This window comes from Panthera tigris, chromosome B1, assembly GCF_018350195.1.
Source record: "Panthera tigris isolate Pti1 chromosome B1, P.tigris_Pti1_mat1.1, whole genome shotgun sequence".
In the NCBI taxonomy this organism is placed as follows: Eukaryota; Metazoa; Chordata; class Mammalia; order Carnivora; family Felidae; genus Panthera; species Panthera tigris.
The window spans coordinates 141,628,131-141,700,219 of record NC_056663.1 but is presented as its reverse complement, the minus strand read 5'-3'; the positions used below and the strand labels follow the sequence as shown (position 1 = coordinate 141,700,219).

The following is a 72,089-nucleotide window of genomic DNA, read 5'->3' as shown; positions in this document are numbered from 1 at the left end:
TGGGAAAATCGGATAGCTGTGTGCAGTAGAATAAAACTGGAAATTTTTCTTACACCATATACAAAAATACATTCAAAATGGATTAAAGACTCAAATGTAAGACCAGAAACCATAAACCCCCTGGAATAAAACATAGGAAGTATGGACATTGGTCTGAGCAATACTTTTTGAATCTCTATTCAGGCAAGGGCAACCAAAGCAAAAATTGACAAATCAGACAACATCAAACTAGAAGGCGCTTGCACAACAAAGGAAAACACCAACAAAATGGAAATGGAGCCTACTGAATGGGAGAAGATATTGGCAAACAATATAATTTATAAAGGGTTCATATCCAAAATATATAAAAATCTCATACAACTCGGTATCAAAACACCAAACAATCCAATTAAAAAATGGGCAGAAGATCTGAAAGCCTTTACTCTAAAGGAGATATTCAAATGTCCAACAGACACATGAAAAGATGTTCATCATCGCTAATCATCAAGACCCTGAAAAGTTTATGCCATGGCAGAATGGAACAGATAAGAACATGTCTTCTCCTTATAGATGGGAAGATCAGAGAGAGAGAGGAGCTGAAGTGTCTGCCACATCCTTCCCCAAAACTCATCAATCACAGGGTGGAATCCCCACCCCTCCAGCCAGGTGGAGGAGCTTCCACTTTTGGGGTAAGTGTTCCCTCTACTTTCCAAACTGTACATCTCATAACTTACCTTAGTCATCTCAACCAACTAAACTGCTTTTCAAGGCTTCTTACACTTTTTTTTGTCCTCTGAATTATTTTTCTGGGAACAAAAACAGTGACTTGTCTAAACTATTTCAGTTTTATAAAATAAATTGATTTTCAGCCCTGATCAACGATAGGCATAGTGGATGGTCTCCTGTACCACCCAGATATTTCTTCAGGAGTGAAATGTTGTTTCTCCACTGCTGAGTGCTTATCTGTAAGTCTTCACATCTTGCCTAAGAGGCACACCTTGCTTGAGAGCACAGCCCCTTCCCAAGACAGTCCACATTCAATGGTTGAGGGCTGATTATCCTCATTGAAGCCTCTGCTTTCTTGACCCAACTCAGAACAATGGTAAGGGATCCTCTCAGCTTCAGAGATTCCTGTGGGATCTGGCAAGGTCTGTTTAAAGTTTATGATATAGTCCAACTTCCCCTTATGCCGCATCCTGCTTTCTATCCATCTTTTCCATATGTGTTCAGTTTAAGAGCAGGGGTACCTTGCTGGCTCAGTCAGTAGAACATGTGACTCCTTTGACAGCATTGGCCTTCTTGGATCATTCCTGGCACTAAGATGGGACTCTGAAACTGGATTATCACCAATCAGCTGGTAATGAGGACCCTGTAGTGAATCAATAATACCCCCTAAAATTCATGCCTACCCAAAACCTCAAGATGTGATCCTATTTGGAAATAGTGTTTTTGTATATGTAATTACTTCAGCATCAAAATGAGATTATACTCGAGTAGGGTGAGCCCTAAATTCAATAACTAGTGTCTTTATAAGAAGAGGAGACAGATGTACAGAGGAAAAGGCCATGTGAAGGTGGAGGCAGAGATTGGAGTGATGCTGCCACAATCCAAGGAACTTCAGGAGCTACCAGAAGTTGGAAGAAGCAAGGAAGGATTCTTTTATAGAACCTTCAGAAGGAGTACAGACCTGCTGACACACTTGATTTTCAACTTTTGGCTTCCATAATTGTGAAAGAATAAATTTCTGTAATTTTAGGCCCCTCAGTCTATGGTAATTTGTTGTGACACCCTAGGAAACCAGTACAGACCCCATCAATGATGGTAGGCAGTGTACTGATAACTCCTGGCACAAGGCTAAATTATTAACGGACTAAAATTGTTAAAATGTTCACTGGTGGTGAACTAGAAGGAAATGAACCAGCAGGTACACTATACCAAGCATTTCTGAAACATGAGAAATACAACATAACTACAGTGGAATGAGGTTACTCTTGCTAAGGACAATCGGCACCTTGGAAAAATAAAAGTTAAGAGTGTTTAATCAGTAATTAAAAGCAAAGTGTGAAAGCCAAAGACCTTCTTGATAGCATTTAAAGAGGCTTTTATCTCCTACAGCCAGAGGGCAGAGGACCAGACCCTGGATTCAATCATAAGAATAGCAGAGCTATTGTGACACCTAGGTGTCTCAGTCGGTTAATCTGACTTTGGCTCAGGTCATGATACTACAGTTAATGGGTTTGAGCCCCATGTCAGGCTCTGTGCTGACAGCTCAGAGCCTGGAGCCTGCTTTGGATTCTGTGTTTTCCTCTCTTTCTGCCCCTTCCCTGCTTGTGCTCTGTTTCTCTCTGTCTCCCATAAACAAGTAAACGTAAAAAAAAAATAATAAAAGGAGTAGCAAAGCTGCAAAGAAGGTTTAATTCTCAATGAGGTTTAATTCTCAATAAGGCAAATGTTGCATGTCAACATCTGTTTGGGACAGAATGGGGTCACTTTCAAATCCCCAGATCCCCCAGAACCCAGGCACCAACAGAACTGATCCAGTCTTCCCTATTAAAGATTAGTTGTCTCTTTGTTCATGACAATGTAGACCCCCCACCCCTGCCACCATATGTACACTCAGTCAATAACTAGATTTTAGTCACAACATAACCCAGCTAAGGATGTACTAGGCTGATTAGGGAGGAAAGGGACTCTACCCCAAGGGAGCTGAGGAGGTTTTGGGGTGGGAAAGAGGACATGTGGAGTTCATGCAAGCCTCAATGGGAGAATCACAATGCAGACTGCCAGGGTTCTAAAGCAAGGTCATTTGCAGCAGAGAATTATACACTGTTTGCAAAACGGCTTCTGACCTGCTGTTTGGGCCTTGCTGCAGATGAAACATCTGAACATGGTATGCCAAGTGACTTCGAAGCCTTCATAAATTGGGTTAAATCAGAACCCACAAATCTTTAGATTGGGTGGTCTCAGTAATAATTCTTCATTAGATGTAATGTTACAACCAGAGTCAAGCATGAGCAAGGCTGGAGGACAAAACAGTAAAGCATATAGCCCAGACCTCCAGGTCATTTACCACTGTTGCACTTGTGTCTTTCCTCAGGACGCAGTGGGGTACCTCCTAACTGGATAATGAAATGGAACTTCTGAAGGGTTCCAGCTGACCTAAACTGCTCCATAGGAAGGCATGGAGGAGACATTGTCTAGCAAAGAGTGAGTAATGTGCTAATGAGAGAAGCATTATCATAATGAAGCAGTTCAGTGGTGTCTGTCTTCTCTGTGCCAGAGCTGACAGTAGACACTGACACTGCAGAACTGGAGCCACTCAAAGCAAAGGGAATGATCAGATTCTGAAACTGTAGAGGCAAGTGACAGTGGATAACCATTAGAAGCCAAGTGGGCACAACCATTATAATCAGCAGTGAGATCAGAATGGCAGCCAGAGGGTGGCAATCTTGTTGAAAGAGATCTGAACCATGAGGTGACAAGCGTCCATTATATCAATGACATCATGGTGATCGGACTAGATGAGCAAAAAGTGGCTAATATTTTGGAGGCCTGTGTAAGGCACATGCATATGGATGAGGGTAAGAGGTAAATTCTGAAAAGTCAAAGGTTTACTGCATCAATAAAAATTTTAGGGTTTTAGTGCTATTGGATATTCCAGCATGTCCACTTCCCTTAGCTTCTATATTCCTTCCTCTACCTAAAAGCAACTTGGGCTTTTCTCACTTCATTGGGAAAGCCAACCACCTTTTCTAGGCTTCTAATTACTATCTCAGCAGAGTGTGCGCTCCATCCCCTGGGGTCCTTGCCAGTGTCTTGAGAGCGTACCCTGAAATCAATGAATTCTTGGTTTCCCAGGCTTATATTATAGCCCCACTCTTGATTAGGCACCCTTGAAATCCAAACCTAAGTGTATTCTCCTGACCCCGGATGGTATGTGCTAGCTACTTCTTGCAACGGATGAATAGTTTTCTCCTCTCTTATCAGGCCTAACACACCCCCAGTTGGGTTATGCTGAGATTTAACTCTAATTACCACCCTACAAGGCAGGAAAGGAAATGGGTTTAGCTCCAGGGGAGAAGATGTTGTCTTGCGGAGGAGAGACTCCTGCAGCATCTTCCAGCCCAGGGAAAGTTCTAGCTCTCCCTAGGGAAGTTGGGCTACCTCTGCAAACTCAGAGGGTTTTATAGAGCCAAGATCTTCAGGGGTATCCATCCATATATCCAGTTGCGATGTTTTCAAGTTCCAGGTTTTACCCACCAGGGTCTTGATCTTTGCTTAACAAAAATACCTTGGCTAAGCATTCCAGTGTCTCTAGAGCTCTGTGATAGTAATAACTTAGGTTTGAGATTGTTGTTTAGTTATGCTTGCCCTTCCACTGCAGAAGCTCAGGCCTCTTTGTAAGTGACCACAGAGGCCCTGTGAATCACATTTACCCAGAAACTGCTTGTTAACAACCCAGTCTCTCCTTTATCTGCTGCAGGGCATCAGTGCAACTCTGAAATCATCAACTCTGCTGTCTTTGTAGGTTTTCTCCCTCTGTATTTTCAAAGCCTGCATCATTGCACTTGTAGCATTCCCTTTCGGCAGGGCATTTTTCAAGCTTCCTTTGGTGAAATCTTTATCAATTAAGCCAGTATCTTGTGACAGGTTCTATTCATGCTCAGTCTACCAAGTATGGGATCCTCTTTACCTATTAGGCAATGGATGAGCACATTCCAAATCCCCCCATTATCATATTTTTCCTCAGATGACTCATGGTATCACATGAGAAGCAGATGCCAAGATAGACAGGATTAAAAATGTAGAAAATACCTATGACATGGAGAGGAAGCCAGGTGATGCATGTCTACTGTAGTGCATGTCTAACCTCTGATGGAAAAAAGTAAGGTTGTAGGAAACTTCTTAGACTAAGTGCAATTCTGATAAAAGTTTGGCAAAATCACTAGAGTCCTTGAGCTACTTCACTTCCTTGCTTGTCCTGCTAGAATGCCCAGTGTGAGGAAGACCAAGGGTTATGTGTCCCAGATAGTAAGAACAAGATGACAGCTCCACTATGGATTTGGCTTTGGAGGAATTCCAGTTCCATACCTATGTATATTTTGAGAGCACATTAGCTTGGTTGCCAATTCATTAGATGGTGGGGGATTGCTTTTAATCATCATCTGGCATACCTTTAAATCTAGTGGCTTGTTTAGGATTTAATCAGGCAATAAAAAATTTTTGATAAAAATTACATCCCAAGTTGTTGTTTTATGTTACAAACTTGAGATATTAGAGTGATTTGAGATAAACTAAAGTTGAGCAGTATTCTTTTGAATGAGCTCTATGAATCAGATGTATTTTATAATTATTGTTTATTTGATTATTAAGCCCTAAGGGTACGTTTAAGATTTTAATTTTCTGGGAAATGTATGCCAAAGCTTGACATTGGGAAGATTGCTATAAAACACAAAGGATATCTAAATGATGGTGCTAACACAACTGACCAGTTCATAAATAATATTTGTATGATTTTATAGGCTGCCCGCCAATAATTATGTTAGTTACCCTTGCTAAGGAAATATCTCATTCCAAGATACTAAAGTTAGGCTTTACTGCAGAAAATTCATAAATATCATCATAAATGTATAGGATTTTAATAAAAACTCTTAATCAAATTGTATAGACACGTGGAATGATGATACCCTCTGGTGAGGGGCAGGTCATGGTGGTCAAGACTATGCAGGAGACTGATAATGTTCATTCTTGTGTTAGAATTTATTTACTATGTCAATGTAACAAATTTAATAATTATTAATTAAATCGAAGTTACAAATCATAGTATATAGTCATCATTCTGAAATCACACAGCATTTGGATACTATGATATATTGACTGTAAGAAGTATTAACATAGATTTACATATGAACATGCTTATATACTATGGGTTCCATTCTGTTAGGACCCTGACCCTTTATAGGATGACAACCTGACCTTAGCCAACATGGAATGACCTAGATTTGGAGAAATATACCAAAGTACCACTAATATCACAAGACCACACTATAGTAATCTACACCACGAATCCTGGAAACTGGGAAAAGACACCTCCACATTAATTCTAGAGTAAGAAATAATAGGCATTTTGGGACTAGGGAGAGTGAGGAGGCTCAGCATAGTTTTGTTCATGGGGTTAATTCCATGTGGAGACAGGAGTGAAAGGGAGCACCCAATCTCCTCTTTGTTCAACCATGTCACTGTAGAACCACCCCTTTCTGAGAAGTTGGGATTCAGGATGGCAGCTTCTAGGGCAAGCCTCCAAACTCAAGGGGGCAGGTCTACATTCCAGTCCTGCTATTTAGTGGCAAGGCTGACATTTTGGAAGTGTAGTTATAAGTCTTGTCTTCCTGAATTTGAGAGGGGGACATCAATGAGGGTCACTACTAGAAAGAGCTGTGTGAGCTCATCAGGATGAGTAACAGAGAGAAGCAGCTTATAATGGCCAGGAAAGAAAGTTGTAGTAGGAAAATCTGAGACAGTCATTCCAGGGTACATGTAAAATTGTACCTTTGCAAATATCTAGAAATCAATGTCCCCTTCCTACCTGATTTGAACAAAACAACCCTGTGAGGTTTAATTTGGCCTTTAAAGGAAGTGTAACAATAGCTACAAGTTAGGGACCTCAGTGGATTACCCTGTAGAAGCTCTAAGTTTAGCAAAGTCAGAAGCTGGAAGATAAAGCTTCATCCAAAAAACTCAATGCTGGCCACTTACTTCAGAAGCTTCCTACCTGGGTGGCTCAGTCTGTTAAGCGCCCGGCTTGGCTTTGGCTCAGGTTATGATCTCATGGTTTGTGAGTTTGAGCCCTGCATCAGGCTTCACACTGACAGTACGGAGCCTGCTTGGGATTCTTTCTCTTTCTCTCTGCCCCTCTTTCATGCATTCTCTCTCAAAATAAATAATAAACTTAAAAAATTTAGAAACACATCGAAGCCACATGGACTGAGATTTCATTCTGGGTAGCCTGGGACGGCCTCTTCTGGGTCTGAGATCTCCACCCCCATCTAGGAAACAATTCCATCAGCTCTAGATGAGCTATGTCCTCCCAGTGGAGCCTGAATCTCTGACCTTTGAATATGGTTCTAAGTACCTGATAGGCAAAGTACCAGAAAAGACAGTTACTATACTCTTATCAACTAAGAAAAAATTAGGCTGTTGCTCAAGGGATATAAAGCCTTTCCTAGCAGCCAACTTTGTCAGAAAATTTTCATGAGGGGCTTTCTAGAGCAAAAGCTGAAGGATGTAGTGGCCAATGTCTTCCATGTTCCTAGAACAAAATGAATAGTGGATTTCATTAACCTGTTTGTTTGTTTTTTAATAGCATCCCTGATGAAAGCTGAAAGCATAACACCAAAACATAGCACAGCAAATGTGATTGTGTGTGAGTCCAAGAAAATATTGTCCAAATGATTGAGGGTCCTATTCAATCTGAGTGTGAAATGTGGAATAACAAGAATTGTATGTGTTGTATGACCTCAAATCAGTTCTTCTCAAACATGAATTAGTCTTTGGAAAGAGGCAGCAGATGATTTGAAATTAATCTCTATTAAGGGTTTAGAAAATTGTTTTGCTTGTCCAAACTTAACACAATACTTTAAAAAAATTAAATGACTATGTGGACTAAAGTTAATATACAACATTACAGTAATGAAGCAGCTTAACCAAGGCTTTTGATCCAGATGAATTTCCATCTCTCTTTTGTTTGGGGGTAACCTTGAAAGTTCACAAAGGCAAAACTAGATGTTTTTAATGTCCCAAGTCTACTGAATACCCAGTTATAAGCTGAAGCCTAGTTCCTACACACTTAGATGTTAGGCTACAGGCTCTTTTTACCCATTTTTAAAAACCTACCTCTGGCAGTTTCTTTCAACCCCTAAAGGCCTGGTTGGTTTCAGGGCCTATACTTGCACTCTGGTATCTGATATCTGGCCAGAGGAGCAGATTGTTCTCTTTTGTGATCCTGAAGGAATTCCTAAAGCAAAGCTGGTTATTTCATAGGTCCTGGCAAATTTTGCAGGTAAGAGCTAGCTCCACCCAAGAGGATCTTGTGTGCCATTAGGATCTGGGGATGAGGAATGGAAGGGGATACTATCCACAAGGTCAGCTGGTTTAGAACTTAGACTGGAATGGGTAACTCCTTAGCTTTGATAGAAATGTTGAATACATCATTTGGGAAAATAGGCTCTTTATGCCTGCTGGAGTTCATCTACCAAACAGATTAGTAACTCAACAGGACATTTTTATATTTATAGGGAGCTCAGGGTGGCTCAGTCAGTTAAGTGTCCGACTTCAGCTTAGGTCATAATCTCATGGCATATGAGTTTGAGCCCTTCATTGGGCTCTGTGCTGATAGCTCAGAGCCTGTAGCCTACTTCAAATTCTGTCTCTGTCTCTCTCTCTCTCTCTCTCTCTCTCTCTCTCTCTGACCCTCCCCTACTCATGCTCTGTCTCCATCTCTCAAAAATGAACATTTTAAAAAATTAAAAAAACCCAGAAATCTGTAGGGATAGGAGGATCATACCTCAAGATCACAAAAGCCATATATGAAAGACCCACCACTAATATCATCTTCAATGGGGAAAAACTAAGAGCTTTCCCCCTAAGGTCAGGAACAAGACACGGATCTCCGCTCTCACCACTGTTATTGAACATAGTATTGGAAGTCTTAGCCTCAGCAATCAGGCAACACAAAGAGATAAAATGCATCCAAATCAGCCAGGAGGAGGTCAAACTTCACTCTTGGCAGATGACATGATACTCTATATGGAAAACACAAAAGTTTCCACCAAAAAACTGCTAGAACTGATTCATTAATTCAGCAAAATAGGATGTAAAATCAATGCACAAAAATTGGTTGCATTCCTATACACCAATAATGAAGCGACAGAAAGAGAAATCAAGGAATCGATCCCATTTATAGTTGCACCAAAACCCATAAAATACCTAGGAATAAATCTAACCAAGTAGGTGAAAAACCTATATGCTGAAACTATAGAAAGAAATTGAAGAAGACACACACAAAAAAAGGGAAAGATATTCAATGCTCCTTGATAGGAAGAAAAATATGGTTAAAATGTCAGTACTACCCAAAACAACCTACATATTCAATGCAATCCCTACCAAAATAACACCAGCATTCTTCACAGAGCTAGAACAAACAATCCTAAAATTTGTATGGACCCAGAAAAGACTCCAAATAGCCAAAGCAATCTTGAAAAAGAAACCAAAACAGGCATCACAGTTCGGGACTTCAAGCTGTATTACAAAGCTGTAATCGTCAAGACAGTATGGTACTGGCACAAAAACAGACACTCAGATCAATGGAACAAAGTAGAGAACCCAGAAATGGACTCGTAAATGTATAGCCAACTAATCTTTGACAAAGCAGGAAAGAATATCCAATGGAATAAAGACAGTCTCTTCAGCAAGTGGTGCTGGGAAAACTGGACAGTGACATGCAGAAAAGTGAACCTGGACTACTTTCTTACACCATACACAAAAAGAAACTCAAAATGGATGAAAGAGTTCAATGTAAGACAGGAAGCCATCAAAATCCTCCAGGAGAAAGCAGGCAAAAACCTCTTTGATCTTGGCCGCAGCAACTTCTTACTCAACATGGCTCTGGAGGCAAGGGAAACAAAAGCAAAAATGAACTATTGGGGCCTCATCAAAATAAAAGCTTCTTCCCAGTGAAGGAAACAATAGGCAAAATTAAAAGGCAACTGATGGAATGGGAGAAGATATTTGCAAACGACATATCAGATAAAGGGTTAGTATCAAAAATCTATAAAGAACTTTTTGAACTCAACACCCAAAAAACAAATAATCCAGTGAAAAAATGGGCAAAAGACATGAATAGACACTTCTCCAAAGAAGACATCCAGATGGCCAACCGACACATGAAAAAATGCTCAATATCACTCATCAAGGAAATACAAATCAAAACCACAATGAGATACCACCTTGCACCTGTCAGAATGGCTAACATTAACAACTCAGGCAACAACAGATGCTGGCAAGGATACAGAGAAAGAGAATGTCTTTTGCATTGCCAGTGGGAATGCAAACTGGTGCAGCCACTCTGGAAAAGAGTATGGAGTTTCCTCAAAAAATTAAAAATAGAACTACCCTATGACCCAGCAATTGCACTACTAGGTATTTACGCAAGGGATACAGGTGTGCTGTTTTGAAAGGACACATGTACCCCTATGTTTATAGCAGCACTATCAACAATAGCCAAATTGTGGAAAAAGCCTAAATGTCCATCAACTGATGAATGGATAAAGAAATTGTGGTTTATATACACAATGGAGTACTACGTGGCAATGAGAAAGAATGAAATATGGCCCTTTGTAGCAACGTGGTTGGAACTGGAGAGTGTTATACTAAGTAAAATAAACCATACAGAGAAAGACAGATACCATATATTTTCACTCTTATGTGGATCCTGAGAAACTTAACAGAAACCCACGGGGGAGGGGAAGGAAAAAATGAAAAAAAAAAAAAGAGGTTAGAGTGGGAGAGAGAGCCAAAACATAAGAGACTGTTAAAAACTGAGAACAAACTGAGGGTTGATGGGGGGTGGGAGGGAGGGGAGGGTAGGTGATGGGCATTAAAGAGGGCATCTTTTGGGATGAGCACTGGGTGTTGTATGGAAACTAATTTGACAATAAATTTCATATAAAAAAAACAATAGCCAAAGTATGTAAAGAGCCCAAATGTCCATCGATGGAGGAATGGATAAAGAAGATGTGGTATATATATACAATGGAGTATTACTCGGCAATCAAAGAGAATGAAATCTTTCCATTTGCAACTACATGGATGGAACTAGAGGGTATTATGCTAAGTGAAATTAGTCAGAGAAAGACAAAAATCATATGGCTTCACTCATATGGGGACTTTAAGATACAAAACAGATGAACATAAGGCAAGGGAAGCAAAAATAATATAAAAACAGGTAAGAGACCCTTAAATATGGAGAACAAATAGAGGGTTACTAGAGAGGTTATGGGAGGGGGATTGGCTAAATGGGTAAGGGGCATTACAGAATCTACTCCTGAAACCATTGTTGCACTATATGCTAACTTGGATGTAAATTTTAAAAATTAAATTAAAATTAAAAAAAAAGATATTCCATTTGTTAGGACTATGACATTATCGAGGCTGAGTGGTCTCTGGAGGTTTTATTTTTTTCATCTTGAACTGACTCCAACTGACTTGTAAGAACTAATTTTGTGAACCTCTTCTAAACTCTGAATTCAGTGACATTTTGGAAACTGGAATCAGCCATGATGGGAATATTTCACCATAAAAATGGACAATTATCCTAAAAAAAACAATAGCCAAAGTCTGGAAAGAGCCCAAATGTCCATCGATGGTTGAATGGATAAAGAAGATGTGATATATACATACAATGGAGTATTACTCAGCAATCAAAAAGAATGTAATTTTGCCATTTGCAACTACCTGGATGGAACTAGAGGCTATTATTCTAAGTGAAATTAGTCAGAGAAAGACAAATATCATATGACTTCACTCATATGAGGATTTTAAGATACAAAACAGATGAACATAAGGGAAGGGAAGCAAAGATAATATAAAAACAGGGAGGGGACGAAACATAAGAGACTCTTAAATATGGAGGACAAACAGGGTTGCTGGAAGGGTTGTGAGAAGGGAGATGGGCTAAATGGGTAAGGGGCATTAAGGAATCTCCTGAAATCATTTTTGCACCATATGCTAACTAACTCGGATGTAAATTAAAAAATAAACTATTAATAAAAAATTAGAAATAAGCATTAAAATATGCAGGAAATAAAGAAACCTAAGGGAGTATATGTTGAAATTTCTCATACACAAGGAAAAAACTTTTTGCAACTTTGTGTGAGGACTAATGGTAGCTAGACTTATTATGATAATCACTTCACAATGTATACAATATCAAATCATTATGTTGTACACCTGAAACTAATATATGTCAATTATATTTCAATAAAAGAATCTTTAAGAATGAAAGAAAAAATCTAACTCCAAAAGCTACTGTATAGAAACCCTGCTTAACTTGGTTACTAGGTAACTGCTTAGAAGTCCATGTGAAGACAAGTATGCACCCCAAATTAAGACATAACTTTTTAAGATCTCTTTTAGATGACTCACTTGACCAGCTAGGTTGAAGACAAAATAATGAAGTCCAGGATCTAGAGTTGATTTCATTCTGTGGAGAAGATGCATTTATGCTCTGAGGGAGGTGTAGTCTTTAGATGAGTTCACAGGGAAGTGCTAGCAATTAATTCTCTAAGTTCTATGCCGTATAAGATGTGGGGAAGGACAGGGGGGCAGTCAGGAGTACCTCTCCAATACTGACTAGCAGTGTAGATGGGTATCATACACAATTAAGCCCAAGGGTGAACTGCTGGGGCAGATCAGCTGGGACCAAGTTCAGTGCTTTGACCAGGAGATGGCAGTGTCTAATCACACAGCAGAGCTCACTGAACCCTGAGGCATCTTGGCTAGATGGAGCTATTACTGAATAGCTTCTGAGAGGCCTTTCTGGGAAGAAATTATCAGCAGTGACTGACTCAAGCAGTATTAGAAGGACATCTGGGTTCCACAACTGTGGGTAAAGATAGTTCTTGGGAGGAGAATGGCTAAGCTAACTGACCTAGTCAGAGGCTGATTAGCAGAAAGAGAACCCCAAGAAGGGGAGGAGATGCTGAAAGTCTAAAGCAGAGCAAAGACAAAACTAGTGAAGAGCAAGAGTTGGACCAACAGGTGTAGATCTCAGAAAAGAGCCAATCCCAGAGGGGCCAGAGGAAAAAGACTAGTTCTATCAGCAGAAGAATTGTGGAGACTGCATTTCAAAGCACTATTGTTCTAGTGCTCATGGCTCTCTTGGCCCATTCTCCTTCACTATACAAATAATACTTCCAACATGTACTGAGCTAGCAAAGCAGGCAGCAGGTGAGCAAGACAGATGGTACCTGCTCTCTTTGATCTCTGTTTTCTGGTTAAGGCACCTGACATCTTCCACCTATCTTGGGAGCAGTGTTCCTCACAGTGGTTCACGATCCCACTTATGTTGGTCCCTCCTCTTTGGAGGCTGCTCTCTTGCCAAAAGAATGATGGTTCTTGGTCTATATGCACAGCTTTGGAGTCTACTAGAATGAAAGTGATGGTGATAGGGATAAGGCTTTTAGGAGATGAGATACTATGTGCCACAGAAAGAAAATAAACTGTCAGTATTACCATAGCAACTTTGGCTCTAAAATATAAAGCCAGTGAACTTCAGTGATGCCTAGGAGCTAAAATATCTAAGAAAATAACTTAATAGAATTGTGGTTTATACTTATAAAACAGTGGTCTTAAATACTTATTAAATATACTTTTACTTATTAAAAACTAATACTTTATGGCCTTGTGTTTCAATTATTTTGTCCTATGGTCATATTAATATACTGCTGATGCTAATACTTATTTGATGTAGTTGTTCATACTTATTAAAAAGTTTTTATATAATTTCATAAGGCAATCAGTGTCTTACTTGGGCCTATTCTATTATTGATGACTTCATAGGGAGCATATGAGTAAATTAATTGCCTAAGATAATCTGGTCCTGAATCCCAGGGCTCCTACTTTAGTCCAGTGAACTTTGTTCGTGATAAAATCTGGTTTATGTAAGCAGAAATTGCACCTATATACTCTTTTAGGTCCCATAGTTTCACATATTAAGGTGTACAAGTTTTGAACATTAGTAAATCCTCTGGAGCACTCATGATAAGATACCTGATGGTGATCAGGGAACCAAGGTAAAGAGACCTGCTCTGTCACTTCCATATACAACCTTGATCAGGAGGTGGGGACAGAGAAATTGGTGCTCCCTGTCCCCCATCATCTTGGTTCTGAAACAAGAATCCTTCCAGACATCCAACTGCAGAATATGAATCATATTTTTTAAAGTTTATTTATTCTGAGAAAGACAGTGACAGCATGAGGGGAGGGCTAGAGAGAGGAGACAGAGAATCCCAAGAAGGCTCTGCACTGATGGTGCAGAACCTGACACAGGGCTCAAACCCACAAAACCATGAGATCATGACCTGAGCAGAAACCAAGAGTCTAACACTCAACCAACTGAGCTACCCAGGTGCCCCTGAATATGAATCATTTTAAAAGTCTGTCCAAAATATTGTGATGCCCTTTGTGGGCACTGTTTTCTCCTAAGAAGCAAGGCCAATGTTAGCTTTCTTAGATATTTGTGTTTTAGAGCCAGATGGATAACAGAGAAACAGAAAAACCCCTGGTGGAGAAGCCAGCACCAGGCAGGGAGCCAGACTATGGGACAAAATAATCAGCCCCCAAGGCCATAAGACACTTCAGTTGTCACGGAATAAATGATGAGAGGGGTCTTTGGTGGTAACCCCAGAAAGCCCTATGGTGGGGCCAAATCTGGGTAAAACATGCTATCAAGAGTCTTAAATTTAGTGGCAACCCTTGTGTGCATGCACCATTGTGCTTTGTTTAAATAGGATGGCTATAATCCAAAGGAATGACTTATTTTGTCTTTGGGTCAAATGGGCCATAGCATTCTCCAAACACTTATGGTGTATCCTTTCAGCCACCTATGGTTTCATTCATATCTGTAGGGAATATTTATATCTCGTTCCTATTAGCGTGTTCTCCAGGTTCTCATTGGACCTCTACTGATGAGCTTGGCATTTGCTAATCCAAGGCTTTTTGTTTGTGCAGCCTGGAAGAGCTGAGGTGTTAGTCCTGGAGGCAAGTCTAAGAGGTATACAGATCCTTCCACAAAAGTGGAAAGCTGAAGTGTAGACTTAAATACTGCATCTCACCTTAGCTTTTTCACCTACCTCTTATCCTCCCCTATCTCAAGTTTCCCCTTTCCCTCTCCCTGTTTCCTGGGTATGGGAAGTTTATTTAGGAGATTATTCTATGAACTTATCTCAGGCTCTGCTTTTAGGAAAACCCAAACTAAGATACAGGCCCTAGGTTTGGAAGATTTGGGTCACTCAGAATAAAAAAAACCTATAATTCAAACAACTGAGTGAGGGAAAAATACATCATAAGCTATAAAACCACAGTAAGGTACCATTCAACGGTGAAAGAAGAGACCAGAAGTGAAGATAATTCTTGACAGAACATACAGTTCATGTTTTAAGTTTCCTCCATTAGAGAAGAAATAGAAAAATTCAGCTCTAACATGATTTCCACACTTTATGCTATTTGAGCCTTGCTGGGATCCCTCAGTTGGTAGTCTTTTTCTGATCTTTCTTTTTAATCTTGTAGGAGCCAATGAATCTTGTTGCCTATTCTGTCTTTGGTGCTCTCTAGAAGTAGTCTTTCTCATTCTTTAAAAAGGCAACTTTTGCCTCAATTGTAAGGGACATTTAAGATTATCTGTTGATTCTGATTAAGAGACTGAGAGGGAGACTACTTAAGGAACTGGCACCCTGCGCAGAAGGTTCCAGTTCAAGATGGTGACATAGGAAGCTCCTGAACTCACCTCTTCCTATGGACACACTGAATCTATAGCCGCACAGAGAAGAATTCCCCTTAAAAGAAATCCAGATGAGGAAAAAAAAAAAAAAAACAAATGGGTAGGACAGGCTGAGACATACTTTCACCATATACCCTATCCTGGCATGGTGCCATAAAATGGGACAGTAACTCCCAACTCCCAGCTTCTCCCTGAGGAGTGAAGAATTTGGGCCCATCACCTAGTGCCCGAACTTTTAAAATTTCCACCTGAGGGATGGGCCCCCCAAACACCTAGTTCTGAAGGCCAATGGGACTTGTATCCACAAGACCCACCAAACTATAAAAAACAAAGAAATGGTTCTTAACAGGCTCCTGAGGACTCTTCATGGCTATCCCTCCAGCATTCAGCACAGAGGCAGAAGTCAAATGCCCATCTCACAATCCTTTCACTGAAAAGAGTCCTATTTGCATACCTTAAAAGCTGAAGCCTGAGAATCAGGCTCTTAATTTAGCATGCAACTAGAAGAGACTACTATTCCTCCAAGAGACCAGGGAGGCTCTCTCAGGAGCCAACTCCACATTCTCCCTATCTTGCTACAGGTCACTTGTATCTCCCTGAAAGGAGCTTGTGCGCATGTCTGGAAACTGGCTTTTGTGGCTGCTGCACAAAGAATGCACCCCTTGATCCACATAGCTCTGGTAGCCAGCAGGACTTATATCTGCAGGTCTCATAGGACTGGAGTCAATAAAGAATCAGTTTTTTGCTTTTTGTTTTGTTTTGTTTTGTTTTTTGAGAGAGAGAGAGAAAGAGGAGGGAGGGACAGAAGGAGAGAGAGAATCTTAAGCAGGCTCCACGCCCAGCATGGAACCTGATGTGGGGCTCAATCTTATGACCATGACATCATGACCTGAGCTGAAATCAAGAGTCAGACACTTAATTGAATGAGCCACCCAGGAGCCTCAAGAATAAGTTACCTCTGAGAAACTTAACAGAAGACCATGGGGGAGGGGAAGGAAAAAAAAAAAGGTTAGAGAGGGAGGGAGCCAAAACATAAGAGACTGTTAAAAACTGAGAACAAACTGAGGGTTGATGGCAGGTAGGAGGGAGGGAGGGTGGGTGATGGGTATTGAGGAGGGCACTTGTTGGGATGAGCACTGGGTGTTGTATGGAAACCAATTTGACAACAAATTTCATATTAGAAAAAAAAAACAAAGTGCTGAAAGGAAAAAAAGCTGCCCACACTTTACCTGAAGAAACTGTCTTTCAGAATTGAAGGAGAGACAGTTTTATAGACAAACAAAAGCTGAAAAAGTTTATCACCACTAAACCAGACTTATGAGAAATATTAAAGGACTTCTTTGAATTGAAATGAAAGGGCACTATTCGTAACAGGAAAACATATGGAAGTATAAATCTCACTGGTAAAGGTAAATATACAGTTAAATTCAGAATACTCTAGTCTTGTAATGGTGGGAGTAAATCATCTATAGATCTAGCATAAAGATTAAAACACAATAGTAAAAATAACTATAACCACAATAATTTGTTAGTAGATACTCAAGGAAAAAATATGTAAATTATGTCATCAAAAACATAAAATGTGACAGGAAGGAAAGTAAAAATAGAGAGTATGTATTTTACTTTAGTATGCATTTGAACTTAAGTTGTTGTCAGCTTAAAATTGACTGTTATAGATGTAAGATCCTTTATATAAACCTTTGGTAACCATAAGCAAAAACCTATAGTAAATACACAAATGATAAAGAGAAAGGAATCTAAGCATACCACAACGGAGAATCATCAAATTACATAGGAAGACAAAAAGAAGAAACAAAAGCATTATAAATAACAAGAAACAATTAATAGAATGACAATAATAAGTCCATATCTATCTGTAAGTATTTTATTTTATTTTTTTAAATATGAAATTTATTGTCAAATTGGTTTCCATACAACACCCAGTGCTCATCCCAACAAGTGCCCTCCTCAATACCCATCACCCTCCCTCCCCTCCCACCCGCCATCAACCCTCAGTTTGTTCTCAGTTTTTAAGAGTCTCTTATGTTTTGGCTCCCTCCCTCTCTAACCTTTTTTTTTTCCTCCCCCCCCCCCCATGGTCTTCAGTTAAATTTCTCAGGATCCACATAGGAGTGAAAACATATGGTATCTGTCTTTCTCTGTATGATCTATTTCACTTAGCATAACACTATCCAGCTCCATCCACGTTGCTACAAAACGCCATATTTCATTCTTTCTTACTGCCACATAGTATCCATGAGTATTTTAAATGTAAATGGAATGAACTCTCCAATCAAAAGACACAAAGTAGCTGAAGGGACAAGAAAGATACAACTATGCTGCCTACAAAACACTCCCTTCAAATTTAAGAACACACAAAGACTGAAAGTTAAGTAACAGAAAAAGGTATTCCATGCTAATGGAAACCCAAAGAAAGCAGGGGTAGCTATATTTATTATGTCAGACAAAATAGATGTTATAAAAAAAGAAGGTCATTATATAATGATAAAGGAGTCAATCTAACAAGAGGATATAAAATTTATAATATTTATGCATACAATATGGGAATACTTACATATATAAAGAGACATTAATGAGCCTAGAGGGAAAAATAGACAGCAATAGTATAATAGCAGGAGACTTCAATGTCCCACTCACAACAATGCATAAGTTACCCAGACGAAAAATCAAGAAGGAAACATTGGATTTAAACATGTTACCTAGATGTCCTTAACAGACTTTTATGGAATATTATATCCAAAGTAGAATATACATTCTTCTGAAGCACACATGGAATATTCTTCAGGATAGATCATATGTTACTCCACAAAACAAGTCTTAATAAATGTAAGAAGACTGAAATCATATCAAGCATATTTTCTGACCATAGTGAGATGAACTAGAAATCAATTACAAAAAGAAAACTGAACAATTCATAAAAATGTGGAAATTAAACTACATGCTACTTAACAACCAATGGTCAAAGAAGAGATAAAAAAATATCTTCAGACAAATGAAAATGGAAATACAACATTTCAAAACTTAAGGTATGCAGTAAAAGCTATTGTAACAGGAACGTTCATAGTGATAAATGACTTGGTTAAGAAACAAGAGAGATCTCTAATGACCAACCTAACTTTACACCTCAATGACCAGAAAAAGTACAAACTAAGCCTGAAGTTAATAAAAGGAAGGCAATAACAAAGATGAGAGAAAAAATAAATAAAATAGAGGTTGAAAAGACAATAGAAAAGATCAATGAAACTAAAGCCATTTGTTTTGAAAAGCTAAGCAGATAGACAAATTTTTACCAAGAAAAAAAAAAAAGAGTACTCAAATAAAATTATAAATGAAAGAGGAGATGTTACAACCAATACCACAGAAATACAAAAGATCATAAGAGAATACTACAAACAATTACATGCCAACAAATTGGACAACTTAGAAAAATGGATGCATTCCTTGAAACATAAACCTACCAAGACCAAATCATTAATAAAAAAATCTGAACAAACCAATAACTAGTAAAGAGATCAAATCCATAATAAAAAGTATTCCAACAATAGAAAAGCCCAGGAACAGATGGCTTCACTATAAATTCTATAAAATATTCAAAGAAAACTTAATATCAATTCTTCTCAAGCTATTCTAAAACATAGATCAAACTATTCTAAACTATTCCAAAACATAGACCAAACATTTCCAAGCTCATTTTATAAGGTCAGCTCTACCCTGATATCAAAACCAGACAAGGGCACTGCTCAAAAAGAAAATCATAAGCCAACATAGATAATAGAAATGCAATAAATGCATAAATGTAGACTCAAATATTTTCACAAAATGTTGGCAAGCCAACTGCAATAGCACATTAAAAGGATCATGCTCCATAATCAAGTGGGATTTATTTCAGGGATGCAAGGATGGTTAAACATCCTCAAATCAATCAATGTGACACACCACATTACAAAGTAAAGGTTAAAAATTATATGGTCATTTCAATAGATGCAGAAAAAGAATTTTTAAAATTCAACCTCCATTCATGTTAAAAATTCTCAAAAAACTGGGGCACCTGAGTGGCTCAGTCAGTTAAGTGTCTGACTTCGGCTCAGGTCATGATCTCAGGGTCCATGAGTTCGAGCCCCACATTGGGCTTTGTGCTGTCAGTTCAGAGCCTGGAGCTTGCTTTGGATTCTGTCTCCTTCTGTCTCTGCCCCTCCCCCGCTCACACTCTGTCTCTCAAAAAATGAATAAACATTAAAAAAAAATTAAAAAAAATTCTCAAAAAACTGGGTACAAAGGGAATGTGCCTCAAGATAAAACAGATCATCTATGATAAGCCCACAGTTAACATCATACTCAGTAGTAAAAATTTGAGTTTCCTCTAAGATCAAGAAAAATGCAAGGATGCCCACTCTTGCCACTTTTATTCAACATAGCATTGGAAATCCTAGTGATAACAATTAGGCAAGAAAAAGATAATAAAAATATAAAATAAAAGACATCCAAAATTGGAAAGAAAGAGGTAAAACTGTCTCTATTTGCAGAAGACATATTTTGTATATAAAACCCTAAAGAGTCCACCAAGAAAACTGTTGAAATTAATAAAATTTTAGAATAAAAAATTAATATATAAAAATAAGTTGCATTTCTATACACTGACAACAAACTATCAGAGAGAGAAATTAAGAAAACAGTCCCATTTACAATTTCATCAAAAAGAATAAAATACTTAGAATAAATTTCATCAAGGAGGTGAAAGATCGGTTTACTGAATACTTATAAGACAGTGATGAAAGAAACTAAAGATGACACAAATAAATGAAAATATATTCCCTACTTGTAGATTGGAAGAATACTGTTAAAATGCCCATACTATCCAAAGCCATTTATAGATTCATTACAACTTTTATCAAAATTCCATTGGCATTTTTCACAGAAATAGAAAAAACAATCCTAAAATTTGTATACAACCATAAAAGATCTTGAATAGCCAAAGCAGTCTTGAGAAGAAGGACAGAACTAGTAGAATCACACTTCCTAACTTAAAATTATATCACAAAATTATAATAATTCAAACAGTGTGGTGTTAGGATAAAAGTAGATATGTAGATCAAAGGAACAAAATAGAGAGCCCTAAAATCCATTTAAAATGGTCAATTAATTTATGACAAAGAAATCAAGAATATAATAGTGCTGGCAAAACTGGACAACCACATGAAAAAGAATGACATTAGACCTCTATCTTACATCATACAGGAAAATCAACTCAAACAGATCAAAGACTTGAACATAAGACCTAAAACTATAAAACTCATAGAAGAAAACATAGGAGGTAAGCCCCTTAACATTGATCTAGGCAATGATTCTTCTTACATATGACACCAAAAGTACAGGCAACAAAAGAAAAAATAAACAAGTAGGACATGAAATGGAAAACGCTCCTGCAGAGCAAAGGGAACCATTGACAAAATGGAATTACAATCTGCAGAATGGGAGAGAATATTTGCAAGTCATATAGCTATTAAGGGATAATATCCAAAATATATAAAGAGCCATAAGATTGAATGGCAAAAACAATATGATTTAAAAATGGACAGAGGAACTGGATAGACATTGTCCAAAGAAGACTTCAAAATAACCAATGGGTATGTGAAAAAGTGGTCAATGTTACTATCAGGGAAATGCAGGTATCACCTTACATCTATTAGAATGCCTATCATCAAAAAGACAAGAGAAATAAGTGTTGGCAAATATGTAAAAAAAAGGGAACCCTTGTGCAGTTTAGGTGAGAATGTAAATTGGTAGAGTCAGGAAAACTGAATGGAGACTGCTAAAAATTATAAATAGAATTACAATATGATTCATCAATTCCACTTCTAGGTATATATGTAAAGAAAATGATATCACTGTATCAAAGTGACATCTTCACTCTCATATTCATTGCAGCATTATTCACAATAACCAAGACATGGAAACAATCTAAGTGTCCATGAAAGGATGAATGGATAAAGGTGATGTGGAACACACACACACACACACACACACACACACACACCCCGAGGAATATTATTAAGCCATACAAGAGGGAAATTCTGCCTTTTGTAAAAACATGGATGGACCTGAAGGCATTATTCTAGGTGAAATAAGTCAGATAAAGACAAATACTATATGATCTCATTTATACATGGAATCCCAAAACACATATAGAAACAGAGAACAGATTGGTGGTTACCAGAGTTGGGGGGTGGGCACGGATAGGGTAAAAAAATGGGTGAAAGTTGGTCCAAAGTACAAACTTTCAGTTATAAGACAAATTTGCCCTAGGGATGCAACATATAATATGGTGACTACAATTAACAGTACTGTACTGCATATTTGAAACTTGCCAAGAAAGTAGATCTTAAAAGTTCTCATCACAAGAAAAAACTTGTAACTATGAGATGGTGGGTGTTAAACTTATTGTGGTAGTCATTTTGCACTACATATATATACACCAAATTATTGTTGTACACCTTAAACAAATATAAGGCTATAAGTCAACTATATCTCTCAATAGAACTGGAAAAAAAAAGAAAAAAAAAGAAACTGGCACCCTGGGCTGCCATGGAGATACTCCATTCAGATCTCCTTTTGAGAAAGAATTTACTATGGACCTCTGAGGAGAGCAGTTGCTGACACCCTCTCTCTGCAGTGCCTTTGGGATCCAATCCAGTATCATAGTAGCTCCCAGCCAATGAGTTAACACAGTGACGGTACTAGGGCCTGTCTGGCCATTGCTGACCAACCAGAAACCTCTCTGGTGGGTAATCTTTGCTCCAGAGCCTCCTTGAGTTATTCAAGATATTGTCAGTTATGTAACTGGGGCCAAAACCTTTTCCTGCCCAATCCTGCATCTTTCCCTTTTATTTTTTATAGGTGCTTCTCTCCCCTTAAGTCTCTTACACTCCTAATTTGATGTCAGCATCTGTTTCCTGGAGGACTCAAACTAATACAATTGGTTGCAAGAGTGGTCTGAGACAGCAAGATAGGGTTGGGGGAATGGGCCATTCATTTACAGGTGGCAAAGAAGACCCCGTCCAGGATGTTATATGAGGCATGAATAACCTGTGGATTTGTGTGTGTGTGTGTGTGTGTGGGGAGAGTGGAGGGACCAACAAAGCCCAAGGTCCAAGTATTACCTGCCACCTGATTTTGTTGCTGTTGTCTTAATTTGTATGGAAAAGTGTTTATTTTACCTTCAGTTTTTAAGAATATTAAAAAATATTAGACTTTTTAAAGAAGTCATTGATTTACAGAAAAAATAAGCAGAAAAACTCTTGTCCACCTCCCTCCACGGTTCCCTATTATTAACACCTTGCATTAGTGTAGTACATTTGTTACAGTTGATGAGTACAATATTTTTAACTAAAGGCAGTAGTTTACATTATGGATCACCTTTTGTGTTGTACACAAATGGCTTTTATACACAATGGCTTCTGTACACAAATGGCTTTTGACAAATGTACAATGACATGTATCTATATTATAGTGTCATACAAAATCAATTCACTGCCGTAAAAATTCAAGCTCCACCTACTCATTCCTGAGTCCCTTGAAACCACTGACACTTTTACTGTCTCCATAGTTTTGCATTTCCAGAGTCATATAGTTGGAATCATACAAGCACCTGCTTTTTTTTAAAGTTTTATTGGATCACAGCCATATGCATTCATTTATATATTGTGTATTTTTGGAGTATAGGAGTTGAGTAGTTGCTACAACTACCTAATAATAGACAAAATATTGTCTATTTCTCCTAATTTGCACTACAACAAAGGGGTTGAGTAGTTGCTACAAAGACTGTTTGGTCCACAAAACCAAAAAATATTTATTATCTGGCCATTTACAGGAAATTTGTTGAGCCCTGGTCTATGGAACAAGGTGGCAGCCCAATCACCAAAATTTTCTCCAATTGAGAGAAGATTCCAGTGAAGGAGAACTCCTCGGCCAAAGCAATCATTCAATCTCTTCAGAAGTATGAGTGAATGTGGAAGAACATGTAGACAAGGACAATAGAATTGGCTAGCTGGTACTAAATTGCATTGATCCATTACAGAGAGATAATGAAAAGCTGAGGCAGTTAACAAACCTTTGAAGAGTAAGTGTGACTTCCAGAAAGCTTCTTTAAGAAGCTTCCAAAAAGCTCTTGTTCCCTGAAGAGCAAAAGAAATAGAAGACCAAACTCCAGATTAATAGTTGCTGTGATGCAAAATTGATTGAATGCACAATCGAGACAAGTCTCTTATACCAAGGTCAGGGCCTGGTTGGACAAACCTGGGATTCTTAGTATGGTATTGAATTATGTTACTTCCCATACTCCTCTGAATTGTTAGACTGCAGACAGGGCAAGCACACCCTTCTTTTCCTATGAAGAGATGGTCACCTCTTGTCCCACCTCCAACACCTCACTATAGCCCCTTCCCTACAAGACAACAGGGGTTCCACATAACATCTGACCCTGATTTTCTCTGGCATCTAGTCTGCTAGCTGGGGGTAAGCATAACCAGTCATGGAGATTACTGGGCCTGATAAGAGAAAGGAACCTTACCTCCAAGGACCTGTAAAGATTAGCCATCATGAGTTGGCAGGGGCCAGAATAGCACCTCTGGATTTGGATTTTGAGTGTACTTGATCAAGGGGACCAGACCATTAGACTAGATAATGGACAGATTATTGACTTGAGTCATTACCTTTGGATATTAGATTTAACATCCTGGCAAAGGCTTCAGGGGTTGGGGCAAATTTACTGCTAGGGAGACTCCCAGAAATCCAGAAATTGCAAGGGCCCATGTTGAGCCAAGTTGAAATAATTTCATTTCAATGATAAAAGAGGAAGGAAGTAAAAGTCTAAGGATATAGACACGCTGGATTAAATGTATTTTATGAATTATGTTCCATAGGGCAGCCCAAAACGCACCCATTCACCAAATCCATTAGGAATGCACTGGCAAGAGGGCACCAGCATTAGTAAGAAGTAGTCATCATAAGAAGTAGACAGTAGGAGGTGCAGTTAAGGGTGTTAGCTTTTTTCTAACGATGGGATGATAGGGTTCCTGAAGCAAAAGAGTCCAGGTGGTAGACTTCAACTACTAAAAGCCAGCATGTTATGATTATTATAATGCCAGGCCAGGCTAGAATGGCAGCCAGCAGGGAATGACCTCCAGAGGTTATAAAGCTGTGTAATAGAACACACATCTGAAGAAGCAAACTACATGAGAAAATCAGTCCTTAACTGATTAATGATTAGTACTGATTAATACTTATGATGAGAAGAATGAACAAATGGCTGAGAAGCCTAGGAGTAGTTATTTTAATAAAAAGTCATCATTTCTTACTCTGTCACCAGACTGAGCCAAAATTACCCTGCCAGTTGTTATTTGTCAGCCTTTATCATCTTGCCCAGGAATGGCATGATGGACACACAGACAGAGGGTCCACAGTGGCAGAGATGGAGGCTAGGTTTGGGCCCAACAACGTGGATTCGCATTCAACAAGGCCAATCTAGCTATTGCTGCTTCTGAATGTCCAACATGCGCATAACAGAGACCAACACTGAGCCCTTGACTGTGTGCCCTTTTCAAGGAGACCAACCAGCTATGTGGAGATTAATTACATTGAGACACTTCCATCCCAGAAAGACTAGTGAATCAAACTCACAGGATTAGAAACTTCTGGTATGGATTTACCTTCTTTATAAGATGCCCTCAGAACCTTATTCAGTATCACTATCTAGAGGATTACAAAGCTTCTAATCCACACAACACAGCATCTGACCAAAGCCTCTCATTGTGGTCAAGGAGTTATGAGAGTAAGCCATGACCATAGGATTTCCTGGTGATATCACATACTGCACTACCCAGAATCATCTGGTCTCAGATGGTTTTGGAAAGGCTTGCTGAAGGCAAAGCTGAAGCTTGCATTCAGACAGGGTACAAACTTACAGAATGCATTGTGTGTACTATTGAGAAATTTCTAGATGGCAGAGTGACTCCAGTAGGGAGCATCTTTGGACCAGGAACCAGGTTGAGAAGCTGGAATGGCTTTGCTCACCATCATTCCCAATATCTCACTAGGGGAACATTGTATTTCTCATTCCCACAAAGATGGGCTCTATAGTATTAGAAGTCCTGGTCTTCAAAGAAGAAACATTCTTGCCTGGTGACACAAAGGATCCCAATGAACTATAAACTATTAACTATGGTTGCCACCAGGGGATGAAATTTCTCCTTGGAATTACTCTCCAGTTACCCATGGCAGTAGCTGGCTTGATAATATGCACATTAGTGGCTACTTTGTTTCCCCACTCTTCTATCAGGGTTCCTTCTAACTCTCAAATCAACTATTTGCATTCATACCTCTTGGTCTGATTTTGAGGGAACCCAAACTAAGGCACAGGTCTAGGGAACATAAGAGATACTAATTCTTGCTCCTAATATTCTGTTTGACTAAAATCATTTTAAACCTAAACAAATCTAATAAATCTATACTATATGAACCCTGAAACAAGAATCCCCTAGTCACTGTTATTTACAAATGGTTCTTCTTTAGAATATTAATGTGCAATAGTCAAAATAAGATGTCATTCAAGTGGTGCTTGATGATCTTACCTGCCCATAGATCATTCCACTGATGGTACAGAGGAACATAGGAGATTCAAACTCAAGGCAATTGAAGTTTACAGAGGCCATTAACAAGATGGGATCCATAGCCAAGAATCTTTCTGCCCATAAGATGGGCTAAAGTAGTAGCTAGCTTGGAGCAAGGTTTATTCTTTACCACTTTTTGTGCATTGCATGGCCAAGGTGGGGAGAGACAAGCTCCTCTGCAACCCTCTGAAGCAGGGACTGAGTGGTGATAAAATTTTAATGAAGCCAGATAAATTAAGGGAAATGCTGTGAAAATATTGAGGCTCTGGGACACCATTCAGACAGGAATAAGGTTGACAGTGTTAGAATGGAAGACAGCAAGGAAGCAGTCATACTCACAGGATGCTGCTGTAACCAAGTTTGTTACGGGAGTGGGTTAGTTATTCATTTTATGGACCACTACTCTTCAGTTTCCCATTTCAGTAAATGAGCTTATACTCTGCCGCACCAGCATCTCTTAAATCTATCTTTGTATTACAGAAGGGATAAGTCTCCCCTGAGGAAGTTGAAAAACAGCAAAAGCAGGATTTGAACCATGTCTTCAGGGATGATTACCTTTGCCCGGAATGATATTCTGTCATTCTCCTATAGGACAGAGGTCATGGAGATCACTGTCCAAGACCATTCTTGCCCAGAGCTGCAGGCCTGTGTCTGGGGGACATTTGGAGGAATAGGGAAGCTAGGGCTCAATTCTCCTCTGCTGTGTAATGGTGCCTCCCTTTACTAAATCCAAAAAATGAATTCTGAGCTCTCCGGTACCTTGCACAAAGGAGGAATTGAGAGAACTCCATGGTAGACCAAGTTGCTCTCTTTCCAGGCAGGATATGGGTGTATATAAGGAGAACCTCAAGCCACCTAGTTACTTTCTGGTGCCCTGCATCTAACTGGTTCAGGATACTTAAACTTTCAGGAATAGGAGATGCAGGATCATATTAATGCAGCTGGTAAATAATGTTGTTGGAGGATTTTATGGTTTGCATATCACTCTCAAAACTGCCCACCGTAATTTATTCTTGTGGATGGAGGCAAATTAACATTCTCTGCATCCAATGTGCTTTAAACTATGCAGAATAAGTTTTGCCTGTGGCTAGATCTAAGCAACTTCCTTTATCTTTAAATACATGCTTAAATCTCTTGAAAGACAGTATTGTATAGAGGCGGGTAAAAGCAAGAGCTCTGCATTTAGATTGCACGAATTCAAATCCTAGCATCAACCTTTCCTATTGTGTGACCTTATGCAAATGACTTAAATTCTCAGTAATTTATTTGCCTGTAAGTAGAAATAATAATAACTTTCTATTTCTGTGTGACATTGTAAAGATTCAATGAGCTAATGCCTGTGCTTGGCCCTCTCTATATAAAAGGCACTATTCTAAGATTATAAAAATGACTCATAATTTTACTGTCTTACTGTCAAAGAAAAGCCCATTTAAAGAAAAACTACCCCTCCACTGAGAAGAAGCCACATATGTCCAGGGCTTAGGGCCCAGCTGGAGTCTAGGCCAACGATCCCAGATCTCAGGTTAGGGCAGGATCACCTGCTTACAAGTCATGGGGAGTGAGAATCCACAGAGACTGTACCTACATGGTGCAGGCCTTCAACTCCTTTGTCCCATGAAACAACACAAATGCCTTTGGCTTTGACCCTGAAATTTTCTTCCCTGATGAATGAAGAAGGAGGCAGTTGAAACTCCCTGCCTGGAGCAGGCCCTGGTGTTAGCATGGAAGTTCCAACCAGAACTCTGTAGGCTGTGTGAGGGAAAAGAGAGGAGCAGAAGGAACTAGTTGTTTCCATTAGCAGAAGCTTTATGGACACAAAAATCTGTGAGTATAATACTCTGTGAGTATAATAGCACCAAGTGGGAAGTCATAGGATGTCTGGGAAGTTGTCCATTGAAATGATTTTGGGTATGGTGGGAAGCCAATCTTCCAGGCCACATCCTGAGTGTTGACAAACTCTCTTCTCTCATGGACCTTCCCTATTAGTGCTTGACCACCCCCTCATATATGATGAACACCTTTTTCATGTTCTACTTTAGGGGTCCCAAACTCAGACATCCCTGGGGGCCTAGGAGTTAACATAAATGAGTGATGTCTCAGTGAGTAAGACTGAGGAGTTTGGGGGGCAGGATGACATGGTGAAAACATATCCTGTGTAAGGAAGCAACTGCTATTCCCTTTTATTGCATTGTTGCCAGGTGGGACTTCTCAAAAGAAGTCAGAGTTTCTGTAAAAACTTCAGATAAAAAAATAATAATCCTGCATGGGACAAACCAGCACATCTGTAGACCAGACCTGTCCCACTGACCATTATTGTGGACCTCTGTTCTGTTGTCTATAAAGTACATTCACATTCTTCTCCAATTTTCCCCAAAAGCCCTGGAGGTCTTTTCATTTTCCAGAGGAGGAAATGACTCTGAAGCGTGGTCTCATCATCATCACTCAGTTGTGGATGATACAGCTAGAACTCAGACCTGCTTTCCTCTGTAAATGAGTCCTTGTATTTTCAATCACACAATGTTCTTCTTCCCCCCATTTTTTAAAGTTTATTTATTTATTTTAAGAGAGAGAGAGAGAGAGAGACAAGGGCAGAGAGAGAGGAAGGGAGATAGATGCCCAAGGAGGCTTTGCACCATCAGTGCGGGGCCCAGTGTGGGGCTCCAACTCATGAACTGTGAGATCATGACCTGAGCTGACATTAAGAGTTGATGTTCAACTGACTGAGCCACTCAGGCACCCACCCTTCTTCCCTTCTAATGGGAGTATGAAGTACTTGAGCTAAAAATAATATACTGAAAATTTGACAATGATTTTACAAAAGGCCTGTTTTTTTTTAGGAGCAGTCAGTGCTACTCCAGTTAGAAATGGCTGAAAGAAATACTAGTGAAGAGAAGCTTTAAGGGCTTCCATGTGGGGGGAGTGGAGAATTTCTAGGAAAAGGAGGTTCTTAGGGATGTGGTGGGGGATTTAAAACATTTTAAACATTAAACATTTTTAAAAATTGTTTTCACTAAATGTGCAATAATTGAATAAATCCTGCAATTAAGACAAAGGTGGCCAGATTCTGGTACTGGTTTACAAATGGGCCACCCAAAGCAGGATATGAACATGAGAGTAAGAACCATCCTTCATTTTTCTGCTTTGGGCAGTTACTCCCTGTGTCAGTTCAGGTCTCCAAGAATCAGATACCAGGATGGATTAGATATTCAAGATGTGGGGAGATGCCTATGTAAGGGAGAAAGGAGCAGGAGAAGGCAGAGGGAGACTTCTGACCACAGTGCAGATCTGACATTTGTGAAAGGAGAATGGGAAGGAAGGGCTGATTAGGAAGAGACTCACCCTTCATGCAGTGCAATTCTGAGAAAGATGTGACTAGGCATCTGGGAATCCGTGAGACAAAGTTGTCTGTTAGATGAAACCTGCATCTGGTAGGACTGCTTTAGCTAGAACTAATGTGGTCAATCATCAGCTGGGAGAGCCCCAGTCCCACCAGCCTCTGACTGAATGCCACAGTGGGGCCAGAAGGCAGAAGCTGGGGTTGCCAGTCAACTATGCTCCCTGCAGCTGGTTTCTTAGTGGAACATCTGAGCGGGACATCTCCATATCCACCACCCTCTCCTTGCTTAGATACAACACAGGAGACCTCACAACAGAGCTAGAGCTTATCTAGGTGAGTGAAGGGTTTTGGTAGAAACTAACGAATTCTTTTCTTTCCTGCCTGAGTTCTTAAACAATATAAACACAAGATGAAAATCAGTAAATGGTAGATAAAATACTGTCTTTCCTACTGATAAATATCTGCAGGCCAGTGGCCTTCTCAAAACCAAGCCCCAGGATTAAACACTTAGCCAGTCCCTCCACACTGACCTCTAGAGGACTTTACATCATTATCTGTCTCTGGAAAACTTACAGCATGTAGGAATGGGGAGAAAGCATGTTTCCTTTGTGTAGCCTCACTCCCAAAAGGAAAGAGGAACGAGCTGCACTACACATACCCAGTTTACCCTTTCAGGGAGGAGGAAAGGATTGATGAGAGGAAAGCCAAGAGTTATCTAAAAGGAAACACTAGAAATGAGGAAGAACCATTTTTCTTTTTTTTAACTAAATTTTTTTAATATGATTTATTGTCAAGTTGGCTAACATACAGTGTATACAGTGTGCTCTTAGTTTTGGGTGTAGATTCCCATGATTCATTGCTTACATACAACACCGTTTTCCTCTTTCCTTCTGGTTCTAGCTTGAGTCCTCTCCATACGGTTGAAGACTTGAGTGCAAGAGGTTCATTTGTGGTCTCAGTGGGAAAAACTGAAGGAGCTGGGAGAGCAACATGGGTAAGAAGGTTACTCTTTCTAGAAACAGATTCTAGGCAGAGTTTGGGGTACAGATGTTTTTTAGGTATCAACACCTGTGAAAGGAGGGAGGAGGAATCGGGATTGGGTATCCTGTACTATGATGCAGACTGGAAAATCCTCAACCAGGCTGGCAGGGGCCTCTGGAGCAAATATTGCTCATCAGCATCATCCTACAAGGGACACAGATAGCCAAACCGTTGAATCTTAATCTTACATAGTCACCAGATGTGGGCTGTCCAAAAACCTGACCTCAGGTGAGATCACTCTAAAATTAAGGTAAACCCTGAAGGAGCTGACATCTGGAGCTTCTGGGCACATTCTCTGAATGGGGATAGTACATCTTCTGTCTACTATAGGAAGAAAGCCAATACAGAATGTTGAGCAGGATACTTCTGTGGGAAAGTAAGTCTCAGTTTTCTTGGGGAATCTCTGAGAATCCACTGAGAATATGCCTCAAGACTGTCCTATTAAGGGATGGGGAGGCTGAAGTATTTATCCAGTAATCTCTACCTGCCATTGGTTGGGGGGTACTCCTAGCAGCATTTAATGCCAAGCATCACCAGGCAAATGCCTTTAGCACCAAAGAAAATCCTTAGGCAGAGAAGCTCAGATAGATGCTTGAGGTGGAAGGTTGTCCATTGCAGCTGCAGACCAGTTCAGAAATGACCAGGGATGTGTAGAGTGGGATCAATAGCATCTGCCACACCCCTGAATTTGCCTAGGAATGTCATCTGTTTAAAGGTAAAGTAAGTAGCAATTCTGAGTTTCTGCTGCACTTTTAGATTGTGACCAGCAGGTAAATAATTCTGTGATTGGTCTAGTTCTAGCAAATGTGAGCTTCAGTCTTCTCTCTGGGAGCAGAGAATGAATAGAGCATGGATGATGACTGTAGGGCTATAAGCAATGTGAGACATTAACCCATAGAGACAGAAACTGGTGTAATTCAGGTTGCATTTAGAATAATCTTTGACTCTCAGTAGGGATATAGAGCCTACTTTGTAAATAGGCTGGCAATGTTTGGCAGTGGGAGGTGTTTGAGCCTCTTTCTAGTCATCCAGTATTTCAATATTAACCATTCTGCACCACACACAGTGGGGAAATCTTGAAAAGTACAAGGGCACTTGCAGTGCCCTAGTTTACTGGGGGTTGTCCTGCTGAAGCCCACCTCCAACCTCCCCACGTCTGGTATGATCTACAGAAATCTACACAAATGAATCCCTAAAAACAGATTTCTAGAAGCTGAGCTACTTGTATGGTCTGCCACTCCTAAGTCTAAGACTCTAGAATTTCTACCCTCGTTTAATATGAATCTAGTAATTGCTGTCCTAAAGCTGATGCCAGAAAGACTGTTGTTTTCCCTAGTGTTTACAAGGGAGCTATTCCCCTCTTGGGTGTAATCAGGATGCCATGGGTCCAGTGAAGAGGGAGACTTAAAGAGTTGGCTGGGAGAAAGCAGATTGCTAGAAGTACTTCTGTGTTTTGTCCAGAAAGCAATGGCGTCTGGACTATTCTCCAGTGTTCCTCTGTCCTGAAGGGTTAATGTACAAACCATCTGTTCTCTCCCTCAGATAGCCTGTGCTGTGTAGGAAGCTGACTCTTCCTCCTCCTTCATGAAAAGAACATGGCTCAATTTGTAATTACTTCTCCCTTTTTGGACTACACACTTCCAGTAGTCTGTGTGATATAATTTGGCTAGGAGTCAAGATAATTACAATTTGTCACTATTTTTGTCCTTAAGAGATTGTAATTACATAACAAAATGAATCTAGTGAAGACAGTAGTGTCTTGTCACTATGCCTAGGAGTATGACAAATAAAAACATCAGTACATGACTCCCCAGCTTATTTACCTCCCCAACTTGTGAACAGAATTCTGCCGATGTCCAGTGAGCTCTAACATCCCACCTACCTCAACCTGTCCAAAAGTACCTGGATCCATCAGCAAGCCCTGTGGAATTTAACTCTAAACTCTGGAATCAACCCATTCCTACCTCTTCATTACCACCCTTTTTACTTTCATCTCTTTGTAAATGGGCTCCGTGCATCCATTATTGTTCCTTTCATATAATTTTATTCAAAGCAGCCAGCATAATTTTTTTAGACATTTAGATTTATTCATGCTATCCCTCTATTTAAAACATATCTTGACTTCCCATTGCCCTTAGAATTAATTAAATGCAAGCTTTTTAGGTATTACAAAACCCCACGCCATCCAGCTCCTACCTACTTCTCCACTTTGTCTCATTTTATTTCCCCTCCTTCACTGAATTGTAGCCACAATGAACTTAGACTTAAATGGGATTCTCCTGAAAGCAGACTCTAAGACAAGGATTTCTATGTTTTAGTTTATAGACTAATATGAATGGTCTGCCAACTGTTAAATATATCCATATCAATTATGCACTCAGGGGCCAGGGAACTGACCACAAGATAGTTTTATGGACTAACTGGACCAACTATGAAATAGATGTGACATTTTGAGTCCCCTGATGTCACTGTACTAAAACCCTGCATTCAATGACTTTCAAAGTATCTGGGTATTCCTTTTTGACCAGTGTATAGTTACTTTGATAAATAGCCATAGGAAACTTTGGGGAAGAATTGGAAGAATCATTACTATATGTACTTGCTGTGGTGTTTCAAGTTCTTTGCTCCAGGATACTTGGCCTTTTCTTCAGTGATTCAACTTGTGTCTGAGAAATGACTGGGGTCTGGAACACTGATAAGGAATTGTGATTTTTCACTGTGACAACTGACACCAGATTTCTTTTTGTCTGCTTTTGGTATTTTCTTTGAGGCAGGTAGTGTTTATATATGTCAAGTAATATTCATGTTGGCTGCCTATCTATTTTTCCAAAAGAACATTATTGCCATTTGTCCTTGCAGGTAAGAGCTTCAAGTTGCCATTTTTGAGCCATTCTGTTCTTTATAGCAATTATTTCCACCTTGCATCTCATGACTAAATAACATCATTTGGCCTCTGATATTTCCAGAAGCCATTTATCTCTATTGACCCTATGGACCCCAATTCTAGAGTAACTTTCCCTGCCATCAGCTGTCACCTACAGAGGATGTTTACCACTGTTTGTGTCTTTATGATGCCAGAGGACCCCTCACTGAGATGCCTTATTTTTGTAAGATGCCTTATTTTCCCCCTCATGGAACATGGTCATTAATCTGATGGGTTTTCTGATCTTCTATGATAGTTCTTTACTAGCATGCTCATCTAAGACTTTTGACTCCTTCCTAGAGGTAGTCTGGTGTCTCTACTTCAATTACTTTGGCCATCACTATTTTCAAGCTTCCATAAGCCATTGAAGCAGTGAATTCAGATTTAGAGTTTAGAGAAGGACATGTAGAACTGGTCCTGAGTCATTGGGGAGTATCCTCCACATATTACTATCAACAAGTTTTCTCTTATCCACTCATACTTCAGTCTTCCTGTCTTTTCCCTGGAGAGTCCAATTCCAGCATCCCCCAGGTTCACTCCCAGCCATATTCTCTCCATTCCTGTCAGTACATATTAACCAGGTTCCAAAACTGTTTTGGTGATTTTTTTTTTTCTATGAAAGCATGGATGGTACTTCCTTAATTGGGTCATGGTGGCTCTTGATCCTCACTATTGGTCTAGAAGCCATGAGGAAAGATGAGGTCATATATTTAGAAGGGAAAACAACATCTTGCAAGGTATTGGCCTCAGGTGAGACCTTTGCATGTTTCCAAGTAGTAGGAGGTGGCATTAGCAAGGAGTTATGGGGCATTTCTGTAATCTCCAGAGTGTTCAAGGGAATGTGGACATTTAGACTTCTTAAGTGTGTTCCTTTATGTGTTTCTAACACAGGCCTTTATTCATAGGGCCAAACTTTAACATAGATTTACTGAGAATGAGAATTCAGCCTTATTTATAATTCTGCTATTATAAAACCAAGTACTGAGATTGATTTTCAGCATAGTCTGCCCTTAAGCTGCAGGAAATTAGCTATTTCAATGCTGCTGGGAGGCTCTCAAGCTTTTATATTGTGACTGAATTGGTAGTTAGCTGACCTGAACCTGTCATTTTCTTCCTTAAGAGCATCATTGGTGCTTAGTAACCAACCAGCTCCATGGTTCCTAAACTTATAATTGTCCTTATATCTCTGTAAATTGCATAAGCTGGTGCATTCCCTTCTACTTCTATCCCAGCCCAACTCACCACAGATGAGAGCCTTAGTAATGCTAAGCACACTCATCCCATTTAAGATAAGGAATGAGGTTAAAAATCAAAGGCAAAACTATCTAAATCTGTACTTTACTTTTAATTTTATAGGTTTAGAAACTGAGGCACAAAGTGATCAAAGTAATCCTCCAGGTAGTTAGTAGCAGAGCTTAGCCTAAAGTAAGTCCCTTGACTTACTCTAGCAGTCCTTCTGGCAGTCCAAGTAGAATATAAATTTCCCATTTTTGTCATACAGATCATTTCTTGAAAGTATTTCTAAGTGGTATTCTTGTTGCTCTTGGTGCTCCACTCAGATCTCTTCTACCAGCTGGTGCACTCATGCCCCAGATGTTCTGAATGTTATCCAGTAACAACTCATGCTGCTCCTTCTCCAGAGAGGTAGCTCTTGGCCAAAGGAGGAGGAGGAGGAGGAGGAGGAGGAGGAGGAGGAGGAGGAGGAGGAGAAGGAGGAGGAGGAGGAGGAGGAGGAGGAGGAGGAGAAGGAGGAGGAGGAGGAGGAGAAGGAGGAGGAGGAGGAGGAGGAGGAGGAGGAGGAGGAGGAGGAGGAGGAGAAGGAGGAGAAGGAGGAGGAGGAGGAGGAGGAGGAGGAGAAGGAGAAGGAGGAGAAGGAGAAGAGGAAGAAGAAAACAACCTGTGGGAGGTTGCACTACACCTCACCTCTTTCCTCTCACCTGCTCACCTGGGCCAGACCTTGGCCATTAAGTGGCTCAAGGCATAAGGGGCCAGGCCCCTTTGAGGTACAACTACTTTTATTGTACAATTTATGTTTCAGAATTATCATGTAATCAAACTAAAGTGAATACATTTTTGTTTAGCCTTTTCATCTGTTCTATCCTGCCTCCCTCATTCTCTTTTTCCTAAGAATATTCACCCAATTAATCACTTAAGAATATCCATCTTAGATTTCTAGGGAACTCCAAATAAGACAGCTGGTAAAAGAAGAAGTCTCTAAGGATGGATTCTGAAGTTAGATTTCTCACCAGCTGTGTGGCCATGATTATGTAAAGTAATGATAGCCCCTGGCATGCTGGAACTATGTGATTGCTAAAACTAACTGAAATGAAGTACAGGTAGAAGATAAAGGTCTCATTGGTACAGTGCCTTGGACACTTGGGAAGTATGGTAGAGGGAACAAGAAATATCCATTCCACAATTCTTATAGTTACTAACGTGCTGTTGATGTATTAAAGAGAGAAAATTACACTTAGGTATATTAACCAATGATTTAAATCAAGGTTTAAGAGTCAGATGTCTTCTTTGACAATATTTTTAAAGACCCACATCTGGCATAGTGGTGGGAAATATGGTGGAGTAGGAAGATCCTGAGCTCACCTCCTCCCATGAATATACCAAGGCTGTAACTCCATGTAGAACAACTGTCCCTAGATAGTGACGTGAAGGCTAGCAGATTTCCATAGCTAAAGATTTAAAGAAAAATACACACTGAGAAGTGTAGGAAGGGCAGAATGTCCTCTCATCAGGAAGCAAACCCTCAGTGTGAAAACCCACAAGTGGGAGGGATATCACATTTACAGAGGTCTTCCCTGAAAAAGGAAGGTTTCAAACCCGATATGAGATAATCCATGCTCTGGGAAGACAAGCCTCCATAATGTCTGTTTTTCAAAATTAACAGAGCTTAATTCTGGGAGGGCCTGAGGGCTATAGGAAATAAAGACTCCACTCTTAAAGGGCCTACCCATAATCTCACACTCTCTGAAATTTAGAAGAGGCAGCAATTTAAAAAGGACCTGGGGCTTTCTGCCTGTGGACACCACTGAGTAAGCATCATTAAAGCCTCCCCTCCCACCACGTCTAAGTCGGAGTCTCCCAAAGAGCCTGAACAGTTGTGGAAGCTTTTCATCGGAGGTTTGAGCTTTGAAACAACTGATGAGAGTCTGAGGAGCCATTTTGAACAATGGGGAATGCTTAAGGACTGTGTGGTGATGAGAGATTTGAACACCAAGCACTCCAGAGGCTTTGGATTTGTCACCTATGCCACTGTGGAAGAGGTGGATGTAGCCATGAATGCCAGGCCACACAAGGTGGATGGAAGAGTTGTAGAACCAAAGAGTGCTGTCTCAAGAGAAGATTCTCAAAGACCTGGTGCCCACTTAACCGTGAAAAAGATTTTTGTCGGTGGCATTAAAGAAGACACTGAAGAATGTCATCTAAGAGATTTTTTTGAATAGTATGGGAAAATTGAAGTGATTGAAATCATGACTGACCGAGGCAGTGGCAAAAAGAGAGGCTTTGCTTTTGTAACATTTGACAACCACGACTCTGTAGACAAGATTGTCATTCAAAAATACCATACTGTGAATGGCCACAACTGTGAAGTAAGGAAAGCTTTATCTAAGCAAGAGATGGCTAGTGCTTCCTCCAGTCAAAGAGGTCAAACTTTGGTAGTGGTCATGGAGGTGGTTTTGGTGGGAATGACAACTTTGGCTGTGGAGGAAACTTCAGTGCCACTGTTAGTGGCAGTCAAGGTGGTGGTGGATATGGTGGCAGTGGGGATGGCTATGATGGATTTGGTAACAATGGAAGCAACTTTGGAGGTGGTGGAAGCTATAATGATTTTGGCAATTACAAAAATTAATCTTCAAATTTTGGACCCATGAAAAGAGGAAATTTTGGAGGCAGAAGCTCTGGCCCCTATGGTGGCAGACGCCAATATTTTGCCAAACCACGAAACTAAGGTGGCTATGGCAGTTCCAGCAGCAGCTGTAGCTATGGCAGTGGCAGAAGGTTTTAATTACTGCCAGGAAACAAAGCTTAGCAGGAAAGGAGAACCAGAGAAGTGACAGGAAAGCTATAGGTTACAACAGATTTGTGAACTCAGCCAAGCACAGTGGTGGCAGGGCCTAGCTGCTACAAAGAAGACATGTTTTAGACAATACTCATGTGTATGGGCAAAAACCTCGAGGACTGTACTTGTGACTAATTGTATAACAGGTTATTTTCATTTCTGTTCTGTGGAAACTGTAAAGCATTCCAACAAAGGGTTTTAATGTAGATTTTTTTTTTTTGCACCCATGCTGTTGATTGCTAAATGTAATAGTCTGATCATTATGCTGGATAAATGTGTCTTTAAAAAAAAATGCACCTGGGCCATAGATGAAAGAGATTTATTGATTAATTTTAGGGTGTGTGCCAGAGGGGCAGGGATCTGGAGGAACTTTCTCTGGGAATGTAAGCACAGGTGGGCTTGCCTTCTTTCAGCCTAGGTCATTCAGTTCTGACATTATCTACCTTGCTAACACTGCTTGCCTTGACCCAGCATTCCCATGTAGATTTGTTCCACCCAATCTGCTGACCCCTACAGGCACCCCTCCAAAGAGGCTACCACCTGCCACATCTGGTGGGCAACCTCAGCTGGGACTGGTGCCCCTCAAGTGACTCTTGTCCTGGAAAGGGTAGGCCAGCCTAGCCTACCAGCACACCCACAGCAGCTACTGGGCTTCACAGCCAGCCACACCTGGGGCTAACCCCACTGACCATTATACCAGCAGCAGTTGCAACTGGGCCTGTCAGCTTGCCTTTCTGGGGCTCATACTTACCCACCAGTGCCCCTGTAGCAGTTGCAGCTGGACATTGCATCCAGCCAGCCCAAAGGCCTGTCCCACCCACCATCACACCCACAGCAGTTGCAGCTCAATCATAACAGGAGGCCACAAACAGCTCACACAAGGCAAACCCCTAGGGTACCTAGTTCTGGTAAGAAGGAATATTGCATTTCTGGGCCCACAGAATGCCATCTACATAAGATCATAACCTCTAAGACCAAGAGATGGAGCTGACCCACCTAATATTTAGAAAAAAACAGACAGTCAGACAACATAAGGAGACAGAGGAATTCCAAATAAAAGAATATGAGAAAAACTCAAAAAAAGAATGAAATGAAACAGAGATAAGCAATCTACCTGCTAAAGAGTTCAAAGTAATGGTCATAAAGATGTTCATCAAATTTTGGAAAGAGTAAATGAAGTGAGAACTTCAACAACGAGATAGAAAATATAAAAAGAACCCAAAAGAGTTAAAGAATACAAGGACTACAATGAAAAATACACTAGAGGGAATCAACAGAAGATTAGAGGATGTAAAAAGATGGATCAATGATCTGAAAGAAGGGCAGTGGAAAACATCCACTGATAAGCAAAAAGAAAAAAATGAGCAGAGGTTAAGGGCCTCTAAGACATAAGTGATACTAACATTTGCATTATAAGGGTCCCAGAAGGTGAAGAGAGAAAGAGCAGAAAACTTATTTGAACAAATAGCTGAAAACTTTCCAAACTTGGGGAAGGAAACATACATCCTAGTCCAGAAAGTGAGAGATCCACAAACAAGACGAACCCAAAGGGATCTACACAAAGACACATAATTAAAATGTCAAAAATTAAAGATAATCTTAAAAGCAGCAAGAGAAAAGACACTAGATACCTACAAGATACACCCATAAAACTATCAGCTGATTTTTCAGCATTTTTCATGTCAGACCAAAAGAGAGTGGCATAATATATTTAAAGTGCCGAAAGGAAAAAAACAAACCTACAGCTGAGAATACTGTACCCAGAAATGTTATTCTGAATGAAGGAGAGATTAATTCCCTCGACAAACAAAAATTAAAGGAATTCATCACCACTAAACTGGCATTACAAGAAATGTTTAAGGGACTTCTTCAAGCAGAAAAGGTCATAACTACAGGTAAAGCAAACCTAAAGGTAGTAAATTAATCACTTATGCCTAGTATAAAGGTTAAAAAAACAAGTAGTAAAATCAACTATATCAATAATAAATATTAAGGGACAAAAAAATAAAAAGATGTAAAATATGACATTAAATACATAAAATGTGGGTGCAGGGGAGTAAAATGTAGTGCTTTTAAAATGTGTTTGAACTTAAGAAACCCTTAACTTAAAGTAGATTGGTGTATACTTAGGGGATATATATAAACCTCATGGTAACCACAAACAAAAAACCTGTTACAGATGCACAAAAAAATGACAAAGGAATCCAAACATAACAATAAAGAAAATTGTCAAATCTCAAGGGAAGAAAGCAAAAGAAGGAGGGCACAGAGAAGTGCAAAAAATAGCTAGAAAACAAACAAAATGGCAATAAGTACATAACTACCAATAATTACTGTAAATGTAAAAAGACTACATTCCAATAAAAAGGCATAGGTGATTGAATGGATAAAAAAAATAAGACCCATTTATATGATGCCTACAAAACACTCACTTCAGATTTAAAGACAGACTGAAAGTGAAAGGATGGAAAAAGATATCCTATGCAAATGGAAACAAACATAAAGCTGGAGTAGCAATACTTATATCAGACAAAATAGACTTAGAAAAGACTGTAATGAGAGACAAAGAAGGGCATATATAATGATAAAGGGGCCAATTCCACAAGGAGATATAACAATTGAAAATATATATGCACCAAACATAGGAGGACCTAAATATATAAAGCATATATTAATAAATATAAAGGAAGAAATTTACAGTAATACAATAGTTGGGACTTTAACACCCTATTTACATCAATGAATAGATCAATAAAGAAACAGTTACTTTGAACACACTAGACTAGGTGGTCTTAACAGATATGTATAGAACATTATATCCAAAAATAACAAAATATTCAAGTACAAATTGAACATTCTCCAGGTTATATCACATGTCATAATAAACTTAAGAAGATTGAAATCATATCAAGAAACTCTTTTGACCACAACAGTATAAAACCAGAAATCAATCACAACAAGAAAAGTAGAAAAAACACAAACAAATGGAAGATAAATAACATCCTACTAAACAATGGGTCAATGAAGAAATCAAAGAGGAAATTTAAAAATACCTTGAGACAAAAGAAAATGGAAACACAATGATCCAAAATTGGGGGATGCAGCAAAAACTTTTATTATTATTATTATTATTATTATTATTATTATTTATGAATGAGAGAGACAGCACAAGCAAGAGAGGGACAGAGAGGGAGACAGAATCTCAGGCAGGCTCCATGCTGTTAGCACAGAGCCAGATATGGGGCTTGAACTCACAAGCCAGGAGATCATGACCTGAACCAAAATCCAGAGTCAGACACTTAACTGACTGAGCCACCTAGGTGCCCCTCTTTCTAAGAGGAAAGTTTATAGTGATACAGGCTTACCTCAAGAAGTAGGTAAATCTCAGTCTAACCTTACAACCAAAGGAACTATAAAAAGAAGAACAAACAAAGCCCAAAGAATGAAGTAAGGAAACAATAAAGATCAGAGTGGAAATAAGTGAAATAGAGACAGACAGACAGAAAGACAGAAGAAAGAAAAAAAAGATCTATACACTAAGAGCTGTTCTTTGAAAAGATAAATAAAATTGATAAACTTTTAACCAGACTCTTTGAAAAAAAAAAGAGTGAGGATTTAAAAGAATAAAATCAGCAATTAAAGAAGGGAAGTTACAACCAACACCACAGAAATACAAAGGTTTACAGGAGACAACTACAAATATATATATATATATATATATATATATACATATATATATATGTGTATATATATATATATACATATATATATATGTGTATATATATATATATATATATGCCAACAAATTGGACAACCTAGAAAAAATAATAAATTCCTAAGAATATACAGCTTCTGGGCAATGCACCCCAATATATATGGTAGCAGTATCAACAATAGCCAAAATATGGAAAGAGCCCAAATGTCCATCGATGGATGAATAAAGAAGATGTAGTATATATATACAATGGAGTATTACTTGGCAATCAAAAAGAATGAAATCTTGCCATTTGTAATTACCCAATAGAGGGTATTATGCCAAGTGAAATTAGTCAGAGAAAGACAAATATCATATGACTTCACTCATATGAGGACTCTAAGACACAGAACAGATGAACACAAGGGAAGGAAAGCAAAAAAATATATAAAAACAAGGGGGGGGGACAAAACATGAGACTCTTAAATATGGAGAACAAACAGAGGATTACTGGAGGGGATGTGGGAGTGGGGATGGGCTAAATGGGTAAGGAGCATTAAGGAATCTACTCCTGAAATCTTGTTGCATTATGCCAACTAACTTGGATGTAAATTAAAGAATAAATTAAAAAAAATAAACATTAAAATGTTTTTAAAAAAAGAGAGAAAAAAAGAAACTCCTGAATTTTGTGCACAGAATAATTGGAGGGTTGGGAAAGGCCAAAATGTCAGACAAAGAGAGACATGATTGAGCAAAGTGTTATGTTATATTGATGAAATATTATGCAGGTATTAAAATGATAACCATGAAAACTAAAATTAAAAAAAAAGAATATACAGCTTCTAAGACTAAATCAGGAAGAAATGTAAAATGTGAGAAGACTGATTAGTAGTAATAAAATAATATAAAACACTCCCAATAAACCAAATTCCAGGACTGGATAGCTTCACAGATGAATCCTACCAAACATTTAAAGAAAAGTTAATACCTATCATTCTCAACTGTACCAAAAAATTGAAGAGTAAGGAAAGCTTCCAAATTCATTTTACAAGTTCAGCATGACCTTGATATCAAAACCAGATAAAGACACTGCAAAAAAAAATAATGCAAGCCAATATCACTGATGAATAGAGATGCAAAACTCCTCAGGAAAATATTAGCATATTGAATTCAACAATATATAAAATGGATTATTTACCATGATCAAATGGGATTTATTCCAAGGATGCAGTAATAGTTCAATATGTACAAATCTATCAATGTGATTATACTATTTTAACAAAAATAATCATTATATAATCATCTCATCAGGTGCAGAAAAAGCATTTGACACAATACAACCTTCATTCATAATAGAAACTCTCAGCAAAGTGGGTATAGATGGACCATACCTTAACATAATAAAGGCCATATAGGACAAACTCACAACTAACATCATACTCAATGGTAAAAAGCTAAAAGCTTTACCTCTAAGATCAGAAACAAGAAAAGGATACCCATTCTCAACACTCTTATTCAACAACATACTGGAAGTTCTAGTCACATCAATCAGACAAGAAATAGATATAAAGTAGCCAAATTTGTAAGGAAATTGTAAAACTGTCATGATTTGCAGATTACGTGATACTATATAGGAAACCCTAAAGACTCCAGCAAAAAACTATTAGAAATGATAAATGAATTCAGTAAAGTTGCAGGATACAAAATATACAGAAATATGTTGCATTTCTATAGACTAATAACAAAGTACCACAAAGAGAAACTAAGAAAACAATCCCATCTACAGTTGCATCAAAAAGAAGAAAACACCTAAGAATAAATTTAACCAAAGAGGTGAAAGACCAGTACTCTGAAAACTACAAGACATTAATGAAAGAAATTGAAGATGATACAAATGAATGGAATGATATATCACCCTCATGGATTGGAAAAATTAATATTGTTAAAATTACCATCCTACCCAAGGCAATTTACATATTCAATCCAGTCTCTACCAAAATACCAATAGCATTTTCACAGAGCTAGAACAAATAATCGTAAAATTTGTATGGAACCACAAAAGACCTTGAATAGCCAAAGCAATCTTGAGAAAGAAGAACCAAGCTGGAGGTATCACGATTCCAGGTTTCAAACTTTACTACAAAGCTATAGTAATCAAAACAGTCTGATATTAGAACAAAAATAGACACAGATCAATCAAACAGAATAGAGAGCCCAGAATTAAACTCACACTTATATTATCAACTAATCTATGAAAAAGGAGGTAAGAATATATAATGGAGAAAAGAGTCTCTTCAACAAATGGTGTTGGGAAAACTGGACAGTTGCCTGAAATAGAATGAAACTAGACAGCTTTTTTATACCACATACAAAAATAAACTCAATATGGATTAAATACCTGAACATAAGACCTGAAACCATAAAACTCCTAAAAGAAAATATAATCCTGGACATGAGTTTTGGCAATAATTTTTGGATATCTCTTTTCAGGCAAGGGCAACAAAAGAAAAATGAACAATTAAGACCACATCATAGCTTTTGCACATTGAAGGAAACCATTTACAAAATGAAAGGCAACCTACTGAATGAGAGAAGATATTTGCAAATGATAGGACCAAGGCATATAAGAACTCATACAACTTAACACCAAAAAACCCTCAACAATATGATTGATAGACTGATTGATATTTTCAACATTTATTTATTTTTGAGAGAGCGAGAGACAAAGTGTGAGCAGGGGAAGGGGAAGAGAGAGAGGGAGACACAGAATCTGAAGCAAGCTCCAGGCTCTGAGCTGTCAGCACAGAGCCCGATGCGGGACTTGAACTCAAACTGTGAGATCATGACCTGAGCTGAAGTTGGATGCTTAACTGACTGAGCCACCCAGGTGCCCCACAACAATATGATTTAAAGTGGGCAGAGAACCTGGGACACCAGGGTGTCTCAGTCAGTTGAACGTCTGACTCTTGATATCAGTTTAGTTCATGATCTTCCAGTTGTAGGATTGAGCCCTGTGGCATGGAGCCTGCTTGCGATTCTCTCACTCTTTCTATCTCTGCCCCTCAACCACTTGCGCTTTCTATCTCTTTCAAAATAAATAAACATTAAAATAAATGAACAGAGCAATCCCTATAAAAATAACGCCAGCATTTTTCACAAAGCTAAAACAAACAATTCTAAAATTTGTATGGAACCAGAAAAGACTCTGAATAGCCAAAGTAATGTTGAAAAAGAAAACCAAAACTGGAGGCATTATAATTCTGGACTTTAGGCTGTATTACAAAGCTATAATCATCAAGACAGTATAGTACTGGCACAAAAACAAACACATAGATCAATGGAACAGAAGAGAGAACCCAGAAATGGACCCACAGACATATGGCCAACTAATCCTTGACAAAGCAGGAAAGAATATCCAATGGAAAAAAGAGAATCTCTTCAGCAAATGGTGTTGGAAAAAACTGGACCACTTTCTTATACCATACATAAAAACAAACTCAAAATGGATAAGACCTACATGTAAGACAGGAAGTCATCAAATTCGTAGAGGAGAAAACAGGCAAGGACTTCTTTGACCTCAGCCTCAGCAACTTCTTACTTGACATGTCTCTGGAAGTGAGGAAAACAAAAGCAAAAATAAACTATTAGGACTTTTTCAAGCTACAAATCTTCTGCACAACAAAGGAAACAATCAACAAAGCTAAAAGGCAAATGATGGAATGGGAGAAAATATTTGCAAATGAAATATCAGATAAAGGGTTAGTATCCAAAATCTATGAAGAACTTATCAAACTCAACACTCAAGAAACAAATAATCCGGTGAAGAAATGGGCAAAAGACATGAATAGACACATTTCCAAAGAAAACATCCAGATGGCTGACACATGAAAAAATTGCTCGACATCACTCATCATCAGGAAAATACAAATCAAAACCACAATGAAATTCCACATCATACCTGTCAGAATGGCTAAAATGAACAACTCAGGCAACAACAGATGTTGGTGAGGATGCGGAGAAAGAGGAACACTTTTGCACTGCTGTTGGGAATGCAAACTGCTGTAGCCACTCTGGAAAACAGTATGGAGGTTCCCCAAAAAATTAAAATAGAACTACCCTATGACCAAGCAATTGCACTTTTAGGTATCAGCCAAAGGATACAAAAATGCTGATTTGAAAGGGCACATGCACCCCAATGTTTATAGCAGCACTATAGACAATAGCCAAAGTATGGAAAGAGCCCAAATGTCCATTGACTGATGAATGGATAAAGAAGATGTGGTGTGTGTGTGTGTGTGTGTGTGTGTGTACATATATGTGTGTATATATATATATGTGTGTGTGTGTGTATATATATATATATGTATATATACATATATATGTGTGTGTATATATACGTATATATTTGTGTGTGTGTATATATATATACGTATATATACGTGTATATATATATGTGTGTGTGTATATATATATGTATATGTGTGTATATATACATATATATGTGTATATATATGTATATATATGTATTATATGTGTTTATATATGTATATATACATATATATACGTATATATGTGTGTATATATATACGTATATATGTGTGTATATATATACGTACACATATATATATGTATATATGTGTACGCATATATATACGTATATATGTGTGTATATATATACGTATATATATGTATACATATATGTGTGTATATACATATATGTATACACACATACATACACACATACACACAATGGAATATTACTCAGTGATCAAAAAGAATAAAATCTTGACATTTGCAACAATGTGGATGGAACTAGAGTGTATTATGCTAAGCAAAATAAGTCAGAGAAAGGCAAATATCATATGATTTTACTCATGTGGAATTTAAGAAACAAACATATAAAGAGGGGAAGGGAAATAAAAATAAGATGAAAACAGGGAAACAAACCATAAGAGACTCTTAACTACAGAGAACAAACTGAGGGTTGCTGATGGGGTGTTGGATAGGGGGATGGGCTAAATGGGTAATGGGCATTAAGAAGGGCACTTGTTGGGATGAGCACTAGGTGTTTTATATATGTGATAAATCACTAAATTCTATTCCTGCAATCATTATTACACTATATGTTAACTAACTTGGATTTAAATTAATGAATGAATAAATAAATAATATAAATTAAAAATTAAAATTAAAAAAATGAGCAGAGAACCTGAAGAGACATTTTTCCAAAGAAGACATACAGATGGCAATCGGACACATGAAAAGATACTCAACATCACTAATCATCAGGTAAATGCAATCCACAACTACAGTGAGATATTATCTCACATATGTCAGAATGGCTAGTATTAAAAAGACAAGAGGGGCCTGGGTGGCTCAGTCGGTTAAGCGTCCGACTTCAACTCAGGTCACGATCTCGCGGTCCATGAGTTCGAGCCCCGTGTTGGACTCTGGGCTGATGGCTCAGAGCCTGGAGCCTGCTTCGGATTCTGTGTCTCCCTCCCTCTCATGCTCTGTTTCTCTCTGTTTCAAAAACAAATAAATGTTAAAAAAATTTAAAAATAAAATAAAATAAAAAGACAAGAAAAAGAAGACAAGAATTAACAACTGTTGCCAAGGATGTGGTATAAAGGAAACCCTTGTACACTATTGGTGGGAATTTAACTTGGTGAAGCCACTGTGGAAAACAGTGTGGAGTTCCTTAAAAAATTAATAGAACTACCAACAATCCAGCAATTCCACTTCTGGGTATTTACCTAAAGAAAATTAAAAAAAAAAACTAACTTGAAAAAATAGATTCACCCTTATGTTTATTGAAGCATTATTTACAATAGCTAAAATATGGAAGCAACCTAAGTGTCCATTGGTATATGAATGAATAAAGAATTGCGGTATGTAGGGGCACCTGGGTGGCTCAGTTGGTTGAGTGTCTGACTTTGGCTCAGGTCATGATCTTGTGGCTCTTGAGTTTAAGCTCTGTGTCTGGCTCTGTGCTGGGAGCTCAGAAGCTAGAGCCTGCTTCAGATTCTGTCTCCATCTCTCTCTGCCCCTCCCCTCCCTGCACTCCCTCTCTCTCTTTCTCAAATATAAATAAATATTAAAAATTATAAAAAAGAATCACAGCATATATATGTACAATAGAATATTATTCAACCATAAAAAAGTATGAAATCTTGCCAATTGCAACAACATGTATGGACATAGAAGATATTATTCTGAGTGAAATAAGTCAGAGTAAGAGAAATACTGTATGATTCCACTTCTAGGTAGTATCTAAAAAAAAAAAAACAAACGATATAAAACATAAGGAGACTCATAAATGCAGAGAACAACCCAGTGGTTTCCAGAGAGGAGGGGGTAAGAAAGAGGGGCCAAATAGGTGAAGGGAATTAAGAGGTACAAATTTCCAGTTACAAAATAAAAAATATCACAGGGATGTAATACATTGCATAGGGAGTATAGTCAATAATATCATTTTTCATGGTGACAGATGGCGGTTACCCTTACCATGGTAAGCATTTTGTCATGTCAAATCACTATGTTGAACACCTGAAACTAATATAATATTGTAGGTCAATTACACTTCAATTTTAAAAAGTGAAAATAAAAGACCCATATCTTCTGCAAATGAGAGGCAGAAACAGCGGATCAGGGTCAGGGCTAGGGTGAAGCAAATGAAGCAGCTAGGGCACCAAATTTTAGGAGACACTTTAACTTGTGGTTCTGTTAGTACAAGGTCAATGCTTGTAAGATCCTGAGAACGAGCACCTCCTTAAATTTTGTACCCTAGCTGTTTCATTTGCCTCACTCTAGTGTTGAACCTACACCTGAAGACCAGGTAAAGGAGTTAACTTTAACAGAGGCATAACTTCAGAGAAGACTGGATTTCCAGTCTGGTCAAAAATCCCACACCAAAGTTCTGGCCCTATTGGAAGGAGTAATCCCTTGAGATTTGGAATAGTAGTATCTGGGGAGATGGATTTAAGAAACTTGAAATCTCCTGATCTTCTGAGCTCTCGGAGTTTGCAGAAGTTGTTTGCACTTTTTGTTGGAAGAGCTCCCTCTCTTCCTTGAAGACTATGCAGAAGCTTCAAATGAGACTCATGCCTGTTAAGACATGTGCCTTCCTCAGCATCTGTACCTCAATCTCCTATCCAGTAGCCTGTAATTAGTGTCAAAACTTAGCAGAACCTTCCTAAGTGCTACTAGGAGGTAGGTAAGTGCTATCTGCTAAGGTAGGTGAGATATGTCAAAGGGGTTGCAGGACCTGGCTAACAAGCAGCGAGGAACCAGGAAAGCATGCCTGGGAATGGACCCTGAGGGTGCTGGGCCTGCTGGGAGAGAAATATGAATCCAGATAATAGGGAGTTTGTCATAAAGAGGGCACATTCCTTTGAGACAGGAGTTAAGTCCCTGGGAAGGACCCTGAGTGACAGTTCTGGGGTGGCTTTTAGAAGCTTAGTAATAGTGATGGTCCACATAAAATGAAGTAGAGATGCCAGAACTGCCCAGACAGACTATTGAGGAGGGAATCATGCTAGAATGGATGTACTGTGTTAAGACTTGACCACAGTCTACTCTATGAGAGCTAATCATGGTCCTCGGACACTGTTTAACAAGGTGTTAAAGAAAGCTCTGGTGAGAGGGCACTAGCATTGATGAAAAGCTATCCTCTTTGAGCTGGAACTGCTAGTAAGGGAAGCTGTTGTGGAACTGGGCTCCCTGGAAGCAATGGGGATGATGGTATCCCAGAAGAGCAGAAGCTAAAGGGTTACATTTAACCCTCTGAACAAGGTGGGCATAATGATGATAATGAGCAAAAAGGTTGGATGATCACCAGGGAGGCCTGACCCACAGTCATTTATGGAAGTGGTTCATATAAAATGTCATTCCTAGAACAGCCTACGAGTATAATTCATAATACAGATAACATAAAGTGATCAAGAATGCAAAACATGAGCAAAAAGTATGATATCAGTTGCCCCAGTGGGAAATTATGATCTCTTGCTATCATTTTCATGATTTAATATTCTGGGACCACTTATACCCTGGTTTAGTAGTTAAGTTTGTTACCCCAAATAATATTTTCTTCCAAGTAGGACAGTTGTTTCATCCCTTATGTCAGGGATATACACTTGCTCCCAGAAGAACGCTTTCATGTTTGGATGTGTCCACATACCTACCACCATATTTATATAAATCCACTAAAGTCTTTTTCTGGTTGCCTGGGTATTACCAATCAACTTTTCTTCACAGACTTTCCAAATCTGTGAAACTAATTCTAATCTCCCACTAGTTTGGAAGCATATTTATTTCCTTGCTGTTCTCCCATAAGTTTTTGGGCAGATAGACAATACTCAGAGTGATATGCAGTAGAAACAAAGGTTTTGTTAATGTAATTTTCAATGTTTAGCGATTTAAACAAGATTTCTTTTAGAAATATATGATCTGACTCATTGCATCTCCTTTTTGATGCTTATCACATTTTTTTTTGATGAGGATATACCCCCTTGGTTGGCAAAGAGGTGGCAATGATTGAGGCAGAAGTTCAACTGTACAACTTGCATTTCATAGGCCATCAACTTGGCATGCTTGTATAATCCAAAATTTAAGGTCATTTCCTTTATTTTTCTTACCAGAAAGTGAATTAGGCTTCCTGCTAACGGGTACCTCCAAGAGTCCCATTCCTGCTGGCAGACAGAAGGCATCCAGGGCCTGATTCAGCACATTTGTGGTAAGAACTTTGAACCAAATTAAGAGTCTCCTTTTGAAATGGGGGCCAGAGGGGACTTCCAAATGCCTTCCTTGAAGTTGCTCAGTGTCCTCAGCTAATTATACCGTCCTCCCAAATATGTAAAAGAGGAACAAGGTTCATGCAAAAAGAGTGGGATTCCCCTTTTGGCTCACAGTGGATTTTAAGACCTTTATTCTAAACATAATATTCATTCTTCTCCAATTCTGCTGCTTTAATCCTTCCTGCCTCTTTCCTCTTTTAAAATAAGGCATGATTGCATGGGCCCATCCCTGTCCAGTGATTAGATCATTCACTAACCATCTTGGTGTGTACAGTGTCTATCATCCATGTCCCCACTGCTTCAGGTGCTACAAGGGAGCTAAGATGGTAGGGGATGAGATAAGAGCATCCTGAGGAGTTTTTCTATGTGGCCCTATAGCACTTGTTTGAACCGAATACTCTCAGAGAGGACCATATTTCTGGCTAGTAGACTAGTCAGAGAATTGCAGAATGTTCTGTTGGCCTGGACTGTTCAATAGTTCAAGCTCTGTCTTCCAAAACTGTCGCATCATTTAAACAAAGACCCTATATTCTTGACTATAAATTTAACGTAAGAAATGGGGGTGGCTTTATCCTGAGGGGGTTCAAGGGGCTTGCTTGATGAAACCCAATTATCTCCTAGCAGAGCTGAAACTTGCAAGCAGATTTCCTGCAAGGTTCTTTCTTGCAGATTGCAAGCCTGTTTGTGTTTGGATGTTCCTGTAGTGGCCCTGCTGACCTCTAGATCAAACAGATGTACACCCAAACAAAAAGTCCCTGAGTACTTATTTCTAGGACATCACCCTCCCAAAACAGGCTTCCGAGCATAGTGGGTTCAGGCACATTGAGTAAGGGCTTTTCTACTCCTTTTCTCCACCCCCAAAGTCCAGTCTTTGGGGCAGAATTCTCTATATCCAAAGTAACAGGCTGCTCTGTGAGGTCTTTAGACTTTTGACCAAGGTTTTGTGCTTCCATAAATCCTGCAAAGAGGCCTGCCTGATGATTAAGGAATATGCTTCTTATACAGGAAAGTTTCAGAGCTGATATCTATCCTGAATGAGACTGGCCCTGAACTTTTAATACTCACCATCCATTTACATTTTCCCAGCACCCAAGGCATTTAGTTGCTATAGGAGTGACTATTAGCTAAGGGAAAAGATTTCCCCTCTCATCCATTATATGAACACTTCTCCTCCAATCTCTGGGTCAATACTGACAATTTGCATTGAGTTCATCTGTTTCACACCAACTATTATGCTAATTAAATTGATCCTCACAACCATGTGAAATTATAAGTCAAAAAGATCTTAATATCTCTGCCATTAGTTTCTTTATTAAAAAACATAAGTGTTGGGGGATGGGCTAAATGGGTGATGGACATTAAGGAGGGCACTTGTTGGGATGAGCACTGGGTGTTATATGTAAGTGATGAATCACTAAATTCTACTCCTGAAACCATTACTACACTATATGTTAACTACCTTGGACTTAAATAAAATTAAAAATAAAATAAAATTTTTGCAAAGAAAAAAGTGCTTGCTCAACATAACAAGTTGTGCAGCTAGAATTCTAAGTCTGGCATATTACATTTCAAATTCAGTGTTCTTTCAACTATTTTATGCTATCTTACCAGATCTAGAGGACCGCTTCCAAGGTGTTTATTTTTTTTGTTTTTAATTTAAAATTAAAAGATTTTTTCCCTATGGTATTTATTAAAAATACCTTCAAGATACAGGAGTGCTGATACATAGGAGCACTTGTACCCCAATGTTTATAGCAGCACTCTCAACAATAGCCAAATTATGGAAAGAGCCTAAATGTCCATCAACTGATGAATGGATAAAGAAATTGTGGTTTATATACATGATGGAATACTATGTGGCAATGAGAAAGAATGAAATATGGCCTTTTGTAGCAACGTGGATGGAATTGGAGAGTGTTATGCTAAGTGAAATAAGTCATACAGAGAAAGACAGAAATATGTTTTCACTCTTATGTGGATCCTGAGAAACTTAACAGAAGTCCATGGGGGAAGGGAAGAAAAAAAACAACAGGTTAGAGAGGGAGAGAGCCAAAGCATAAGAGACTCTTAAAAACTGAGAACAAACTGAGGGTTGATGGGGGGGTGGGAGGGGAGGGTGGGTGATGGGTATTGAGGAGGGCACCTGTTGGGATGAGCACTGGGTGTTGTATGGAAACCAATTTGACAATAAATTTCATATTAAAAAAATACAAATTAAAAAAATTAAAAAAAATACTTTCAAAATTATGGAGTCAGCTCATAACCACTTCCAAAACACCATTTTCTGCCTTTAGCATATTTTGTGATCCTTGAGGGAAGATACACATATTCTTTTTCTGTGGTAACAGGACTTCCCAGTTATAGATCTTTGTTGGTGGTGGAAACCGTATCATCTCTGCTCTTGATGTTTGTGTGGTTCTTTCCTTCTTTCCAACCTCTCCTTTGCCTCTTTCACCCAAACATCTCTTCTATATAACATAGATGGCAAACTCTTGGGAGTTGGACTTGGCTTTCTATGTTCTATTTCTCCTTCTTTTTAAAAAAAATGTTTTATTTTATTTTTTAGAGAGACAGAGACAGAGTGCGAACAGGGGAGGGCAGAGAGAGAGGAAGACACAGAATCGGAAGCAGGCTCCAAACATTGAGCGCGTCTGCACAGAGCCTGATGCGGGGCCTGAACCCACGAACCGTGAGATCATGACATGAGCCGAAGTTGGATGCTTAACCAACTGAGCCACCCAGGTGCCCCTTCTATTTCTCCTTCTAGGTTCACTCACTTGTACAAATTGAATGAAACATGAAATCTAATGTGAGGATAGGACTAAAGTTGCACCTGGAGACAAGAACCATACCAAGTGAGTCATACCAGACCAAATATCTCTGGCTTCACACTATAATAGATACCTGGGATATCTTCATAGCACATAATAATCCCCTTTTTTCCTGAAACTGTCTCTTTTTCCATTTTAGGGGTGAGCTCCTGGAAGCCATACTTATGTTACATAATTGTATCTCCACAGCATTAGTTGAGGCTGTGTAAACCCCATTTGATCCAAAAAGCATCAATCAGATGCTCTCCAAGGACATGGAATTAAGTCAGTATGTTAGTGAGTGGATGGAAATGTAACTTGTAAGCCTAAGAAGTGTGGAATGGCTGTATTCCATCAATAGCCTTGGAGAGCAGAGAAAAATTATCTGAATACATAGAAACAGAGATGGGACAGTTCTGGCAGTTTACCAGACTTAGATTCTTGTCATTTTCTGAGGCCCAGCTGACTTTTTACCCTTAGAGTCTGTTCAATATCCCCCACCTTTCAAAAAAAGTAGTCAAAATTGGTTTACTTACATTAGAAAGTCATAACTTACAAAGCTGGTTACATTTAACCATTAGCTTCCTCTTTATCTTGATTTCTCATTCTCTTGAATTTCTGCCAGGATCTGGAGTAGAAACCTTACAGGAAATTGATTTTTGCCCATGTGTTTATCCCAGTTTCCTTCCTGCCTCTTCTTTTACCCTGCAAGCCACATCTTCTTTTTGACATTATTTTTTCAACCACCTCCAGTGCCAACTGTAACTCCCATTTTTTGGTATAAACTTTCCTATATATTTCACAGCAAAATAGACTACCTCTATAGTTTCTTCCTCTAACTGAAATCTGGAAATAACTAATTTCTTGGTCACTCACTTGAGAAGAATCTGCCCATTATCCTAGAAGACCTTCAAATTTGTCATGGAACTCACTGGCAATGTCCTGGTTCTACCCCGTCCACAGACAGGATCTTCAGCCATTCTGATAGACTTATTCAGGTTCTTGTTATGTCTGTAATTATTGCTATCATCTTATGAAACCTCCTCCAAATTTTCAAATGTATACATATTCATTGAGGATTTGGGAACCTGGATATGGTCATACTCTTTGACTTGACTCCTATAATCTTAAGTATATTTGTCATCCATGTCAATGTTCCATCCTCTATTTTAGTCTGTTTTTGACCATTCCCAAGGCCTTTAATACCACTTTGTGGAAAATATTGTTGGTTGTGTGCCCAGTGGGCACTCAGTTCCCTTATTGCTTCTTTTCTCAATTAAGTGAATATATCAGATACTCAGTTATCCAGTATCCTTGGCAACTAGCTATTGGTGGCTAAGGGACCCAGTTACGGCCAAGGAGACATAAGAAAAATTTTGGGAAATGCTTTCTTAACTGATAAAAGAAGAAACGCCAGTGGAGGGACCTTGAACATACTTTTATGCTTTTGGACTTTGTCATGTGAAGATGACTGAAGTCATCTCATAGCTCTGACAAATAGCTCTGACTGACACTGGAGGATGGTAGAAAATACCAAAAACCCTGTAGTTCTCAATGACATTTTGTTTGTTTGTTTTAATGTTTATTATTTATTTTTGAGAGAGAAACAGAGTCAGGGGGTGGGGAGAGGCAGAGAGAGCGGGAGACACAGAATCTGAATCAGTTCTCCAGACTCTGAGCTGTCAGCACAGAGTCCCATGCTGGGCTTGAACCCATGAACTGCAAGATCATGACGTGAGCTAAAGTTGGATGCTTAACCAACTGATCTACCAAGGTGCCCTTCAATGACATTCTTAAGCTACCAAACAAAGTCTGCAACCAGCTACTTCAGGATTTTGTGTTACTTGGGAAAAGTACACTGCAAATATTTGTCACTTTTAGATCAGTATCTCTGATACTTGTGGCTGAAAGCAACTTGACACACTACTAGGACACCAAGAAGCTTATTAGGAAATAAAGGAAAAGTAAGAGTCCTTGTCCTTGAGAAGTTTACTTTAGTGAGGAGGTAGTCATGCAAACTAAAAGTACATTGTATTTGATAGACTAGTGGTGAACTAGACTGTTCAATTCTAAAAGGACAGAGTGTGTGTCTGTTTTGTTGTTGTTGTTGTTGTTGCTGTTGTATCCATAAAGCTTACTGTGGCACAAGAATATGGCAGATGCTTAATAAAACTGAAGAAAAGTTGGAAGAAAATGAAAACTCAACTTGGTGTGCCTGTGTGTATAAGCATGCAAGAACTTTAGAAGGACCTTCAACTTTATAATTTATTTTGGGTAAGGGAAGATATACAATTGTGTTGAAATAGGAAAATCAATATTCTAGATTAAACCTCTTTAAGGAAGGTATGTGTATGAGTGATTGAGTGTGTGTATGTGTATGGAAGAGAAAGAGAGGGAGAGAGAGAGAGAGAAAGAGAAAGAGAAAGAAAGGGAGAGAGGGGACAGAGGGAGGGAGACAGACCAACCCTCTGACCATTTTCTGCTGAATGAAACTGGTTTTTCAGGTGTGATACAATTTTCCAGTTGGTAATTAGGCTTTATCATAAACTCATTACAATTTTAAATGTTAACAAACATGAATGTTTCTAATATAAAAGTTTGAATTGAATGAAAGTATCACATTTTAGTGACAATTTCTATAAAATATTAAGCTAAATAAAATTAATACCACATATTCTTCGAGTCCCACATCTTAGGCAGATTTATATACCAATGATTTCAGCATTTGATATACTTTATTGTTGTATACTTTTAGTGCTATTTGACTTCACTTATACTAATGTATTGGATAAAAAGTTTAAAAAAGGAGAAAATAAGAATTAGTTATTATTCATATAAAATATTGAAGCACCATTCTTTTTGCCTAATTATATGGGGAAAATATTTGTGTAGGGATAATATCTAGGTGTTTAAAATTATATTATATCCAGGGGCACCTGGGTGGCTGAGTGGGTTGGGTATCTAACTCTTGATTTCAGCTCAGGTCATGATCCCAAGGTCACGGGACTGAGCCCTGTGTCAGGCTCCATGCCGAGTCTGGAATCTGCTTAAGATTCTCTCTCTCTCTCTCTGCCCCCTTTTCCCTGCTCACATGTGCTCCCTTGCTAAAAAATAAAATCTTAAAAAAAAAGTATAGCCATAAGTGGAACTGGAGTCTCAAATTCCAGTCTGGGTAATCATTCTCCTCGTTTCTCTCTAAACGCCAAAATTTTCACTATAGATACATATAGGACATATGCTCTTTCAGCTCAGTGTGCCATGGAACTCAAGTATGGCACATTTATGAAAAGAAAATAGCATCAAGAACACTAAAGTCTTAACCATAGAGGAGGTTAGAAATACAAATGTCAAAGTGCTAAGCTCCCAAAGTAACAATTTCTTTAATTTCATAAGAAAAACAATTATATACAAGCATAGCGATGTATAGCAACTCTACATATATGCCTCTTTACCAACTATTTGCAAATTGCAAAGCACCATAAAACAGTGATTAACTAGGATGCACTAAGGGTTTATGACACAGGCACCAGAAGTCTCTGCTACTGGATTTTTTTTTGTTCCAGTTTATGCTGGGCTCTGAAGTTATCTATTACCTTGTTGGTCTCAGGATTCCCTTACATTCATACAAATTATTGAGGACTCCAAATAACTTTTTTTTATGTGGATTTTATCTACTGGTATTTCCTGTATTGAAATTGAAACTGTATCTGTTGATTAAGTGCAAACATTTGTGAAAGAAGGGCAGACAAGGTTATACTTTCTTCCATTCAAATTTATCAAACTCCCAAAGGGCTTCCCTAATTGAGGCTTCTATTCTTAGTTTGTAGGAGGAAACCAATAACGACTATATCTCAAAGAGAAGGACCCTATTACATACTGAAAAAGAACACTTCTCTCAAGCTACCACATCACAATTAGGATTTGAAAAGTAGTGCTTTTGGTGGTGGAATGGCTTTAACCAAGGTCTAAGTACCCAAAGAACTTGAACTATCCCTTCTCTAATACCATGCACTGGGTATTCTCTCCATTCCAATCTTGAAGAAATCCAGTGTTAAAAAGTTGATGACCAAAATAAATTAATAAATAACTTGTATTTAGTTCAAACTTAAGGTGAACGCAGAAAGTATAAATGCCCTAGAAAACAGAATCTGAGGCAAAGCTTACATACAAACATGTGGTTAGAGTGTGCAATCCTAGGGCAGTAAGAGAGAAAGGGAAGTGAAGCAGGGAAATAGGAAAAGAAACACAAGGCGATACATTACCAAGCAAACTATAACTTCATAAAAACACACAGGGTTTTGCTTGGACACAGGGACATCTCTGAAAAGTCCATATGAAGGGTGCCAATGGGTCTTGGAAACCTCTGGTAGGTGATCAGGAGAAAGGATGTTGAATTTGTTAGCTCCCTTTCACCTTCTATATTTTTTAAATTAAGTTTTTATTTAAAAACAAGTTAGTTAACAGTGTAATATTAATTTCAGATGTAGAATTTAGTGATTCAACACTTACATGTAACACCCAGTGCTCACCACAAGTGCCCTCTTTAATACCCATCACCTATTTAACACATCTCCCCACTCACTTCCCCTCTGGTAAGCATCAGTTTGCTCTATAGTTAAGAGTCTTGTTTCTTGGTTTTCCTCTCTCTCTCTCTCTCTCTCTCTGTCTCTCTCTCTCTCTCTCTCAGTAAAAATTTTCCTATGGAACAATAACACCCACATCCACATGTGGGTTATGTTACTTGGCCACACCAGGAACTTGCTGTATAACCCAGATATTCCATGGGGCCTGCTTAAATCAAACCTTGCAGTGGAGCTGCTGTAGCTGTGGCTATGATAGCTCCATGGAAGAGGATGTGTCCAGGAGAGGATGAGACAAGTGGTGGTATTTGGAGTTGAGGCTATCATGGCAGTGGCCATTGAACAAGGTTGAGAGTGAAGATGAGCAAATCTGGAAAGATGCATAAACTGAGTCTGGCACACACACACAGGAGATTTCATGTACATATCTGGAATTAGATTAGTTATTAGAATCACACAGGAACAGTCAGACCAGGATGAACTGGTAACCTAACCAATATAATCATCTTTGCATCTCTCTTCAAAACTGCTGTACTTAATCCATTAGAAGACAACCTTGCTTATAAATGGTCTGAAGCCTATTTGTTGCCAAATAAGAGAAAAGCTTGTCATCAGTTTCCTCTAGTTTATTTTTTTGAGTCCTGTGATAACTGGTACTATTTGGAACATTGTTGGGTTAAAAAAATTAAAATGTTGGGTTAGAAAAAGTGGTTAAGAGATAATTCACTGCTTAGTTGGTGGTCCCTAGGGTACCTTTAGTTTGATGGATGATTCTTAATAGTGTTACATTGTGTAACTTAGAAATGGAGTTCAAAAATCCCCAAATGTCATAACACATCAGAATTTCAAGGCTTTTTCCATCTAGAGTCCAAAATATGGCACATAAAGCAGTGAGCTTTTTATGGATCTGGGATCCCAGGTAGCTGTGTGTTATCCTCACTGTAAATAGATAAAACTTGGGGGGAAAAGTTTGTTTTTTAAAATTCAGTGACATGCAAATTAGGAGTTTTTAAAAAATGTCAATCATCTGCCATTCCATTTCACTTTAGTGCATATTATCTTTAAAGATCTGGATTCTAAATATAGTTTAGCCCCACCATCTGTCACCCTACAGTTTTGAATAGCAAAGAAGAGAAATGTATGATCAAATGCCCATTCCCATGAGGATATTTTTATCAGAGCTTTTAGTGTGTGTCATTTATCTCATTCTATACAGCCACTGCCTCCACATTTCCTGTCCACGCACTGCTTGATCCAATCATGCCCCCCCTCCCGATGCTTCAAGAAGACATTTTATCAGATCAGTTGTTCACCATGCATAAAAGCACATCATCTGGCATGTGTAAATGCCTAAATAGTACTCTTCAGCATTTTATTGGCACAAAGCCTGCTACTCATGCACAGAGATGGCCAACAGGCCCTGAATCTACAAGAGGAAGAGAAACTATCCGAGCACATGAACATTCAACAGCTCCAAGTCTGGAGGCTTACACTAGCAAGGATTATCTCTGATGATTTTTGAGGTCCCAAGGAAAGACAGCCTGTCCCCACTATGCCAACCCCACTTCTACAACATACTATTCCCTGAGTAGGTAGCCTTGGTGACAGATTCCTAAAATCAGAGATGTCTTGTTTGAGGTAAGGGGTTGTCCTTTTCAAAGTGGAGGCTACTACAATTGCCTAGTGGGTTTATTAAGAATGGAACCTTTCATTCTCTTGTCAAAGTGCAAGTAGATGAAAAACCTAAATGCTCCTGGGAGAGACAGGGAAAGAGAAAATTGAGAGCAAGGAAAGTCAGCCCTGCTAGAGTGGGAAGTAGGATAAGTTTGCTCAGAGTTGTCACCCCTGTTTGGAGTTAGAAGGAGAGACGCCTGACCACCTTGCTCAGAATTATCCTGGGATGATTTATAAGACCGAGCATGGAAGGTAATACAGAACTACTCCAATTTTACCACTTCTTTCCCCCCATGAAATCCCTTTAATGCTTTCCACCAACTACAAAAGTCTCACTTCAAATACACACAGTTTATGGTAAGCAACTATAAGATGTTATAAGTAATAAGATAAATAATTAAAACCTCCAGCCATTTATTCTTGCTTAATAACTTTAACAATAATTTTGAACAGGATTACGCCCTCCTCTATTTGAGGATCATTCTTAGATAGGAGAGAGATGGTGAAAAATACCTAGCCTGCCTTTAGTTGCCCATGAACCACAGCCTATCTCATCCATGTCTACAGGATCATGTCCAAGCTCAATAGTATCCCTATAAGGCCTTTGGGGTCTGAGCTCAGCAATTTCTTCAACATCACTTCTAGTCACACCTCCATTTGTATTATTTGCTCCTGCTACACCAAAGGACCTTCTCTTTTCCCTAATATGCATTTCCTCTGACTAAAAACCTACTCCTTTTCCAGTCCCTTAATTTAGGAATATTTGACGTATTTTTACACTAATAAAGTGTTATTGGTTTTAGAAAACAAGACTTTCCTGATAAGATCGTCTCTATGACCCCATCCTCACTTCTAGATACCCCTTCTTTTGGGTTCTGCTCATATGTTTACTTCCCTTATTAGTTCCTTGAGGTCTGAAACTGTCTTATTTTTTTCTGTATCCGCAATGTCTACCACACAGATAGATGTTCTTATTTGTTAATTAAGGAGATATAAACAACTTACATTGCATAAACATTTGTTCCTATAAGTTGCTCAGATTTCATTATCAAATACCTATTAAGCAACAAAATTTAAATGGCAGAGAGAAAACAATTGCATGCTCAGACTACTCCCACTTTTATTTTCTCCATTGTCTTTTCTTGGAATGACAATCTAGGTAATTGATTCCAGCCAAGTGAGTTGTTTGGATGTCCATGCTGCTTTAAATCAGAGGTCCACTCAGCTTTCTCTGTGCTTTGTAACTTAACAGCAATCTTATTGGTAACAAGAAATGGATTGTGACTTGATATGATTATAGTGAGCTATGTTTACTTTGTGTGTATACATTGGGCTGCTCAACTTGCTTAGACTCTGTTGCATGTCTGACAAGTTTTACATTATTTTCGCTTAGTGCCAAGTGAAGAATTACTTCTATATGAATGGAAAGGGAAAATATTTTAATTAAAAATAACTTTACCCAGGAGAAAGGATTCTAAGAACATAGCAGAGTAGGAAGCATCAGGAATATGTCTCCCTACCTAGACAACAATTGCACTGACAGAATCTGTTTGATGTAACTATTTTTGGAACTCTGGAGTCTGTTGAAAGTTTGCAACTTCCAGGGGAAGACTTGAAAAGTAAATTGTGATTAATTATGTTCAATTTCAGCTCTTAGTACAGTAGCAGCTGCCCACCCCCCACCCTCAGCCACATGGTAGGCAGCTATGCAGAAGCCAAGATAAGCAAAGGAGATTTTGTCTAGTTACACAGCTTGTAGGAGCTAGGATAAGCAAAGGGGATCTTGTCTTCCAAATATTAGGGAGCTGTGCTCTGACTTCTGATTGCTGCTTCTGATCACAGAGGTGCAGATAAAATTACTCCTTCTATATAATCACTTTAAATGTAAATGGATTAAACTTTCTAATCAGAAGACAGGGAATGGTGAATGGATAAAAACACATGTCTTGACACTATCAACAATAGCAAAAGTATGGAAAGAGCCCAAATGTCCATCAATGGATGAATTGATAAAGAAGATGTGAGATACACACACACATACACACACACACAGACACACACACACACACACACACACACACACACACACACAATGGGGTATTACTCGACAATCAAAAAGAATGAAATCTTGCCATTTGCAACTACGTGGATGGAACTAGAGGGTATTATGCTAAGTGAAATTAATCAGAGAAAGATAAATATCATATAACTTCATTCATATGAGGACTTTAAAACACAGAACAGATGAACACAAGGGAAGGGAAGCAAAAATAACATAAAACAGGGAAGGGGACAAAACATAAGAGACTCTTAAATATGGAGAACAAACAGAGGGTTACTGGAGGGGTTGTGGGAGGGGGAATGGGCTAAATGGGTAAGGGACATTAAGGAATCTACTCCTGAAATCATTGTTGCACTATACGCCAACTAACTTGGATGACAATTTAAAAAACAAAACACACGACTCGAGCACCTTCCATGTGTCTGTTAGCCATCTGTATATTTTCTTTGAAAAAATGTCTACTCATGTCTTGTCCCCTTTTTTTAACTAGATTATTTGTTTTTTTGTGAAATCATATGATATTTATCTTTCTCCAACTGACTGGTTTTGCTTAGCATGATACATTGTAGTTCCATCCACGTTGTTGCAAATGGCAAGATTTCATTCTTTTTGATCGCTGAGTATTATTAAAATATTGATGGACATTTGGGCTCTTTCCATAATTTAGCTATTATTGATGGTGCTGCTATAAACATTGGGGTGCATGTGTCCCTTCAAAGCAGCATTTTTGTATCCTTTGGATAAAGACCTAGTGGTGCAATTGCTGACTCATAGGTAGCTCTGTTTTTAGTTTTTTGAGGAACCTCCAAACTGTTTTTTTTTAAATTTTTTTAACGTTTTTTATTTATTTTTGGGACAGAGAGAGACAGAGCATGAACACGGGAGGGGCAGAGAGAGAGGGAGACACAGAATCGGAAGCAGGCTCCAGGCTCTGAGCCGTCAGCCCAGAGCCTGACGCGGGGCTTGAACTCACGGACCGCGAGTTCGTGACCTGAGCTGAAGTCGGACGCTTAACGGACTGAGCCACCCAGGCGCCCCACCTCCAAACTGTTTTTACAGAGTGGCTACACCAGTTTGCATCCCACCAACAGTGTAAAAGCGTTTCCCTTTCTCCGCATCCTCATCAACATCAGTTGTTGTCTGAGTTGTTCATTTTAGCCATTCTGAGAAGTGTGAGGTGATATCTCATTGTGGTTTTTATTTGTATTTGCCTCATGATGAGCGATGTTGAGCATCTTTTCATGTGTCTGTTAGCTATCTGGATATTTTCTTTGGAAAAGTGTCTACTCATGTCTTTTGCCCATTTCTTCACTGGATTATTTGTTTTTTGGGTGTTGAGTTTGAATAGTTCTTTATAGATTTTGGATACTAGCCCTTTATCTGATATGTCATTTGCAAATACCTTCTCCCATTCTGTCATTTTCCTTTTAGCTTTGTTGATGGTTTCTTTTGTTGTGCAGAAGTTTTTTTTATCTTGATGAGGTCTCAGTAGTTCATTTTTGTTTTTGTCTCCCTTGCGTCTGGAGACACGTCTAGTAAGAAGTTGCTAACGCTGAGGTCAAAGAGGTTGCTGCCTGTGTTGTCCTCTAGGATTTTAATGGTTTCCTGTCTTACCTGTAGGTCTTTCATCTATTTTGAGTATGGTGTAAAAAAAGTGGTCCTGGGTTATTCTTCTGCATGTCACTGTCTAGTTTTCCTAACACCATTTGCTGAAGAGATGGGTTTTTTTCCATTGGATATTTTTTCCTACTTTGTTGAAGATGAGTTAACCATATAGTTGTGGGTTCATTTCTGGGTTCTCTTCTATTCTATTGATCTATGTGTCTGTTTTTGTGCAAATACCATACTGTATTGATGTAATCATCAATCATCAATCAGCTTTGTAATATAGCTTGAAGTCCAGAATTGTGATGCCTCCAGCTTTTTTTGTTTTGTTTTGTTTTAAAGAAACAGAAACAACTGTCTGTATGCTATAAATATTTCTTCATTGATTTCACACATCACTTTGACAACTATGCAATAAAACTGATCTGAGGATTTTTGACTGAATAATTTTTTTTTTAATCCATACGTGACTAACTTTATTTTTTTTTATTTTTTTTAATACATGAAATTTACTGTCAAATTGGTTTCCATACAACACCCAGTGCTCATCCCAAAAGGTGCCCTCCTCAATACCCATCACCCACCCTGCCCTCCCTCCCACCCCCCATCAACCCTCAGTTTGTTCTCAGTTTTTAACAGTCTCTTATGCTTTGGCTCTCTCCCACTCTAACCTCTTTTTTTTTTTTCCTTCCCCTCCCCCATGGGTTTCTGTTACGTTTCTCAGGATCCACATAAGAGTGAAACCATATGGTATCTGTCTTTCTCTGTATGGATTATTTCACTTAGCATCACACTCTCCAGTTCCATCCACGTTGCTACAAAAGGCCATATTTCATTTTTTCTCATTGCCACGTAGTACTCCCTTGTATATAAAACCACAATTTCTTTATCCATTCATCAGTTGATGGACATTTAGGCTCTTTCCATAATTTGGCTATTGTTGAGAGTGCTGCTATAAACATTGGGGTACAAGTGCCCCTATGCATCAGTACTCCTGTATCCCTTGGGTAAATTCCTAGCAGTGCTATTGCTGGGTCATAGGGTAGGTCTATTTTTAATTTTCTGAGGAACCTCCACACTGCTTTCCAGAGCGGCTGCACCAATTTGCATTCCCACCAACAGTGCAAGAGGGTTCCTGTTTCTCCACATCCTCTCCAGCATCTATAGTCTCCTGATTTCTTCATTTTGGCCACTCTGACTGGCATGAGGTGATATCTGAGTGTGGTTTTGATTTGTATTTCCCTGATAAGGAGCGACGTTGAACATCTTTTCATGTGCCTGTTGGCCATCCGGATGTCTTCTTTAGAGAAGTGTCTATTCATGTTTTCTGCCCATTTCTTCACTGGGTTATTTGTTTTTCGGGTGTGGAGTTTGATGAGCTCTTTATAGATTTTGGATACTAGCCCTTTGTCCGATGTGTCATTTGCAAATATCTTTTCCCATTCCGTTGGTTGCCTTTTAGTTTTGTTGGTTGTTTCCTTTGCTGTGCAGAAGCTTTTTATCTTCATAAGGTCCCAGTAATTCACTTTTGCTTTTAATTCCCTTGCCTTTGGGGATGTGCCGAGTAAGAGATTGCTACGGCTGAGGTCAGAGAGGTCTTTTCCTGCTTTCTCCTCTAAGGTTTTGATGGTTTCCTGTCTCACATTCAGGTCCTTTATCCATTTTGAGTTTATTTTTGTGAATGGTGTGAGAAAGTGGTCTAGTTTCAACCTTCTGCATGTTGCTGTCCAGTTCTCCCAGCACCATTTGTTAAAGAGACTGTCTTTTTTCCATTGGATGTTCTTTCCTGCTTTGTCAAAGATGAGTTGGCCATACGTTTGTGGGTCTAGTTCTGGGGTTTCTATTCTATTCCATTGGTCTATGTGTCTGTTTTTATGCCAATACCATGCTGTCTTGATGATTACAGCTTTGTAGTAGAGGCTAAAGTCTGGGATTGGGATGCCTCCTGCTTTGGTCTTCTTCTTCAAAATTACTTTGGCTATTCGGGGCCTTTTGTGGTTCCATATGAATTTTAGGATTGCTTGTTCTAGTTTCGAGAAGAATGCTGGTGCAATTTTGATTGGGATTGCATTGAATGTGTAGATAGCTTTGGGTAGTATTGACATTTTGACAATATTTATTCTTCCAATCCATGAGCAGGGAATGTCTTTCCATTTCTTTATATCTTCTTCAATTACCTGCATAAGCTTTCTATAGTTTTCAGCATACAGATCTTTTACATCTTTGGTTAGGTTTATTCCTAGGTATTTTATGCTTCTTGGTGCAATTGTGAATGGGATCAGTTTGTTTATTTGTCTTTCTGTTGCTTCATTGTTAGTGTATAAGAATGCAACTGATTTCTGTACATTGATTTTGTATCCTGCAACTTTGCTGAATTCATGTATCAGTTCTAGCAGACTTTTGGTGGAGTCTATCGGATTTTCCATGTATAATATCATGTCATCTGCAAAAAGCGAAAGCTTGACTTCATCTTTGCCAATTTTGATGCCTTTGATTTCCTTTTGTTGTCTGATTGCTGATGCTAGAACTTCCAGCACTATGTTAAACAACAGCGGTGAGAGTGGGCATCCCTGTCATGTTCCTGATCTCAGGGAAAAAGCTCTCAGTTTTTCCCCGTTGAGGATGATGTTAGCTGTGGGCTTTTCATAAATGGCCTTTATGATCTTTAAGTATGTTCCTTCTATCCTGACTTTCTCAAGGGTTTTTATTAAGAAAGGGTGCTGGATTTTGTCAACGGCCTTTTCTGCATCGATTGACAGGATCATATGGTTCTTCTCTTTTTTTTTGTTAATGTGATGTATCACGTTGATCGATATGCGAATGTTGAACCAGCCCTGCATCCCAGGAATGAATCCCACTTGATCATGGTGAATAATTCTTTTTATATGCTGTTGAATTTGATTTGCTAGTATCTTACTGAGAATTTTTGCATCCATATTCATCAGAGATATTGGCCTGTAGTTCTCTTTTTTTACTGGGTCTCTGGTTTAGGAATCAAAGTAATACTGGCTTCATAAAATGAGTCTGGAAGTTTTCCTTCCCTTTCTATTTCTTGGAATAGCTTGAGAAGGATAGGTATTATCTCTGCTTTAAACGTCTGGTAGAACTCCCCTGGGAAGCCATCTGGTCCTGGACTCTTATTTGTTGGGAGATTTTTGATAACCGATTCAATTTCTTCGCTGGTTATGGGTCTGTTCAAGCTTTCTATTTCCTCCTGATTGAGTTTTGGAAGCGTGTGGGTGTTTAGGAATTTGTCCATTTCTTCCAGGTTGTCCAATTTGTTGGCATATAATTTTTCATAGTATTCCCTGATAATTGTTTGTATCTCTGAGGGATTGATTGTAATAATTCCATTTTCATTCATGATTTTATCTATTTGGGTCATCTCCCTTTTCTTTTTGAGAAGCCTGGCTAGAGGTTTGTCAATTTTGTTTATTTTTTCAAAAAACCAACTCTTGGTTTCGTTGATCTGCTCTACAGTTTTTTTAGATTCTATATTGTTTATTTCTGCTCTGATCTTTATTATTTCTCTTCTTCTGCTGGGTTTAGGCTGCCTTTGCTGTTCTGCTTCTATTTCCTTTAGGTGTGCTGTTAGATTTTGTATTTGGGATTTTTCTTGTTTCTTGAGATAGGCCTGGATTGCAATGTATTTTCCTCTCAGGACTGCCTTCGCTGCGTCCCAAAGCGTTTGGATTGTTGTATTTTCATTTTCGTTTGTTTCCATATATTTTTTAATTTCTTCTCTAATTGCCTGGTTGACCCACTCATTCGTGAGTAGGGTGTTCTTTAACCTCCATGCTTTTGGAGGTTTTCCAGACTTTTTCCTGTGGTTGATTTCAAGCTTCATAGCATTGTGGTCTGAAAGTATGCATGGTATAATTTCAATTCTTGTAAACTTATGAAGGGCTGCTTTGTGACCCAGTATATGATCTATCTTGGAGAATGTTCCATGTGCACTCGAAAAGAAAGTATATTCTGTTGCTTTGGGATGCAGAGTTCTAAATATATCTGTCAAGTCCATCTGATCCAATGTGTCATTCAGGGCCCTTGTTTCTTTATTGACTGTGTGTCTAGATGATCTATCCATTTCTGTAAGTGGGGTGTTAAAGTCCCCTGCAATGACCACATTCTTATCAATAAGGTTGCTTATGTTTATGAGTAATTGTTTTATATATCTGGGGGCTCCGGTATTTGGTGCATAGACATTTACAATTGTTAGCTCTTCCTGATGGATAGACCCTGTAATTATTATATAATGCCCTTCTTCATCTCTTGTTACAGCCTTTAATTTAAAGTCTAGTTTGTCTGATATAAGTATGGCTACTCCAGCTTTCTTTTGGCTTCCAGTAGCATGATAAATAGTTCTCCATCCCCTCACTCTCAATCTAAAGGTGTCCTCAGATCTAAAATGAGTCTCTTGTAGACAGCAAATAGATGGGTCTTGTTTTTTTATCCATTCTGATACCCTATGTCTTTTGGTTGGCGCATTTAATCCATTTACATTCAGTGTTATTATAGAAAGATATGGGTTTAGAGTCATTGTGATGTCTGTATGTTTTATGCTTGTAGTGATGTCTCTGGTACTTTGTCTCACAGGATCCCCCTTAGGATCTCTTGTAGGGCTGGTTTCGTGGTGACGAATTCCTTCAGTTTTTGTTTGTTTGGGAAGACCTTTATCTCTCCTTCTATTCTAAATGACAGACTTGCTGGATAAAGGATTCTCAGCTGCATATTTTTTCTGTTTAGCACACTGAAGATATCGTGCCAAGCCTTTCTGGCCTGCCAAGTTTCAAAGGAGAGATCAGTCACGAGTGTTATACGTCTCCCTTTATATGTGAGGGCACGTTTATCCCTTGCTGCTTTCAGAATTTTCCCTTTATCCTTGTATTTTGCCAGTTTCACTATGATATGTCGTGCAGAAGATCGATTCAAGTTACGTCTGAAGGGAGTTCTCTGTGCCTCTTGGATTTCAATGCCTTTTTCCTTCCCCAGTTCAGGGAAGTTCTCAGCTATAATTTGTTCAAGTACCCCTTCAGCACCTTTCCCTCTCTCTTCCTCCTCTGGGATACCAATTATGTGTATATTATTTCTTTTTAGTGTATCACTTAGTTCTCTAATTTTTCCCTCACACCTGGATTTTTTTATCTCTCTTTCTCTCAGCTTCCTCTTTTTCCATAACTTTATCTTCTAGTTCACCTATTCTCTCCTCTGCCTCTTCATTCCGAACTGTCATCGTTTCCATTTTGTTTTGCATTTCGTTTAAAAGCGCTTTTCAGCTCCTCGTGACTGTTCCTTAGTCCCTTGATCTCTGTGGCAAGAGATTCTCTGCTGTCCTGTATACTGTTTCCAAGCCCAGCGATTAATTTTATGACTATTATTCTAAATTCACTTTCTGTTATATTATTTAAATCCTTTTTGATCAGTTCATTAGCTGTTGTTATTTCCTGGAGATTCTTCTGAGGGGAATTCTTCCGTTTGGTCATTTTGGATAGTCCCTGGAGTGGTGAGGACCTGCAGGGCACTTCCCCTGTGCTGTGGTGTATACCTGGAGTTGGTGGGTGGGGCTGCAGTCCGACCTGATGTCTGCCCCCAGCCCACCGCTGGGGCCACAGTCAGACTGGTGTGTGCCTTCTCTTCCCCTCTCCTAGGGGCGGGATTCACTGTGGGGTGGCGTGTCCCGTCTGGGCTACTTGCACACTGCCAGGCTTGTGTTGCTGGGGATCTGGCGTATTAGCTGGGGTGGGTAGGCAAGGTGCACGGGGGCAGGAGGGGCAGGCTTAGCTCGCTTCTCCTTAGGTGATCCACTTCAGGAGGGGCCCTGTGGCAGCGGGAGGGAGTCAGATCCGCTGCCGGAGGTTTGGCTCCGCAGAAGCACAGAGTCGGGTGTTTGCTCGGAGCGAGCAAGTTCCCTGGCAGGAACTGGTTCTCTTTGGGATTTTGGCTGGGGGATGGGCGAGGGAGATGGCGCTGGCGCCTTTGTTCCCTGCCAAGCTGAGCTCTGCCGTCCGGGGGCTCAGCAGCTCTCCCTCCCTTTGTCCTCCAGCCTTCCCGCTTTCTGAGCAGAGCTGTCAACTTATGACCTCCCAGACGCTAAGTCGCGCTTGCTGTCGGAACACAGTCCGTCAGGCCCCTCCGCTTTTGCCAGCCAGACTCGGGGGCTCTGCTTGGCTGGCGAGTCGCCCCTCCGCCCCGGCTCCCTCCCTCCAGTCCGTGGAGCGCGCACCGCCTCGCCGCCCTTCCTACCCTCTTCCGTGGGCCTCTCGTCTGCGCTTGGCTCTGGAGACTCTGTTCTGCTAATCCTCTGGCGGTTTTCTGGGTTATTTAGGCAGGTGTAGGTGGAATCTAAATGATCAGCAGGACGCGCGGTGAGCCCAGCGTCCTCCTATGCCGCCATCTTCCCTCCAACATCTGAATAATTTTTATGATTGCATTTTCTCATCTATATTGTCCAAACGTGGTATTGATTTTTTTTTCATTATTTTTGTTTTCTATGTTTTCTTTTAAATGAATCCCTACATTTAAGAATTATATTCATTCATTAGTATGGCTACTATTTAAGATAGAAATAGTACTGAAGAGCATTGTTGGCTCAATTAGTACAGCGTGTAACTCTTGATCTTGGGGTCATGAGTTCAAGCCCCATGTTAGGAGTAGAGATTACTTAAAAGTAACATCTTTCAAAATAATAATAAAAGGTTAAAAATAAACAATACTGCTGAGAATGTGGAGAAATTGGAACACTTGTACACTCTTGCTAAGAATATAAAATGGTACTATCACTATAGAAAATCATATGGCAGTTCCTCAAAACATTAAAAGTGGAATTGTCATATAATTTAGTAATTCTGCTTCTGGGCATATATACTGCAAACAATTGAAAGTAGCATCTCAGGGGCTCCTGGGTGGCTCTGTCAGTTGAGCATCTGACTCTTGATTTCAGCTCAGGTCATTATCTCACAGTTTGTGGGATTGAGCCCCACATTGGGCTCTACACTGACAGCATGAACCCTGCTTGGGATTCTTTCTCTCTCTGCCCCTCTGTGTGCTCTCTCTCTCCTTTCTCAAAAATAAATAAGTAAACAAAAAAAAGCAGTATCTCACAGAGATATTTGTATTCCCATGTTCATAGCAGCATTATTCACCACAGCTAAAGTATGAAATAACCCAAGTGTTCATTGATAGGTAAATAGATAAGCAAAATGTGGTATATACATTAAATGAAATATTCTTAAGCCTTAAAAAACTTCTGCACAGTGAAGGAAACAATCAGCAAAACTAAAAGGCAACCAACAGAATGGGAGAAGATATTTGCAAGTGACATATCAGATAAGGGTTAGTACCAAAAATCTATAAAGAACTTATTAAACTCAACACCCAAAAAACAAATAGTCCACTGAGTAAATGGGAAAAGGATATGAATAGACACTTCTCCAAAGAAGACATCCAAATGGCCAACTGACACATGAAAAAATGCTCAACATCACTCATCATCAGGGAAATACAAATTAAAACCACAATGAGATCACCTCACATCTGTCAGAATGGCTAACATTAACAACTCAGGCAACAACAGATGCTGGCAAGGATGCAGAGAAAGAGGATCTCTTTTGCATTGTTGGTGGGAATGCAAGCTGGTGCAGCCACTCTGGAAAACAGTATGGAGGTTCCTTAAAAACTAAAAATAGAACTACCCTACGACCCAGCAATTGCACTACTAGGTATTTACCCAAGGGATACAGTTGTGCTGTTTTGAAGGGGCACGTGCAACCCCATGTTTATAGCAGCACTATCAACAATTGCCAAAGTATGGAAAGAGCCCAAATGTTCATTGATGGATGAATGAATAAAGAAGATGTGGTATATATATACAATGGAGTATTGCTCGGCAATCAAAAAGAATGAAATCTTGCCATTTGCAACTACGTGGATGGAACTGGAGGGTATTATGCTAAGTGAAATTAGTCAGAGAAAGACAAATATCACATGACTTCACTCATATGAGGACTTAAGAGACAAAACAGATGAACATAAAGGAAGGGAAACAAAAATAATATCAAAACAGGGAGGGGGACAAAACATAAGAGTCTCATAAATATGGAGAACAAACTGAGGGTTACTGGAGGGGTTGTGGGAGGGGGGATGGGCTAAATGGGTAAGGGGCGCTAAGGAATCTACTCCTAAAATCATTGTTGCACTATATGTTAACTAATATGGATATAAATTTAAAAAAATAAAACAAGTTACAAAAAAAAAAAGAAAATAGGGAAACTAGAAACTTCAGGAAAACTAAAGACTGAAGTGAAAAAGACATGTAATACTAGTAGTCATTGATTGTGTGATAAACAGTATTTGTGTATTATATATAATATATGTAAATTAAATACACTGCCACAAAAAAAAGTCAAGGAAATTTTGCAATATGCTACAACACTGATGAACCTTGAGGACTTTATGTTAAGTGAAGTTTGCTCATCACAAGAAACCAAATACTATATATTCCACTTATATCCATTTATATGAGGTACTTAGAACAATCAAAATCATAAAGGCAGATAGTAAAATAGTGGTTGCCAGGGCTTGGCAGGGGATAATGAGGGGTTATTTAATAGGTAGAGTTTCAGTTTTACAAAATCAAAAGAGTTATGGACTAGATGGTGGTGATCACTGACAAACAATGTGAACATATTTAATACCACTGAACTGCATGCTTATAAATGGTTACAATGGCAAATTTTATGTTATGTGTATTTTACCATATAAAAAAGAAAAAAATTTTTTCTAATATATAATCATCTGATATCAATCAGTAAAATTCACTTTTTAGAAAATTCAATTTTTACCCACTCTTAAACTCAATGAATAAAAGTTCTGCCATCAGACAAGATTGTTCTCTACTTTCCTTGTCAGAAAATAGGTTTTCAATAGTCTTTCAATTTTTCTCATAATATGACCAAATGCAAATTTGAAATATTTTCAATTCTATTTTTTTCTGCGTAACTGTAATGTCAAAGCTTAGTTTTCTTTTTTAAAAGCAATGATTGCTACACAAATTCATTGAATTATGACACATTTTCCACCTGGAAATGGAAAAATGATTCAAGTTATGGGAAGCCTCATTTTTCACTGCAGTGATTTTAATAAGTTATTTATATAGTTAGAATGAGCAGTAGGGTAACATTCATTAAAAAGGATTTATGTCCTAGAATTAAAGTAGACATTTAAGCCACATATTTGAAAAAGAAAGGCTATGGACAAAAATAAAAATAACAATGAAAA

General features: G+C 38.9%; 1 pseudogene; it reads left to right on the top strand.

The window, feature by feature from the left end:
* Positions 1-36,658: 36,658 nt before the first annotated feature.
* On the top strand, positions 36,659-37,590 carry LOC102969211 (annotated as a pseudogene).
* The last annotated feature ends 34,499 nt before the right edge of the window (positions 37,591-72,089 follow it).